Below are 69,342 nucleotides of genomic sequence, written 5' to 3'. Positions count from 1 at the left end.
TGCACATTAGTGTGTGCCAAATGTTCCGAGGTTGCAACATGAGAACAATCATGCTGATGTATGGTTGCATCCGGTCTTGCCTGGGCATGTGCTCAAGAGCTGCGCTTTCCACAGATCTCTTGTGTGCATGCTCCAGGTACATTTCTTCCCCTTGCTTTAGGTTTCATAGTGCACATATAATTTGAATACCATTTCTTTTGAGCATTGGAGAACTAGGTTTCTGTGCTGTTCTTGTGCTATGGGATCCGTGCTGTTGGCTTTAGAGTTGGAACTTTGAGCATCGGGGCCTGGAATCTGTGAGAAAATTCTTTCTGAATACAATGCAAACCTCCCTCATAGCTTCTTACCAGCTTTTCACTGGCATGTACTTATAAGGAGTTTGTAGGTATCCTCTTGTTTTGCAACTCCTTCCACTAAGGAGTTTGAAAAATTTGTTGTTAGAGTAGCTTATGGTGTTCTTGAAACCGCATTGAGAGCATATGGTATGGGTATTGGCACATGGAGACTCTCATGGCTTTAGGCCCCAGACCTGAGGTATGATCAAGAAAATGTTTTCTTCTTGCCATGCCATACTCAGTTCTCCAGGTCTACTTCTTACCTGGCTACCGTCTCTTAGGAGGTATCAGAGTTGAGGACAAAGAAGATCTATTGCTCTCATTGGTATAGGTATCCTCCTCCCTCCCTCTTTCTCTTTTGTCACAACAGGGATCTCACTCTCATCCAAGACAGCAGAGGACTCAGCTCTTCAGCCAACACTGGGGATGATGTTTTGGTTTCCTTCACAAGAACATAGCCAGTGTTCCAATATCCATGTTAGAAAACGTTCCAGTAGGAGGGAAGCGCAGAGGGTGCTATTTTCATCTATTTGATGTTTCTAACCTAATTGCCCACCAAAAGCATCTTGGTCAAACTATCCACATCAAAAAATGCTTAATCAGGGAGCTCTCTTCCTTCTTAGAGACCATTGCTGTTGAACCTGTTCCACTGAGGAAAAGAGGGAAGGTATTTTATTACAAGTATCTTCTGATTACAAAAGGGGGGAGCGGATTCCGTCCCATCCTAGACCTAAGAGTCCTTAAAAAATATCTAGTTTGAGAAAAGTTACTAGATTTTGTCATAAATGATTTCCAATCTTAAAGTGTATCAGCTCAACTGGAATTCACAGGAACTCTGATAGACATGACAGGCAAAGGCCCTCCATAGGAAGGGATCACTATTCTAGTGGAACAAATTCAAAAGAATTAGAAGATATCTGCACATGGCGTGTTGAGGATGTTGGCCTTTATGACTTCAACAGTGCATGTAACTTGCTTGGCTTGTCTCAAATGAGACAGGCTCAATGGACTCTGAACACTCATTAGACTCTGGCCACTCAGAAGCTCTGAGACATCTGTGTCACTATAACCCTCTAGGATTCTGAGCTTGTGGAAGGTACAATCTAATTTAGTGCAATGCAAGGCATCCGCTTACAAATTCCAGTATTCCAAATAGTGCAGTTTAGATACATCTGATATGAGTACAGGGGAGCCCATATAGGTGGACCCCACACTTACGGGATTATGATCTGCCTAGGAAAAACGTCATCAGATAAATTTCCTATAATTGAGTGGTCTGGGACATTGAGTGCTTCCAGAGATTGGTTGCCCAACAAAATTATACTAGTACAGATAGACATCCAAGTTGCAAAGCATTGTATCAATAAGCAGTGAGGAACAGGATACTAACCCCTGTATTGGAAGACTGTCATGATGTGGAACTGGTGCCATCTCTATCGGGATGATCCTCAGAGTACGTACCTGGCAGGGAAGAAAAATGCTTTGGTAAACGAGCTGAATTGCACTTCAACTACATGAGGGGTCTCTGGACTTGGAGGTGGCACAAATTATTTTCCAGGAGTGGGGAATATCCTTGATCTGTTCACCATTCCTCAGAATAAGAAAGTACCTTAGTTCTGTTCCAGGGTAAGGATGCATGTCAAACTAGTCTCCTTCCTCCTGGATTAGAGGAAGGTCTTCTGTACACATATCATCCAGTACCCCTAATAACAAAGACTTTTGAAAATACCAGGGAGCCATGATTCTCATAACTCCCCTTTGACTGGGACAATTGAGGAACTTTCAGTAAGAAGACCCATAAAACTGAGGCATTCTCCACTAATTGTGCAGGCTGAGGGGACTTCATTGCATCTCAGCATCAAGTCCCTTGCCCTCACAGCTTGAATGTTAAGAGCATAACCTCGGCTTCCCTGAATGTGCCTGACATGGCATCACAAGTGATTCTGGCTTCCAGGAGAGTCTCCACTAGAAGGTATTAGGTTTGTAAGTGGAAGAGGTTTGCCAACAGATGTGACACAGTCCCTAGATTTCTTTTCCCATCTCACACAAAAACTTGTTACATATCTCCTACATTTTTCAGAATCAGGTTTGAAAACTACTTCCATTAAGGTACACCTTAGTGAGTGCAGCTGGTACATAACACAAACATGGTTACTGCAGAATCCAAGATTACTCCTATATACCAGATTGAGAACTACTACATCATGGCTGCACAACTTCAAGATTGAAATCTTTGCAAGTGTAACCTTTGTTTCTACCCAGAGAATTTTGTTTTTCCTATATTCAGTTGTAATCCATTATTTTTCAACTACTGTTTCAATGACTGCAAGCAGTAGTTGGTTACTACTGTTGTCAGATCCTGAGTGAGTGTGTTGAAAAACTGAATGTCATCTTCATATGAGAGGGAAAAAATCCAACATTTCTAATTTTAAGTGCAACAAGTTGAACATAAATATTGAAAATCTAGACTAATACATTTACACATTTCCTCAATTAACAAACCCAACACAGTTTCTGTGCTTATACCCATCCTAAAACTCTGGGCATGATCTAAACCTCTAGTCACGTCACAGTGACCTATCAGTTGCTGCATGACCCAGATATTTACATTTTTGTAATCACCGGTTAGAGATTGGTGATAACGTTATACCTTGGGTCTAAATGATCCTTCTTTTTAATGCATTTGGTTTTAGCTCTCCCAGGTAAACCACTTGCTGTAAGGAGTCCATCGCAATATGTTTTAAAAGACCAGTTATATCCTCGGGCAAAACTTTATAGATATCCGAGGCAAGAACCAAAGATAAGATGATCCTTTGCAAATTGATGGACTACTACCGTCTTTGATGTTGGGGTATCAAATCTGCGCCAGATCTTAACCTGATATTCTTTCCAGACGGTCTTGCTTTCCTTATCCCATCCTCTAGATGATATAAATCTCACTGCCAGTTAATTCATTTTTAGAAAATACCTTATTATTTATTTACTTACAAAAGCTAATACCTTATATATCATTCCTTCATACACACTCTTGCATGCTCACTCATACACATATCACATTCAGTGAGATTTATACTGGTAGTATTGTTGGTTCAGTTAGCAAGTAGGGTATAGCCCAGAATTGTAAGGTGTTTATCCTCTAGATGATGAGAGATCATTCCCAGAGTAGAAATAGTTTTATCTGAAAAAAAAAATAAGCTATCTCTTCAGCACTAGGAGCTGACTCAGTACCATTTACTTCCCTCTTTCTACCTTCTACTAAACCTTGAACTATTTTAAAATAATTCCTGACACTCATTGTTGGCTTATAAAGTATTTTCTTTTATTTTTTAATACTTAATCAGTTTAATAATTATGCAATTTCCATTTCTGTAGTAGACCACAGTTCTGCACGCCAAAGAAGAATTCATCTTAAAGTGACAGGACAAGGCCTGCCATGTTAAGGCCATGGGTTTCCAAGCTAAGGTATTTCCCATGGCTAGAGTTGAAAAATTTTGATGGTCATATCATATTGTCTGGACTTCGCCTCCTGGGTGGTGTTATATCTACATCTTGTCATTTTGAAAAGCAGGACCATCTCCTCTTTTAGTACCCAAGTGTACACTAAATTCAAGTTGTTTCCCATTGTTTTATTTAAAAGGAGAGAAATCTTGTTGGCTGGTTTCTTCCTTTTATTATTTTATTTTATTTTTTGTTACATTTGTACCCCGCGCTTTCCCACTCATGGCAGGCTCAATGTGGCTTACATGGGGCAATGGAGGGTTAGGTGACTTGCCCAGAGACACAAGGAGCTGCCTGTGCCTGAGGTGGGAATTGAACTCAGTCCCCAGGACCAAGGTCCACCACCCTAACCACTAGGCCACTCCTCCACTCCCCCCCCCCCCCCACACACTTATGAAAGTCTCATTCTTGTGATTAGTGAATCTACTAGTCTTCAATGGAAGTGAAGTTCACCCTTATAAAGTGTTCTGTGAAGACACTAGTTCACTAGCCACAAGAATTCTTCCTCCTCCCCTTGGGAATTATGTTTTCATTTTTATAAGCATGGCTTTGTAGGATTGCCACAGTACAGGAACTCTTGTACATGTGAATAGTCTGCAGATAGTGGTTAGTGATTTTTTTTTTTAATGCTAACAGTCACTGGCTAAATTAGATCTAGATGTTCAATGCTTGACTTTCTCCAGGGACCGGCATTATATCTGACTATGACCAGGCATACACTGGCTGCCTTGACATATGTGGAGCCAGCTGATATTTAGTCAGTACCTACATAAGACATCAATTTCAAACCCCCTTCCCCACCAAGAACAGTGCCCTCTCCCAAACCCCAACCCTGGCCTACCTTTTACGCCCTGGTGGTCAAATGCTCTTCCAGGCAGGAACGATCCCAGTCACTGGACTGCACATGCTAGCTCTGTCTTCAAAATGGCTGCTGCAACCTCTAAGGTCAGTCTCATAGTACTACCACAGTTGAAGGGAGGTCTATGGGCCTATGGGGTGGTTTTCTTGGGGTAGGGTAATGTTTTTGGCAGAGAGGGGTTCAACTGAGGTTTGGGGGGAAAGGGGGGGCGAGAACCCAGTGATATTCAGTGCTGGTACCTGCACAGCTAAGTGCCCAAAGATATAACAGCTTTATATATATCCATCAGGGCACTTAGCTATGTGGATACTAGCATGTTTATCACCAGTGCCTGTATATCGTGTGGCCCCTCCCTTACTCCACCCCCAGAACGCCCATGTACTGGCCCGTTTTTATGTGATTGGAACCTCTCATGCCTGATTAAATAATCTTTGAATATTGAGTCCTTTTAAGTTTTGTCAGATGACTTTGGAAATTTTGTTAGCGCTGCATATAGAAAAATGACCCATTCATGTGACTGGTGCGCTGCCCTCTGGTTACAAGTAAGCAACTTTGCTTTCTCTCTGGGGTCTGAATATAAAATTATAATATACCTGTTAAAGTCTTGAAAATAATAGATCAAATAGGTGCTATTATTTGGTAGAGAAACACAACAAAGAAGATTAGACCTTACTCCAGACAATTCATATTTTAATGAACCATATCAAATTACTCAAAAAACAAATTATGCATAAACAAATAAATAGCAAGAAAAAAGTAGTGAGGCACAAAGGACAAGAATTCGAATGGTAAGAAATCAAGCGAGGTTTTATTGTGAAGTCTTAATGCCATATGTTGAGAGGACTGGACATGTCTGTGTTTCAGCAACAATGCCTACCTCAGGTCAGGAGTCTTTCAACCTTTTCAGTGAGATAGGATCTTGAGCAAGTCTGCTAAATATCAAATTACAATGAGCTCAAGTCAACAAACACAGGGACTCAAAAGAAATACACAGCGTGGTTCCTACAGGAGTGAACAGCTTCTCTGAGTAAATATACATAAATACAAATTGAAACAACCATTCACTAAAACCAGTGGTGTGCTGGTAAATGTTTAACAAGTTCTCCCAAAAAAAAAAACCCAGCACCCATAGATATGTTCATAACTGTATTATATATTGGTACAAATAATATTAAAACATATTTGTACCATACATACAAAAATTTTTGCTGTAAATTCCAAATGGCCAGTTGATTTTTGCAGAGTGCTTTGATTGATTTTTTTTTTTTTGTTGCACTCTTATATCTGTAACCAACCTATGTTTGCTATTCATCCCAATCTGCTAATTCTTTTCACAATAAATTTATAGACATTAAATCTGACATATAATTTACTACCAGAGTATTTCTGACCCTATATACCAATATATCCACTACTGGGAAACTGGAACAAGCTGAATTGTTACAGATTCCTACATAGATAGACAGTACATGCCAGCAAAATCCTTCACTTCAGTCACACATGTAGAACATGGACAAATCCTCAACTGATACAAAATAAGGGGCCACAAAAAACATGCAGACAAAGGGGACCCCCCCCCCCCCCCAAAGAAAGCCAGATTCTATGTGGAGTGGAAATACTGGTAAAAGTAACAGAAGTGCATTTTCTTCCATACTCCGCTAAATACAAAATTAGAAAAAATATGTTTCCAAAAAAGCAAGCAATCATGAGCAGCATATCCCCCTTTCCTTGTCATCAACACCAGATGAATCCATTAACTGATGGGTTGTATCCGCCTACCAGCAGGTGGAGATAGAGAACACTGAAAAGACACAGTGACCCTGGACGCCCAACTCCCTCTGCCTTCAGTATATCTCTATCTCCCAGCAGGTGTGGATGTCGCTTGATCAGCTCCTGGATTTCTGCCTGGGGTGGCTCCTGTGCTTTGCCAGTAGAGCAGGGGGTGTTGTGGCTGGTGGTGCCCACTTTAAAGGCATACTTGGTTTTCCCTGGCCCTGCGGTACCCCATTCCCCCTCCTCCCGGAGTTTCTCTGTGGCTGCCTGTAACTTTCCTCACAGTAAAAAAAAAAAAAGAGAGAGGCTTTCTCCTGAGCTCCTGGTTCGGTGCAGCTTGACCGCAGCTCGTTTGACTCGGTCTCCTGAGGTGAGAGTGGTTCCCAGCTCCTCCAGGGAGGTTCCCGCTGACAGCGCTCTGTGCGGGGTAAGTTTTGGTGCAAAGGCACCATTTGTTTTCTGTATTTGATGGCTGCTGAAGGGGTTAAGCGCTGCTCCCAATGTGGGAAACACAGATCAGCAGCGGGGCTTTGCAGCACATGCTGCCTAGATGCTAATGCTGGCACGAGCATGGTGGGCGGTGATTCTTCCCGCCCGCCGGAGTTGGTAGCGGCCACCATTGGAGGCGCCATGTGACTCAACCCTCGTGGTTGCGGAGGGGTCTGAGTGCAGGGGGACGCCTCGTTTTTGAAGTTTCTAGAGGAGCTTTTGCCTCCGCTTCCCCCAATGTGGGGGGCGGATGTACAGGGTGAGTTTTTCTCCCCTGAATTTGTGCTGCTGATGCATAAGGCTTTTATGTTAAAAGAGCACTGCCTGAGTCTCCTGACAATTCCTGTCGGTCTGGGTTGCCTCCAGTTCTTGATAGCCCAGTGTCTTCCCCCGAGCTTTTGGCTGACGCTAAGCGTAGACGAGTTAATACCCCGTCTGAGGGGGACTCTTCACTCTGTTCTCCCCCGTGGTCTAGTTTCGGGGAGTCTGAGGGGTCTGGCAGGCCCTCACGGACTGATGATCCAGATAAGGGTGGCTGCTTGCCACAGGAGTTGGATGACCCTAAAGCGGTTCAGATTTTCCACCGCGACAAGCTGCCAGCACTCATTCTGATACAGGCCCTTGTATTGAAGATCTGGACGAGGGAGCTGCCCTCTTCTATTAATCCTAGGATGGCTAGCACTAAGAAGCCTTCTCGGGGTTTTCCCGTGCATGCTTCCATCCAAGAGCTTATTTCAGCTAAATGGCCTGACCCTGAGGGTCCCTTGAAGGTGGCCAGGGCTATGTGTCACCTTTACCCCCTGAGGGAAAGTCAGTTGACCTTCTTTGGGATGCGTAAAGTGGATGCTTTAGTCACAGCTGTGACTAAAAAGACTACTCTTCCGGTGGAGGGAGGGGTCGCTTTTGAAAGATATGCAGGACCGGTGGCTGGAATCCATCTCGGTCCTTTCCTTACGGGCGTCTGTTTGCAGTTCCTATGCAGCCCAGGCTTGCCTTTCCTGGTTGCAGCAGGCGGTTGAGCAGCCCGCCGATGGAGCAGGTTCCCTTGCTGAGGTCGGCCGTGTATGGAGTCTGTCCTTTCTTTTTTGGCTGATGCCCTTTATGATCTGGTCAGAGCTTCTGCTAAGCAGATGTCTGTGGGGTTGCTGCCCGCCGCCTTCTTTGGCTCTGGCATTGGACGGCTGACATGGCCTCTAAACAAAGGCTGGTGAGGTTACCCTTTCGGGGCCCTTTTTTTATTTGGGAAGGATTTGGAGAAGATTGTAAGGACCTAGGGGACTCTAAGTCCCAACGGTTGCTGAGGATAGGCGAGGCCTTCTTCCAAAAGTCCTTCTTTTCCCTCCTCTTCCAGGCCATGTTTTCGTGTGAAGTTCGCAGGTATCGCCCGGGGCGCTCTGCGGGGTTTGGTCAATGTACCCGTTTCCAGCAGAGGAACTCCTTTCGTTCGGCAAACGCGCGGCGTCCGGGCAACGTCCAGGAGGTTAGGGGCGTCCTCCACAGTGATGGGGCACTATTCCAACCGTCGGTTCCGCCAGTAGGGGTCGTCCTCTCCCTCTTTTTCGAGGAGTGGACCTAGATTACTTCGGATCAGTGGGTCCTAGACCTGATCAGAGGAAGGTTACCAGCTAGAATTTGCCGTTCCAGTAGAAGACGCATGTTTTGGGAGTCCCGAGGCGGCCCTGCCGTCAAGCGGGCGGCAGTATACGAGACCTTGCAGGTGTTGCTGAAGCTCGGAGCGGTGGTTCCAGTTCCTCCCGCCGCACACAGCTGCGGTCGCTACTCCATCTATTTTGTGGGTGCCATGCAAAGGCGGGTGGTTCAGACCTATCCTCGACTTACGCAGAGTCAACGAGGCCTTAGGAGTGTGACAGTTCCGCATGGAAATCCTGCGCTCCGTCATTGCGGCGGTACAGCCAGGAGAGTTTCTTACGTCTCTGGACCTCAAGGCAGCGTACTTGCATATTCTCATCTGGCTGCCGCATCAGCGGTTTCTCCGGTTTACGGTATTCAGCCAACATTTTCAGTTTCACGCCTTGCCTTCGGCCTGGTGACTGCCCCTGGATTTTTTCCAAGATCATGGTGATAGTGGCTTCCTTCTCAGGCGAGAGGGTATCAGAGTTCTCCCTTATCTCGACGACTAAGCTCATCAGAGCGGATTCGGCAGATGAGAGTCGACTTGCCACAGCCAGAGTTGTTACCAGTTCTCACTCTGGGCTGGGTAGTCAATATGCCCAAAAGTCACCTGTCCCCCCTCTCAGTCTTTCGAGTATTTGGGGGTCCGGTTCGACATGGCTTCGGGGTTTGTTTTTCTTCCCAACAGCAGGCGGCTCAAGCTTCAGAATCAGGTCTGCCTGCTCCCTCAGATGCCTCGCCTCGAGCTTGGGACTTTGTTCAGCTCCAGGGATCGATGACAGCCACCATAGAGGTGGTTCCCTTGGCGAGAGCTCACATGAGACCGCTGCAGCTTGCTCTGCTTCAGCAATGGTATCCGATTTCCCAGGAATACCAACGCAGACTACGGTGGCTTCCTGCGACCCAGCGCAGTATGGATTGGTGGCTTTCCGACAGCAGGCTGCAGCAGGGATGCCACTGGCTCTTCCTTTTTGGTGTCTGGTGATAACGGATGCCAGCCTTTCAGGCTGGGGAGCTCATTGTCGGGGATGCTATGCTCAGGGTCTGTTGTCCACCGCGGAAGCGGGATGGTCCATCAATCGCTTGGAACTGAGAGCGATATTTCAGGCTCTTCTGGCCTTCCACAGGACGCTGAAGGGTCTTCCTGTCCGAGTTCTGTCAGACAACACGACAGCAGTGGCCTACATCAATCGCCAGGGCGGCACTCTGTGCAGGGCTTTGGCTGCGGAGGCGTCTCACATCTGCGACTAGGCCGAGCGCCACCTAGAGCTGCTGTCCGCGGCTCACATAGCCGGTCAGAGCAATGTGCAAGCCGATTTCCTCAGCAGACATCAAATTGACCCGGCAGAATGGGAACTGGCAGACGAAGTTTTTCTTCAGATTTGTGCCAATTGGGGGACTCCAGGCTTGGATCTCATGGTGTCAAGCGTAAACGCCAAAGTCCCTCGCTTTTTCAGCAGAAGGAGAGATCCTCGCTCGGCAGGGTTGGATGCTCTGGCTCAACCTTGGCCCTCGGGCCTCCTGTATGTGTTCCCTCCTTGGCCCTTGATAGGGCGAGTTCTTCGGATTCTCATCACCCCGGATTGACCAAGGCGTCCTTGGTACGCGGATCTCCGGTGGATGCTGGTGGATGCGCCTCTTCCTTTAACTCTGGTTCTGAACCTGTTAGTTCAGGGTCCGGTGACTATGGAAGATTCCTTGCCGCTTTGGTCTTGCGGCCTGGCTCTTGAGAGGGCGCAATTGAGGGACAAGGGCTGTTCTAATAAGGTTATTGCCACGCTCTTGCAGGCTCGCACGCAGTCTACCTTTACGACTTATGCGCGGATCTGGCGCACTTTTGAGGCATGGTGTACGCCAAAGTCTATTTTGCCGACTCTAGCGACAGTCTCGCTCTTGCTGGACTTTTTACAGGATGGGCCTACAAAAGGGCTTGGCCTACAATTCCCTTTGAGTTCAAGTGGCAGCGTTGGCCTGCTTCCGGAGGAAAGTCTCCGGATTGTCCCTTGCTGCCCATCCGGATATTCTCCGTTTTCTCAGAGGGGCGCTTCGTCTCCGTCCTCCTTTTGCGGTACCTTGTCCGGCTTGGAACCTGGGGCTTGTTTTGAAGGCGCTCCAGTGATCTCCATTTGAGCCTCTTAAACGGGCTTCTGAGAAGGTTGTGACTCTCAAGACAGTTTTTTTTTTTTTTAGTGGCAATGACGTCTGCTCGAAGAGTGTCTGAGCTTCAGGCTCTTTCCTGTCGGGATCCTTTTCTGCAGTTCTCGGAATCTGGGGTAACTGTTCGTTACGGTGCCTTCTTTCTGTCTAAGGTGGTTTCAGCTTTTCACCTCAACCAGCCCATCTTTCTTCCTTCCTTGTCTAAGGAGGAGTTTCCGGACTCCTTTGGGCAATTGTGCCTTTGGATGTCCGCAGGGCTCTGTGGCAGTATCTGCAGATGTCAAATGAGTTTAGAAATTCTGATCATTTATTTGTTCTGTGGCAGGTCCCCGACAGGGGTTTCTGGCGTCTAAGGCCACTATAGCCCGATGGCTTAAGGAACTCATTTTTTCAGCTTACCTGCTTTCAGGGCAGTCACTGCCTGAAGCGTTTTTAAAGCGCACTCTACGAGGGCAATGTCCTCGTCGTGGGCTGAAATGGGTGTTTTTTTCTGTTCGGAGATCTGTCGTGTGGCTACCTGGGTTTCTCAGCTCTCTTTCGTGCGGCATTACAGGCTGGATGTGGCCAGCGCGGCAGGATGCGCATTTTGGAGCACAAGTGGGTACCCCTGCTTAGGGAGTGCTTTGGTACATCCCATCAGTTAATGGATTCATCTGCTGTTCATGACAAGGAAGGGAAAATTAGGTTCTTACCTTGATAATTTTCTTTCCTTTAGCCACAGCAGATGAATCCATGATCCCTTCCTGACTGACTTTAGTTTTTGTACAGATGTTGCATACAGACATTGTGCCTCATCAGGAGTACTTGAAGACAAGCTATCAGAGTTTCTGCATGCTGTTTTTATTGCAGGAGGTTGATAACGTCCCTCCTTTGATTATTGCCCCGGTTCTGGGGCGTTTGTTATATTGCCTTTATTCACTCTGCTTTGGGAAATTTCATATACTGAAGGCAGAGGGAGTTGGGCATCCTGGAACACCATGTGCTTTCAGTGTTCTCTATCTCCACCTTCTGGTAGGCGGATACAACCCATCAGTTAATGGATTCATCTGCTGTGACTAAAGGACAAAAAATTATCAAGGTAAGAACCTAATTTTCCCTTCCTTTCTCTCCCATTCATGAGCAGCATGACCCCCCTCTCCTGTCCATTCCTCTTCTATGTGCTGCATTTCTCCCTTTTCCCTTCCCTTCATGTATGACATCTCTCCATCTCCTCTCCTTTCTTTCCCTCTCATCCACATGCAGCTTGTCTCCCCCCCCCCCCCCCCCCCCATTTCTCCCTCTCATCCAAATGCAGCTTGTCCCCTGTCTCTCCCTTTTCTCATCCTCTCAGCTTGACCCCATCTCCCCCTTGTCTCATCCACTCAGCTTATCCCCTGTCTCTCCCTCACCCTGTCGTGCAGTAGGCCTACCTTTTACATCCCTGGTGGTCCAGTGGTCAGCTGAGGCAAGAGCGATCCTCCTACATAAGAGCATAAGAATAGCCATACTGGCTCAGACCAGTTGTCTATCTAATCCAGTATCCTGCTTTCAACAGTGGCCAATCCAGGTCACAAGTACCTGGCAGAAACACAACTAGTAGCAACATTCCATGCTACCAATCCCAGGGCAAGAAGTGGCTTCCCCATGTCTATCTCAATAGCAGAGTATGGACATTTCCTCCAGGAACTTGTCCAAATGTTTTGAATACACTAACCACTGTTACATGCTCCGGCAATGAGTTCCAGAGCTTAACAATGAGCCCTGGCCAGAAAGTCACTAAAAATACTATGCTGTTCAGTTCTCCCAAAAAACAAGGTCAGCCAACCACAACATGGCTGCTGTCATACTGATCAAGTGGATTATGTATCTCCTCTCCGAGCCCACTCCCTTACTTTACCCTTATTCTCCCCCATGTTTTTTTAGAGGGGGGGGGGGGAGGAAAGGGGGACTGCCCTCCCAGGCTCACACAAGCAGCCCTCATTCAGGGTAGGAACCAAATTGGGAAGAGAGCTGGAATGGGGGGAGTGAGTCCTAACACCCTTGAAATGCTACGCAGGTGGGGCTGGAGTCTTGAAGCCAGCACCTGGGGTGCACAGCCAGCAACAAAAAACACATTTTGTTTCCTCCTGCCGCTAAACCCCAATGTACCAGTGTTCAGGGGAACCGGACATAGACCCCCACATGGATGGGTGGTTCCCCTTTTCTGCAAACTACACCTACACTCCCCGCTCCTCAACCCAGGGGCCATTCAGAATTGGATGAGGATCCCAGCAGCACATGCTCTAGTTCAACCCGGCACACACACCCTGTAGAGATGTGTGTGTGATCCATGCACATGTGTGAAAATGTGAGGCTGTCATAGAATGGTTTTGTTGCAAAGTAAAGTTTGAATTTGGCCAATGTGATGTTAGCTGATTTACTTGTGGGATATAGTGCTACTTTCTGACTAGGTGGAATGATAACCAGTCATCTTAAGAACAGTTCTCATGATGCCTCCTTTTTTTAAGGGTCCCTTCTGTTTTTCTTTCACTCTTTACAATGATCAGCTGATGCACACAAGCAGTGTCTTTAGTATCAGCTTGTACTCTGACTTGTGTTTCAGCCGATAGTTTCCATGGTGTATTACTGGAGGAGGTCAGGCTGAGAAGTAAGAGAATATGTATCCAGGGCCAAGGAGTCCTGTGGTAGCTTAGGGGTAAGTAACGGATACCTTATTTAAGAAGCGTTCTGAATTCTTCTTCATCAAGAAAGAAGACAACTAAGGCTTGTCTCTTCCCTGATTGTAGGAAAAGATTGTATAGCCACTTTGGTCAATCCTTTAGAATTGGTAAGTTGGGATATAAATATAGTATAATGTCCACCTCAAGTCTGTGGGTGTCTTTTATTTGCAGACTTTAGTTTTCAAATGTTAAATTTTCCTTTGAAGATTTGAATTGGGAAGAGTACACAGATTGTACCTGCTATTTATGTAGGTAGCTATTCAATAACAAAATAACCCCAAGTTCCAGGTATGTGATCAATTTTCAAACAATATTTAATATTATTTTCAAATTTTCATATATCTATCTATCTATATATATATATATATATATAAAATATATGGAGCGAGATACAAAATCTAATGTTTATAATGTATATGAATAGAGAATACAATTTTATTTGTGCTCGGAAGTCCAAAAGGAAGGCACCTCTTGGTTTTCTACATTGCACAAATGCATCCACACAGTTCTGCAATTTTAAGTTTTCTTCTGGGAAGACCCTGTATGAACTAGCTCAAAATCAGTTAGCATGCACTTATAATGGGGAAAAAAAACAGCTGTCCACAACAGTGGTCCAACCAGTCCTTTTCAGAAGTTCTCTTTAGTTGAAAATACTCCAAAATGAAAATATACAAAACCAGGGTCCCTCTACAGTGCGGTGCAGACATAGTTCCAAAATCAGCATGATAGAAATGTGCCTGACTCACCTCAACAAGGATCCAAATTTTGCCAAATTGGCTTCTTCAGGGGTTCTATAATCAATTCAACACTACACAAAACAAAATATAATTTATCCTTCAAAAGCTTTAAGGCAAAAGTAGCAAAACAAAAAACTTTACATATTTAAAGTGTTCACAGGTCAGAAAACAACTCTGTCATATTTACATGACAGTCTCGGCTGTCTCATATGCCGAGCCTCAGTTTCACTTCAAGACTTTGTGTATATGACATAATGTGCAGGCAGATACACAATTACAATTATAACCCAACCCATTCCACTTCTTAAGTCCCTTTGGTCCAACTGTTTGCCAGGAGTAAATGAACCACTGCTCCTTCCTGAGAAGGATTTAAGTGACATCTCCTCCACTTTCCAAGTGTACCTTTACCAACATCACAAAGTGTAATTCCTCTGTCCTGTGTTTCGCTTCCTGCCGGTGTTGAACTAGAGGAGCTTCCACACGAGTCTGATATAAATTACTCGGATGTTCTGCTTTATGGATTTTTCTTCTTCTTTTTGACTGTCTAATATGAAAAAGATTTCAGGGGCATTTAAAGCAATAGACTATTTCTGAGGTATTACAATCGGAGGCACTTTGACATGAAGTATGAGAACTGGGGGATTTTCAGTCAGTGAAGAGAGGGAAGGCACCTCATCTTTGAAATAAGATGAGGGAAGCAAGGGAGGGGAGCTTTTCATGCTTTAAATCTGGTGCCAGGAGAGATCATTGGCTTTTTATTAATGTTTTTTTCAAGAGGAATTAAATGTTTATTATTAGATCTAACCAGCCAAGTTAAAGAAAGCTGGTCGGATTTTGACTACTATGTAGGAGAGTTTTCAGCTAAAAATCAAGCATGTTGGGTTTGTCTGAAAATACATTTAAAGATAACTGGCTGTCTTAATCTGCTTAGTGGGTCTTAGAAAACGGATCCCAGTATAACTTAAAATCTGATTGTTAGAAAAATCTGTTTCATTTTTTTAAGCATTATCCCCCTGTTCTATAAAGGTTGCCCAAAATTGCACTTTTCACATTTAGGCACGATTCCTATTTGTGCATGCAATTTAATTGAATGACAAGCCAATTAGTGCCAATTGGCTTTTTAACAAGCATTTATTGGCACTGATTAGATTTAATTGGGTGTTATGTGCATAAAGATATGCACAGAATCAATGCCTAAAATTTATGCTTGGCCTGAAAAAGGGGGTGCAGAAAGGGGACGGTCATGGGTGCTTTGGGGCAGAATGGGGTTGTGATTTTGAGTTACATGCGTAATTACAGAATAAAGGTGCTCTGCATGTAAATTAAGGCACAGGCATTTACACCACATTTTCATTGGTGCAAATGGTCACGCCTAAATTTACATTATTCTGTAAACCGTGCCAAACTTTAGGTGCAACTTATAGAATACCACTGAAGCGGGTTTTTCTTGGCACCGATTTTTTAGGTGCCATTTACTGAATCTAGCCCTAAGCCCTATTTGGATTATCATATTGTAGAATAGTAAGTATTCCACTGGTTTGATAGTTTTGTTATTTATATATTATGGTAGTTTCCCTTCTTTTGTGAAATAAATGATGTCTCTGGCAAAACTTGTCTATGATACTAGGTTTTTCTTCATGGTTCTACATAATCGTTCTGGTTGATTTTAGCTATCCACTAACCCATACTTTTGTTTTGTGTGTTTGAAGAGCTCAGAATGTTTTTAAACTGTTGTACCTTTCCTTTTGTTCAAGTTGTAGAGAAATCGGAGAATGCTGCTGAACATACATGTCAACTCTGTGGAGGTTGGTTTGATACTAAAATTGGATTGTCAAATCATGTTCGAGGACACTTAAAAAGGCTTGGTAAAACAAAGTGGGATGCTCACAAGTCTCCAATCTGTGTTCTGAATGAAATGTTGCAGAATGAAGAAAAATATGAAATAATCCTAAAAACATTGAACAAAAAGCGCATTATTCCTAGACCTTTCGTAGCCCAGAAGTTTGCAGCAAGTGATAACTTATCTGCAAATGCTATACCTCTTGAAGCACACCACAATGGCCTAAAGACTGAACCTGTGTCTGTGCAAATGTTTCAGGAAGAAGGGCTGAATTTATCAAATGAATGTGATGAAGCAGTACTACATGGTGAAAAAAGAAATCAGTCCCTTTCGCTGATTGAACTTCTCAAAAATAAAAGATTTGGAGATGAAAGGAGTCTAGATGTTTCCCCTCAGAAGATTTATAATCAAACTGCAAGGAAGAGGTTTGTTCAGAAATGTGTTCTTCCAATAAATGAAGACTGTTCATTAATATATCAACCACAAAAAGCAATGGACTTCACTATACAGTCAGGTAAGTGTTCACTTAAATTTGTTTGCTTTAATTTGAAAGCAATTTACAGTGGTGGAAGATGTTTCTCTACTTTAAAAAGTGCTCTTAAATTGCTCTCATTTTGAGTACTTCAAGATTGTTCATTTCTCTCCATGGCTATGATTGTTTTATTTTAGTAGCTGCAATAACTGATGTTTTATTTCTACATAATGCTCTCTAGTGTATATATCCTTGTCAATTCAGATCCACCATTGGGCTTGTGGTATTAATGACTACATAATTAGGTGCAATCATTGTTTCATAGAAAAAGAAATGGGATATAAGTTAAACAGCAAATCTTAGAACACACTTTGCTTAATTAAAGAATTAATAATAAAGCCACAGAGTAGTAGAAAGATGCTTTCCTTGGATGGAAGAAGGATAGAAAGTGCAGGAAATAAGTAGAGAATGGAAATGGTGGATGGTGACCACCATTTTGCTAAAGACCCCATTTGCGGCAGATATTTGAAGAATTTAAAGAAAGTACATCTTATTTCTTTTCATTTATGCAAAGGTATATTTATTAATATGAGAATTCTATATATTCCAATGCAGTTCTAAAACATTTTAATTGTTGTGTTACGTAGTCCCACTTAAGATGTTAACGCAAAAGCCTGAATGAGTACTTTTTCAGCACTGAAGTAGACAAACTAACATTTGAAAGTCTAGTCTGTTTTACTGTTTTGTTTAAATTGCAAGTTGATGGTAAACCTAACTTGAAAAAATATTAACCTTGTGTTGATGTAGGTCTGTTTCTGTCACGTGCAGTCAAAAAAGGAATTATATTTTATTCACAACTTTTCAAATATTTAGTCAACTACTAAACCCAATATCCCTTTTTCATTAAAGTTGATGTAATCATGTCATTTATATGTGATGGTCATCTTGTGATTCAAATCTTTTTGGAGAAGGCTTTAATCGGTACTATGTTCAAAAATTGTATTTATTTAGTGCATCTGATATACTGCAGAGACCTTCACATAAGCATACAGTGGTTAACAAGTACATTTTTCTATACAGGTACTATTACTGTCATGATGAATGGGCTCAGAAACGTAGAACATTATGACAGATACACGATATGGGCTATCCACTCTGCCGTTCATACCAGTTAGTAAGCTCTACAATTCAGGTACAGTCAGTGCTATGCTGGAGCCGGCTCGCAAGAGCCTGTGGTTAGTTTTTGTGACATTTTGCAAGCCGGTTGTTGAGACAGGGCGAGCTGGTTTGCCTCTCCTCCCCCTGAGTCGCAGGGTCCCATCACACATACCTGAAGGCAGCCGCCCTGGTGATCTAGTGGATTCTTCGGGACAGGAAAGATCCCCAGTCTTTCCTGCCCATTGCCAGCGCTGAACCTCTCGCTGCCACATTTGTCTTTAAAAATGACTGCTGAGACTTCCAGTGGCAGCCTCGCAAGACTTCCACTGGAGGCCGCCCCAAATTGCAGGGCTGGCTGTACCCTGGGAAGACAGCCTGTTGTTAAAAATTTACCAGCACACCACTGGGTACTGTAGTCATCTCCACCACCTTTTCTGAGATGGTGTATCAAGTATCTATCACAATATGATTCTGTAACCAAGGTGGGATAAGGTTTAGAATTTGGAAATATATTTCTAAGCTCTCAGCAGAAACTGCAGGTGTGGATGGGAAAAGTAGTAGAAATGGGGAGCTAATCGACTTCCGGTGGAGCCGAAAAACAACATGGTCGCCGTGAGCCGAGCTCTGTAAGGCCCCCAGGTCCGCAGAAGCGGGACCACCTCCCGAAGAGAACAACATCGGCGAAAGTCAGCGGGAACGCGAGGCAGCGAGCAGAGATCTTTAAAAAACTCCGACGGAGCAGAGAGAGAGGAAAGAGTGACCGCATCGTGGCGAGCTTCAAGATGGCGGCCGCTGCCGGGACGAGCCGCACAGGGAGAGAGCACTGAGAAGGAGTTAGGCGGAGAGCAGCAATAGCGAGCTCCTGCGGTGGCCCTAACGTAGGGTGAAGCAAAGAGCAGAGGCAGGAGCAGTGAAGGCTGGAGAGAAAGGGAGCAAGATTCCCAAGTACGCTACCCCACCCCCCACCCCGTCGTGGTGGAGCAAGCCCACAGTAGCAGCAGGGGAACCCTGCAGAAGACAGGAGGAGAAGGGATCGAGCTGTGGAGCAAGAGAGCAGTTGGAGAAGGGGGGAGAACGCTGTTCTGACCCACAGGGCACTGGGGGAGAAGGAGAACTGAAGTGAAAAGTGGAATTAAAGCTGCCGGGGGAAGAGCCACACACACACACACACCGGTCAAAGAAGAAGTTGAGCTACTGCTTTAAGTGCAGATACTAACTTTGGATTGCAGGTAACAGGAGAATATTAAGCAGCTCCAGAGAGCTGGTGTGGTGGGAAGAATACAGAACATCAAACACTACAACTGAATCAGCATCCATTACCCGAGGGGACAATATTCCAGGCGACACCGGAGGTGGATATATGTTCCTATCTCGCAAGGGGCGATAAGAAGCACAAAGAGCACAGCCACCAGGAGTACAGAGACTGTTTTAATAACATACGCCTGGCTGAAAGAGATATAAAGAATGCCACCGAAAAAGAGTTTGGATAAATTCAGGTACGGAGCAGACCAGGCGGGGAAGGCGAAGCAGGAGGTGGCAGGACCTGCACAGGACGCAGACAAAATGGTTACGATCCCCTCGGACTCCGAAGATGACATCCATAGAGAGACGGAGGAGAATACTGAAGAAATCAGCAAAGCTGATGTGGTGGGATGGTTCAAGGAGCTGAAGGCAGATCTGGAAAGGATACCGAAAGGACATCCAGGGAACACTCAGAGAGATCAGGATGGAGATTAAAGACATGGGGATTCGGGTGCAAGAAATAGAGGATAAGATGGAAACAGTACAGGCTGAAGCTTGGAGGAAACATGTAGAGTCCCAGAAATCAGCAATAGAGATCCAGCAGTTAAAAGATCAGGTGGAGGACCTGGAAAATAGGTCCCGCCAAAATAATTTGCGGTTTAAAGGAATACCAGAGCTGGACATTTTCAGCAATTGCGAGGCGGTGATCCAGGAACTGTGTCAATACGTCTTAAACCCAGAGGGTGAAGCAGGGCAAAGGACCATTAGTTTGCAATGAGTACACCGCAGTGCGGGCTCTCAAAGAGGAACAGCCCCGAGAGATATCATAGCCTGTTTTTTGGATTTCCCTATTAAAGAAAGGATTTTGACAAAGGCAAGGCAACAGAAGGTGATTCACTGGAAAAATTACAAAATAGGAATATACCAGGACTTGGCAGGAATAACGCTGCAGCGTCGAAGAGCAATGGGAGAAGTGACTAGTTACATGAGAACTAATGGGATTAGATATCGCTGGCTCTTCCCCTTTGCAATTTGGCTTACAGTTGAGGGAAAGTCACGAAAGGTGAAGACACCTACAGAAGCATGGGAGACGCTGTGAATGCTGGGATGTAAGGGACTACCAGCGCGGGAGAAACAGCTGCCGGAGAATGAGGAGCCAAGAGCAGATTCGGCATGGCAGATGGCGACCAACAGAGGGAAGAAATCTGACAAAAGCGCCTCCTGAAACTCTAAGGAAAAAAGAGAGAAGATAGACTGGAGATGTATGATATGTTCTATGTTTGGGGTAAACAGTTGGGGGGTGAGATGATTCCTGGGGGGGGGGGGAGTTCTGGGGGGGGGGGGGGGGCGAGACATTTATCCATTGAGGTAAAAGAGAGGGGGGTGGGAGAGACAGGAGTGGGGTATGGGGGCCCGGGGGGTAAGAACGGAGCGATCTTTCTAATTGTCGGACGAACAAGGGTCCGGAGAAAGGAAAGGGAGGGAGGGAGGGAGGGAAAGACAGGGAAATAAGGGGGGTATTTTTGGAGGGAGGAGGGGGATGGGGAAAGGAATAAGGTTAGGATCCTGGAATGTCAATGGGCACAATAACCCAGGGAAAAGAGCAAGGGTAATGAAGAAACTAAACAGGTTGCGATGGGAGGTGGTGATGCTACAGGAGACTCACTTAAGACCCAGGGATGGCTATCTGCTCAGAGGGAAAAGGTATAAAGAGGTAGTGACGCACCAAGCTACAGGGGGGAAGAGGGTGGGGGGAGTGGCCATATTGATAGGACAGACAAGCGGGATAATAATAGAAAAGGAATTTAAAGATACAACAGGGAGATGTGTGGCCTTAAGGGGCCGGATACAGGGAAGGGAGATAACTCTGATCAACATCTAAGCCCCCAACACGGGACATGGGGAGTTTTTCCAGAATCTGTGGGACAAGATCCAAGGATTCATAAGGGGACAGGTGATAATAGGAGGGGATCTCAATATAGCCCCAGATGTGCGGTTGGACCACTCGGGGGGTGGAGGATATCAGTCAAGCTCGGGAAGAAAGGCACTTCAGAGATTCTTGCGACAGTTGGAGTTGGTGGATAGTTGGAGGTTGATATATGGCATGCAGCGGGGATACACCTTTTACTCCCATGCAGCTAGCTCCTATACGAGAATAGACGGGTTGTGGGTGCACCGCAACGGGGTACAGATGATAACAGAGGCAGAAATAGAATCTATACACATTTCTGATCATGCGCCTGTATGGCTTAGCTTGCAGGGATGGGGCTACGGGAAGAGAAACACGATCTGGAAATTGAATAAATCTCTTTTGGGGGAGGAGCAGGTGAGGGAGGAGGTGCAGGCCACTATGCAGGAATATCAATGACACGGGAAGTGAGGGATGGGACCTTGTGGGATGCAATGAAGGCAGTGGTGAGGGGAGTACTGATCAAACGGGGGGCGAGAAAGAAAAGAGAGAGGGGGCAGGCGATGATGTTGATGAGAAGGAGAATGAATAAATTAGAAAAGACCCACCAGAGAAATCCCTCAGCAAGGGTATTGGCTGAACTTAAAAAGACCAGGGGGGAGATGGACCGGGCACAGATGGAGGAGATTGAATATATGAGAATGCGCACGCGTCAGCAGTACTTTGAATTTGCTAACAAATCAAGTGCAATGCTGGCCAGATGTTTGAGGGCTAGGAGGGGCAAGTCAACGATACAGAAAATAAGAGACGAGAAGGGAGGGTGGCGGTATACCGATAAGGACATTGAAGAAGAATTCTTAAAGTACTATAAGGAATTGTACACAGCACCGGAAGGGGAACAGCGGGAGGATATAGCTCGGTACTTAAATCAGATCCCCCTGCGTAAATTAAGTGGGGAGGAGAGTAAGAGGATGGGGGAGCCTATAGGACTAGGAGAAATACAGAGGGTTATTAAAAACCTTCCCAATGGAAAGGCCCCGGGGCTAGATGGGTATATGGCCTGGTTTTATAAATACTTTGAGAGCCTGGTAAGCCCTATGCTAATGAGGGTGGGAAATGGAGTCCTGGAAGGCGAGGAGCTTCCAGGTTCCTTGATGGAGGCGGGAGTGGTAGTCATACCCAAACCGGGAAAAGATCAGACTAGGTGCGGGTCCTACAGACCCATCTCCCTAATAAATGTAGATGCTAAAATTATTGCTAAAGTGTTAGCAAATAGACTGTTACCGAAACTGATCCATATGGATCAAGCGGGATTTATCCCAGGGAGACAAGTGGGGGATAATATTAGGAGGACGCTGCATTTGTTATGGGAAGCTCAAAAAACGGAAGGGGGAATGGCAATATTATCGATGGACGCGGAAAAGACGTTTGATAAGGTAAACTGGGGGGTTTGCGGGAGGTGCTGGATAGGATGGGGCTGGGAGGAAACTTTAGTTTATGGATTGAAGCTTTATATAGGAGCCCGAGAGCCAGCTTGAATATCAATGGGGGGTTATTCTGCCTTTTTCCCAGTAAGTAGGGGGACTAGACAAGGGTGCCCGCTGTCCCCACTTTTGTTTGCCTTATACATAGAGCCGATAGCAGAAAAGATACGAGTGCATCCGGGGCTGAAAGGGATGAGGAGAGGGGAGAGAGAACACCGTATAGCATTATTTGCAGACGATATGTTATTGTATGTGAAGGACCCGGGGAGAAGCTATCGGTGATTCAAGGGATCTTTGAAGAGTATGGTAGATATGCAGGGTTGAAAATAAACACGGAAAAAAGCAAGATTTTGGGAATATCGTTGCATAAAGAGGAAGAGTCAATGGTGAGGGAGAGGTATGAATTTAAATGGACGCCACATAAACTTAGGTATTTGGGGATACAGATACCAGGGAACTTAAACAGAGTATTTCAACTTAATTATGGCTGTTTGCAGGAGCAGATTAGAAATGATTTGTTGAGATGGAAAAATAAATGGCTTTCCTGGTGTGGGAAAATGGCAGTGATTAAAATGAATGTGCTCCCGCGCATATTTTTATTTCAAGCACAGCCTGTAGCGGTACCGAAGCCATTTCTTAGGAGGCTACAAAGCTCCTTAATGAAATTTATATGGGGAAACAAGAAACCGCGACTAGTGCAAAGAATTTTGTGGGGAGGGGAGGGAGAGTGGTCTCAAATCTGGAGTGGTATTACTGGGGAGGTCAAATGAGGATGATCTTAGATTGGGAAAGGGGGATAAAGAAACCGGCGGTACAGGTGGAACAGTCATACTGGCCACAAAGAAGCTTGAGATCACTACTGTGGATGACGGATTCTATAGGGAAAGGGCAGCAGGGGGATAAGAGTCCATATCTATTGCACTTATTAGAATTGTGGGGGAAAATAAGGAAATGGTGGGGGTGGACAGAAGGAGTATCGTCTTTGGCATCCATATGGTGGGAACCCAAGTTCGGGGCGGGCAGGGAAAATGCAGCATTTGCAAGATGGGAGCAGAAGGGAGTGGTGAAATTCAGGGACGTGCTGCATGGGAGTGGAATAATGAGTTTTGAAGAGGTGAGTGCCCGATATAGGATCTCAGAGGCAGAGAGATTTGCATATATGCAATTAAAACATTTTATGGATAAAGAGGGGTGGAAGAGGGGATATCCCAGGGATAAGGAAAGTTTAGAGAATCTGTGGATATTACTGGGGAGAGTCCCAAAACCCATATCGGTTATATACAGATTTCTCCAAGGGGCTGAGGATAAAAAATACCCATTTCAGGAAGCTTGGGAAAGGGATATGAAATACCAATTTACAGAGAGGGAATGGGAAAATATATGTGGGGAAGTACAAAAAGCCTCGGTCTGTGCGTTAATACAGGAAAACGCGTACAAGGTTCTTACAAGATGGTACTATACCCCAGAGAGGCTAAAAAAGATGTACACAGGAGCATCAGATGTGTGTTGGAGATGCAAAAGCCAGAAAAGCACATTTCTACATGTGTGGTGGACATGTGGGAGGGTGGTACCGTTTTGGGAGGCAGTGATGAGAGCGCTGGCCCGCACGATGGGAATATCCTTGGTGTGTGGGCTGCGACAAAGCTTATTAGGAATGTATAATGAGCGAGAAGAGTGGGAGGAAAGTAAATTGATGCGGTGGGGATTGGCAGCGGCTAAGTGCCTCCTCGCGCGCTGCTGGAAATCAGTAGAACCCCCCCCCCCCCCCCCCCCCCCCCCCGAAATTAGAGGATTGGAAGATCAAAGTGAGACTTTTGTGGCATATGGAACTCTTAACAGTATACAGAAGGGAGGGTGAGCTCCGAAGAAAAAGGGGATGGGCAAGACTTCAACAAATGATTGAGGGATTATAAGGGGGCGAGGATACATTCCAGGGAAAGGAGATAGGTAAGAAGGGGGGGAGGGTTTGACTCAGGACAACTGGACTGACGGAGGGGGGGGGAGGGAGGGGAGGGGGTAGATAGGAGGGTAAAGTTTTCACCACCTGTGTTAGTTAAGGAGCAAAAATAAAGCTGGGAATGGTATAGAATGGAACATGGATGGTGGGAATGGTAATAAGAGAATGGAGTGAAAATAGCAAGATGTGTTAATGTGATTTAAAAAAAAAAGGTTAGTGTGACAGCCAATATAGTGGAAAGATGTAAAGAAATGGATCTATATGAGGTGAATACCCGATGGACTGTTTACACAAAGGTTTCAAAGTGTTATCAAAGGTTGTAAAATAAAACATTCAATAAAATTTAAAGTTAAAAAAAAAAAGAAATGGGGAGCTAATCTGTATTGATGTAAGCAGTTGAAAGCTCTTAGTTTTTTTCAGTTCAATGTATTTGAGTTGTAGAGCAAAGTAAAGTTTATAAATTTAGTAAGATTTAATTGCCCTTATGATTTGAACAATAAAAGCCGAGTTTCCACAAACATTTTGCTGTCCAAAAAGGCTGGAACTGTTTGGAAGGATGTACACCTTGATCAAAACCTCCACCACTAAACTTAGAGAATTGGAAAGAGCTGACATGTACTCACTAGAAAAAATCTTGAACAAGTTCTCAATAAGAAAATCTAGATTCAGCTGACTTGATAAAGAAATTGAAGCACCTGCCATAGGGTAATTCAAAGGGAGAATGATGAAGTGAGAAGTGCTGCTGTCTGTTCTGTCATACATGCAAGTCACCCACTTGCCTGGGAAACCATAAAGTTCTTCAAACTGATCACAGAAAGTTTCTGAAGAAAAGAGCTACTGACAGGAATTCTAGAGCAAATACGAAACAGTTTTGCAAGTATGTCAGGAGCTAAAACTATTAAGTAGTACTGGAGCAGATCATAGCTAGACTATTACTTTATCTGAAGAAAATAAGGTAGTAGTGAAGATTCAGCTAGAGAGGTTTGGGGCACAAAACTTGTGATCAGTAGACATTTAAATAAACTGTTGAGAATAAACCTTGTGAGAAGAACCACTAATATTGCTTAGTATATTGTAGGATTTTTATTTATTTTTAGATTTTTTTTTATTTATTGAGTGGAGAAGAAAGGTACTAGTTCATATCAAATTCTGCAGAAGAAAGTAGAAAGGATGCTCTTACAGAACCCATATATCATCAGTGCTACAAAAAGCCAAATTTTCACTTGGAACAAAAGACAGATGGAGTGAGCCCCTTGCCATGGTACATCCAGTCGCCGATAAGTGATAACTCAAAGGACTGAAGGGCCTGGTGTAGAGCCATAGCAAGGAAGCAGGACTACAGAGCTGAACTTGGATCAGGAAGAAGGCCAGGCAAACAGAGATTCCAGAGGCAATAGTCCAGGAGTCTGAGGTCAGAGATATACTTCTGCTGTTATAAAACATTGCCACCATCAGGGCATACTATGTACTGAATTAATGGGATCTACCAAGGGCTTGTCTAACTCCTCAGCAACCACAGGGTTATGTTCCCCTGGTCTTTCCTTGGCACCTTAGTACCTTAGTTGACCTCCCCCCCCCCCCCCCCCCCAGCTCCACACTATATCCACTGAAGGCTTTTGCATATCTATATAAATAATTCTCACCTCAAACATTCTGAAGCTCACTCTGTGGCAGGGAAACACTGAAGCCCTGCACTGTTGGTAGGCTAGGCTGTCAGCACCACTCACTGTCACTCATGCACCACTCACTGTCACTCATAGACCCGCCCTCAGCCATGCCCCTTCCGCACATAATTCGCAACCCCAACGTTCTAATGAAGCTGCAGCTTCCGAGGTGACATAGATCGGAATTTTTCCCCATGAGTGTCTGCCCTGCCCTCACGTCACAACGTGATGTCGAGGGTGTGGGTATGACACTCAGCGAATCGCATCACTCAGCCTACCCCCCCCCCCCCCCACATTGCCACCGCTACCACCCTCCACCACCACCCCCAATGTCGCCGCACCCAGTACTCAAGCCTCCACCACAGATCGCCGCCGCTCCCCCCCCTCCCTCCGTCCGACGTCAGCTGTGTTAAAAAGGAAGTGGGGCACCGCAGGCAGCCATCACCTATCAGCTCTGCATCCTCTACTCCTCTCACGTCACTGCCCCTGCAGTAGAACCCCAACGACATGAGAGGTGAGAGCAGGAAAACCTTGCTAGCGCCCGTTTCATTTGTTTCAGAAACAGGCCTTTCTTACTAGTTTTGTAATAAGATACATCAGTTCAAATAACTGCAAAGAACTGATAATGGAGGCTAAAAAGGAAAGGTTGATGTTTTTGTGTGCTTGGGGCCCTGGCACATCGCTATATTCACAGAACGAAGGGTGGTTTGTTCAGACTGTGCATAAACACAAGTGTTACTAAGCACAAGGGTTCTTAGTATCATATGAACAGATACAGACATCATCTGTTTTAAACCCCTCCATGTTGCTTATTGAAAATGTAATGATCAGGATATACTTTTAAAGAATGTCTATTCCCTCTTAGCAAACTGGTTGAACCTGTTCACTTGGGGGGGGGGGGGGGGGGGCGAGTTTTGATTTTACAAAAAATAAATTAAGTAAACATTTCTCAAAATGATCTGATCACAAAGAAAACAAGGGAACTCATCACATTCTAGACTTAAGGGCCTTGAACAAATTCCTGATAATACAACTTCAAATTGGCTCCCTTGAGCACCTTAATCCTGTTTCTGCAAAAAGGGAACTGACTATACTAATGTTGCTACTAATTGGGTTTCTGCCAGGCACTTGTAACCTGGGTTGGCCACTACTGGAAGCAGGATATTGGGCTAGATTAATCATTGTTCTGACCCAATATGGCTGTTCTTATGAGATACCTGAATCACATGAAATGTTCTCAGATTTATCTTACAGGAGCACCATTTCTAGAATTACATGCATCCCTGTGGCGTAGTGTCTACTTCACAAGTATTCACAAAATGTGTAGTCATTGTAGTATACCTACACAAGCTGGGGGTACACATGTACCCCTATCTAGACAACTGATTAAGAGCACACCTTAGGAAGGGGCCTTGAGCGCTTACTACAAATTACCCTAAATCTCATCTGTTGCCTGTCATTTCAATATTCATACTAGCTCTGCTAGCCATGACTTGGAATAAAAGCTTTTCTTCCCCTCCCTCCCCCTTCCCCCAAAAATATATTTAGTGTCTGTCTTGACAGAAGTAAGGAGGAGCATAGGTGTGACTGTACCAAAAAAAAAAAAGCCTGCCACCCCAGTTTGGGACCATATGCCCAAAATATGAGCAGCCCAGACCTTGGGTGCAAATATGCAAAAAGTGCCCCCAACATCCCCCTGAAGTGGGGATCTCATTTGGTTGCAGGTAGTCCTAGCCCCTGGTGCCGGTTCCACATTACCCACTACTGCTGTTAAGCCACTTCCCAGGACAAGCATTAGTAAAGCAGAGAAAGCCCATAGTCCTTCGTGTATGCCCCTGATATACACTTCCTGTTTGAGGGGATGGGACTGGAAGAGCCTTTAGCAGCATGTGCAAGATGGATGGCTCCGCAGCTTCTTTGTGCTTTATTGCTACTGCCACACATCAAGCCGGAAGCAGCAGTAGCAGAGGATGGTAGCGAACAGAAGAGGTGTGTTGCTGGATTACTAGCAGTTTCGCACCTAACTGCCTGCAGTTAGGTGCAATTATTTATACCAACTATTAAGCTCGCACCTAAGGATAAGCCCAAAACTGTGGACTTACATGTTTAACTGCCGTAATAGAATAACTGCCTTATAGCACACATCATCTCAGCACTTAAATTTAGGTGACCTTTTGGGAATTACTCCTAATATCTGCTATATATCACATTGGGAGAATTCTTTATAAAAGTGGCTCAATTGAACTTGGAGCTGAAGGAATTCATCACATAGAGAGGTGCCTGATAGAGAAGATTCTGTGAAAGAATTGTGTATACTGGAAAATCTTTAGGAAAATCTTGTGAAAAACATCTTTGAAGAGATCCTCACAATCCTTATAGAAGTAAAGACTATAGTTTACACTTAACCAGTGACCTTTACTTATGGTGATGGTGAGTTGAAACCACTTTGCTCATCATGTTTTCTCATTGAACAAAGTCTTAAAGCTCTTCCACAATAGAAGGGCCTTTTAGCAGAATCTCAATACAATATTCAACAGGTTGAGTTGACCAAAAGATAAATACCATCAGAAATAAGTGGATGGGTGTGATGGTACAAGAATGTTTGTTTAATTTGAGGTCTGTCCATCAAAATAAAGAGAGCCAGCTCTCACTCCCAAGATGAGTATAAATTAAGTTCTCATCCAGGAAGACAAATTGCCAAGACAAATATGGAAGATAGGAAAAATAGAATTGGTGTTTCATAGACAAGAACCATCAGGTCCTGTCATCTTTTAGGTTGCCTTCAGGAGTTATGGTAAAATGGCCAATTAAATTAATATGTTCTCCAAAGGTTAATTAGGATGAACTACTAATGAAGATTGAGTGGGAGGACATTGAATATACTTGTAGCAGATATGTAGGGGAAATTGGGAAGAGTAGAGAGTAAGTATTCTGTGTTGACGTAATCTCTGTTTTATTAGTGTATGTGTATATATAATTTATTTTTAAGACCTGAGTGGACCTTGCGATTTGAGCTATAAAGGGAGAGAGGGATTCAGAAACACTCTTTATATAGTTGCAAAGAAGCCTGTTCCGTTATGTTTTCAGTTTTAGTATTGTTCTATCAAACTAAGATGTTTGTTGATCATTTATTTAGCACAAAGATTTTAGCAAAAATCTTCAAAACATTAAACTTTCATTACTGATTGTGTATCCAGAGTAATGAACATAAAATTCACTGAATAAAATGTTTTGTCTAACAGCTGTTTGGTGGTGTGTGTTACCACCTTTTCTTCCTGCTTTCATCAGCAACATAATTTAGTATGGAGTCTTTTACAGTCTTGTGGGTAAAACACTTTAATTACCACTTCACTGATGAAGAGAATTTTAAGTCTTTATTAGGATTTCTTTATTAGGATTTGTTTACCGCCTTTATGAAGGGATTCACTCAAGACAGTGTGCAATAAGAATAAACCAAACATTAGTAATAGACAATTACAGCAGTAAAAACATTCAAATAACAATACAAAGTATGGCATAGTATACTAACAATGCCAACACAATATGTAATGTAACATTTTAATTGACAGTGTAGGGTATAAGCAAAGATGAAATATATAGTTAGGTAAGAGAGTAAGAGGAGTTAGAAAATAGGGTGACAAGTCTAGTTGACAATGTTGTAAGCTTTAAAACTTCTCAGAGTTATTATTTAAATCACAGGATTGTGTTTTGGAGACTAGTATCTGTATTTTTACATAGAAGAACATCTATTCTAATAGCAATATGTTAAAATCCATGGAAGTTTCTGAATTCACTGTTCCTCTCCTTTAAAACTAGATGTATTTAAACACTATATAAACTGACAGTTGCCTTAGGTCACAACATTATATTCAAATTTGATAAAAACATTAATAGAGGGGGACAGTATGGTGTCCAGAGGAGTTATTGGAGAGGAGCAGGAGAGTGAAGATGCCTCTCTAATTTCTCCTGCTGTTACCATCTGCACTGGGAGACTTTGGGCGCAGTTTGGTGATATTAGCAAAAAGAGTCCTGGAACACCTTAAAAGCAAACTCTGCCTGTGGCGTGCAGCTGCAGGGTGTGGCTGAAGGGGCATACCAGGCCCCTTGGAGTACCAAAGAGAGCTAAGAGACTTTGATATGGGGAAAAGAGGAGGGCTTAGTCTACGGATGCTGTAACTATGAGTACTCCGTTGTGGGGTCCTATGGATAAACAAATTATGCTGTTCTTGGGACTGGACAAGATGGTCTGTCTATCTCTCCTGAAGAGGCTTCTATAAGCTCACCCGAGAGAACACCCCTACCCCCAATGCCTATCACTCCCTTACTGAGCTCCCTCCGATACAATGCCAGCTGGAATTAAGAGGAAAAGAAGGGTGGTTCTCAAAAGTAGTAGCTGAAAAGGTAAGAAGAAAGAGGTAAGATTTCATAAAGTACAAGAGCGCAGAAAGAGGAAGTCAGGTGACAATATCTAGAAAAGCTAAAAGAGGCTGGTAGGGTAGTTAGGAAAGCAAAGATGCAAATGGAAGAAAAAATAGGCAGTACAGTAAAACAGGGGGACCAATACATTTTTTAGATACGTTAGTGATAAGAGAGCGTGCAAAAGTGGCATTTTGACCCTCAAAGGTGAAGGGGAGGAATAAGTAGAAGCTAATAAATATAAGGCGTAATTGCTTAACAGATATTTCTGTTCAGCAGAAGGGCCTGAAGCAGGGCCATAAAAGATGAACACAAATAGGAATGGAGGTGTGGTAAACCCTGAACAATTTTCAGAGGACTATATTCATGAGGAGCTAGCTAAACTAAAGATGGACAAACCAATGGGGCTGAAGGAACTTAGGAAAGTTTGCGCAGTTCCACTGGCTGACTTCTTCAGTGCTTCTCTAGAGTCAGGAATGGTCCGAGAGGATACGAGAAGGGCAGATGTGGTCCCTCTCCACAAAAATGAAAGTAAGAGGTTGGGAGCTACAGGCTGGTAAGTCTGACTTCTGTGGCAAGTAAATTAATGGAAACACTTCTAAAACAGAAAATATTTAAGTTTCTGGAATCCAGTGGCGTTTGGGACCTGAATCAACATGGTTTCACTAAAGGCAGGCAGGTGTTATCAGACAAACCTGATTGATTTCTTTGATTGGGTGACCAGAGAGTTGAATCAAGGGAGAGCACTAGATGTGGTATATTTAGATTTTAGCAAAACCTTTGACATAGTTCCGCATAGATGACTAATACTGAATGCCCTCTGTATTGGCCCTAAAGTGACAGACTGGGTTAGGAACTGGTTGAGTTGAAGGCAACAGAGAGTAGTGGTAAATAGACATCAGTCTGAGGAAAAAGTGTTACCAGTGTTGTATCGTGCGGTTCTTGGGCCGGTTCTTTAACATTTTTTTAAGCGATATTACTGAGCAGCTGTCTGGTAAGGTTTGCCTCTTTGCGGATCAAATAGGATAGACACTCCTGATAGTAGTGTTAATAACATGAAGAAGGACCTAGCGAAGCTTGAAGAATGGTCTGGAATTTGGCAGCTAAGATTTATTGCTAAAAAAATGCAGGATTATGCAATTTAGGCTGCAAAAACCTGAGGGAATGGTAGAATGTAAGGGGTGAAGAACTTTTGTGATGATCTTAAGGTGACCAAATAAGTAGAAAAGTTGACGGCAAAAGCTAGAAGGATGCTTGGGTGCTTAGGGAGTGGAATGGCCAGTAGGAAAAAGGAGGTGACAATGCCCCTGTTTAAGACTCTGGTAAGACCTCATTTAGACAGTTATGTATAGTTTTGAAGACCACACCTTCAAAAGAATATAAACAAGATGGAGTCGATCCAGAGGTCCGTGATCTTCATCATAAAACTTATAGACTTAAAGATCTTCATTCATATATATATATATATATATATATATATATATATATATATATATATATATATATATATACACACACACACACACTTTGGAAGAAAGGCAGGAATGTATAGGAGGCAAGTCTTTCAATTGAAAGAAAGCTCTGGAATGAGGGGGCATAGGAAAGGTATAAGGGGATAGATTCAGAAGTAACCTGAGGAAATACTTCTTCAGGGAAAGGGTGGTGAATTCATGAAATGGCCTCCTGTTGGAGGTGAAAACTGTATCTGAATTCAAGAAAGTTTGGTTAAGTATATAGGATCGCTAAGGGAGAGGAAGGGATAGATTGCATGGATGGGGGTTTATCCTTTCAGACTCTGATTTCCTATACCAGTTTCATAGGCTTGCACTCTGTGATAGAGTCACATCCAGGATAGTTGGGTTAAGGCAGTTTGTCTGAAATACAAGTCCCAGAAGGCATTGCAGACAAGGAGCCAGGGGGTGAGATGAAAAACCCGGACTGGACTCCTAGCTGCAATAGGGGAAGATATGGGTGTAAGCTGGCAGGACATGTAGATTGGCTGCCACTAGGGGGAAAGAGAGATAGGAAACCCTGTGTGCAGGAGCTTATCATTAGTCTGATGCTCAACTCAGCTGGTATGTGTGTGGGGGAAGCTAATGGAAGGAGAATGATTGGTTGTGGTAGCAGAAGCCAGGGATTGATTAGGCAGGTGGGAAGGAGTCCCAGGGAGGAGAGAAGCAGAAGGAGAGAAGAGGGTAGAGTGAAGCAGATGCAGGGTGAAATCCCTTGGGTGCGAGAAAGTCCCAAAAGTATTTGCAGGCTGAAAACCCTTGGGTAATAGAGGTCCCTAAAGTATTGAGTCTACCAGTGAGGCTGATGTAAAGGGGAATCCCTAAAGTATGGAACCCCTCCTGAAGGTGAAGAGTAGAAGGTAGAAACTGCTGCTTGGTGATTTAACTGTGATGATGAACTGAATGAACTGCTTCTATTTGGAATTGAACTTCTGTTTATTGTGCACTGGATAAAGAGCCCAGACTGGAGCTGGCTGTGAGCCTGTATTGAATCCTGGTATGTGCTGATAGCCTACTGCTTAAAGGGGACTATTTGCCACACACTTTCAGGTGGCTTACATGTGCTTAAGATTGAAGGTGAATGCTGCTGTTGGAACTGTGTATCAGGTCTACTAGAAACCTGCATGGAATAAAGTCCTTAAGATTGAAGTTGCTGGTGGACATTTATTTCTTGACTGTACCGGGAGCCTGTGGCTGGAGGAGATTGTTCTATCCTTGGCTGCACCTAGAGGTGCCTGGTTACAACTCATAGAATCAGCTAAGCTCATGGATTCAGCCGGGTTTTCCCTTTCAGACACTGAACGCCTTAGTCCAAATCAACTGGCCTTACCATCTCAAATTTAGCTGGCTAAACACTCCTAGCCTTCACCTCTCTGAATCCACTTCTTTTCATTTCCCAAAATGAGCTGGGTTTCGCTTCCTACAACTGGCTGAACATCAGTTTACAAAATCAATTGTGCTTCACATGTCAGAATAATCTGTTTCTCTCCTCACTCGTATGCACTGATGCTCATAAAACCAGCTGGTCTGCTGTGTGCTGAACCAACTCGGCTGCTTCTCATGAAGTCAAGTAGGACTGTAGCTTTTAGATTTAGCTGAACTGCTGCACTCAGAATCAACTGGACTGCTGCTTACAAAGCAGCTTGTTGATTCTTCACTGCATCATCTACACCACTGTTGACAGAATCATCAGGACCTCAGTTCACAAAACTGCCTATGCTGCAGCTCACAGACTCAGCTGACCTGCGCCTCACAGACTCAGCTGGCCTTCAACACACAGAATCACTTGTGCTGCTCTTTGCTTATTCAGTAGTGTTTTAGCCTTGCAGAATAAGTTATTCTGTAGCTTCATGAGGTTAGTAGTGTTTTCTGCTTCATCAGCTGCTAACTACTCACTGTGCTTCATCTTCTCCATAGTCACCTGCAAATCTATCCCTCAGGATTTCCTAAGGTCGAGATTTGCAGTGTCTGCTCGCCTTTCCCTTTATTGTAGAGGCTGTGGTTTTTAGACTTTCTGTGTCTTCTGACCTTGCGAATCTCAGTATCTGAGATCCAACTTTTGAACCTTGTTAAATTTCCTCAATCTCACAATATAAGGTGAATTTTATCCTCTTAGTAGTAGCTGTACTTCAGACTGGTATATCACCCTCAAAATATGACTTACCTTTTAGCATAACATAATCAGCTATTCTTCAGACTTGAAGTCTCCACCATATGTCTCCATAGCAGTATCGGATGTTCTTCAGTCTCATTTAAAGTTTTTCATTCTCACAGTGGCAGTTATTCTCAGGCTTGCCTCCCAATATTCTGCATTAGCCCTTCCAAGTCATGCCTAGCACTCGGTGTCTGCTGAACTTTGGCCTTTCAGTATCTTGGTTGACACAACCTCTTTATGTTAATGGGTTTCTTTTATGCTTTAATTTCTTCCTCTGTCCTACAGCTTCCCAAGGCTGTTAGTTAAGCTTGTTAGGCTTTAGACTTCTACTCCCACTCTGTTGTGAACTGTTTTGTTACATCCCACAAGTTCTGGACTGTTCTGGTAGGACACTAATGAGAAATTGTCTTATCTGATAACTTTTCTTCCTTTAGTTCTGCCAGACCAGTCCAGAAAGCCACCTTCCTGGATTCTTACATTGCTTGCTTCTTTTATAGGTTGTTATCCTTTTCATTACACAGTCTGTTCTGCCTTTACTTTATTTGATGATGTTCAAGCGGTCCCACATTCACTGCCACATGCAGGTTGTTTATGGTGATGATGTGAGTACTATGCATTGGTGGGCCAAAAAATAAAAAGATGGTGGACCAGGAAATGCTGATTTGTGTGATCAAAAACAAAGTAGACCAGCTGTGACAGCAACAGATGAGTCTCGCACAAGAAAGGTTGACAAATTCGTGCTGTGAGGATTCGGAGAGTTCTGGCAGGCCTTCGTGGTCTGAGGAGCCAGAGTCGTGTGCAGAATTACCACAGGATCTGGATGATCCCTCCGCGGTGATGGATTTTCCACCGTGATGAGCTGCCAGCGCTTATTTCAGATGCCCTACAGGTCATAAGTACATAAGTAATGCCATACTGGGAAAAGACCAAGGGTCCATCGAGCCCAGCATCCTGTCCACGACAGCGGCCAATCCAGGCCAAGGGCACCTGGCAAGCTTCCCAAACGTACAGAGAGCCTGACAGTGGCACGGCCTCCTCTCTGAATCCTAGGATGGCTAGTACCAAAAAGCCTGCTCAAGCCTTTCCTTTGCACGACTCCACCCAAGAGCTTATTTCTGCTCAGTGGGCTGACCCCGAGGGACCTTTGAAAGTTTCCAGGGCTATGGGGCAATTATACCCTCTGCGTGAGGAGCATTTGGCTCGCTTTGCTATGCCTAAAGTGGATGCCCCAGTCACAGCTGTGACAAAGAGAACTACATTCCCTGTTGAAGGAGGTGTTGCCCTGAAGGATATTCAAGACCGTAGACTGGAATCAGCACTTAAACGGTCATTTGAAATTGCAGGTCTCACTATTCGGGTGTCTGCATGCAGTTGTTATGCTGCTAGAGCCTGCCTGGCTTGGTTGCAACAGGCAGTGGAACAGCCCGGTGATGGAGCGGAGCCCTTCTCGGATGTCAGCCTTGTCCTTTTTGGCTGATGCCCTTTATAATATTGTCAGAGCTTCAGCTAAACAAATGGCAGTAGCAGTGGCGGCTCGCCATCTTATTTGGCTACGACATTGAGCAGCGGACATGGCCTCTAAGCAAAGGTTGGTGAAGTTGCCCTTTCAAGGCCTTCTCCTATTTGGTGAGGAGTTGAAAAAAAATTTTGTTAAAGGCCTGGGTGATCCTAAACCCCAGCGCTTGCCCGAAGATAGGCCGAGGCCTTCCTCCAAGGGCCAGGCGGTCCACTCCTCTTATAGACCTCGCTTCCGTGGCGTTCTGTTGGGTTCACTTCTCGTGCCTGTTTTTCAGCAGAAGAACTCCTTTCGCTCGGACAAGCGTTCCGCAGCCACCGGCTCTAGACCTGGAGTTCAGGGGCGACCCTCTCAATGATGGTGCGCCGGCCCCCTCCTCGCTTCCTGTCATCGGAGGACGTCTTTCCCTCTTTGCCGAGGAGTGGGCCAATATTTCCTCAGATCAGTGGGTTATGGACCTGATCAGAGATGGCTACAGAATAGAATTCAACGCCCCAGTAAGAGACATGTTTGTGGAGTCCCGATGCGGTTCTGCCGCCAAACGGGCGGCGGTAGAGGAGACTTTGCAAGATCTGATTCAGTTAGGGGCCGTGTCCCTGGTACCTCCCGCCGAACACGGCTACAGCCGATACTCCATCTACTTTGTGGTGCCGCGAAAAGGTGGGTCTTTTCGCCCTATTCTGGACTTAAAAGAATTAAACAAGTCCCTGAGAGTGCGGCATTTCCACATGGAAACCCTGCGCTCCGTCATTGCTGCGGTACAGCCAGGAGAGTTTCTCACGTCTCTAGACCTACTACTACTACTTAGCATTTCTATAGCGCTACTAGGGTTACGCAGCGCTGTACAAGTTAAAACATGGGGAAGGACCGTCCCTGCTCAAGAGAGCTTACAATCTAAAGGTAACAAACTGCACATACCAATTTGGCCCCCGCACCAGAAGTTTCTGAGGTTTGCGGTGTTGGGAAATCATTTCCAGTTCCGGGCCTTGCCTTTTGGCCTCGCCACAGCTCCTCGAACCTTTTCGAAGGTAATGGTGGTAGTAGCTGCTTTGCTCAGGCGAGAAGGTATCAGGGTTCACCCGTACCTAGACGACTGGCTCATCAGAGCAGACTCTGTAACAGAGAACTATCAAGCTACAGCCAGAGTGGTCTCAGTACTTCAATCTCTAGGCTGGGTCGTCAATATGGCCAAAAGTCACCTGACCCCCTCGCAATCTCTAGAATATTTGGGGGCCAGGTTCGACACAGACTCGGGCTATGTATACCTACCCGAGCTAAGGTGGTGCAAGCTTCAGAATCAGGTCCGTCTGCTCCTGAGGATGCCCCGCCCGCGAGCTTGGGACATTGTCCAGCTGCTGGGATCGATGACAGCCACATTGGAAGTGGTGCCCTGGGCAAGAGCGCACCTGAGACCTCTACAGTATTCCCTACTTCAAAGATGGTCTCCAGTTTCTCAGGATTATCAATGCATACTTTCTTGGCTCCCTGCGGCCCGACTCAGCATGGAGTGGTGGCTCTCAGACAGCATGCTGCGGTGAGGAATGCCGCTGGCGCTCCCCGATTGGTGTCTAGTAGTGACAGATGCCAGCCTGAAGGGCTGGGGCGCACATTGCAAGGGGAAGCATGCCCAGGGTCTATGTACACCCGAGGAGTCAGAGTGGTCCATCAACCGCCTGGTGTTGAAAGCGGTGTTTCAGGCGCTTCTGGCCTTTCAAGTGACCCTGGAAGGATTGGCTGTCAGAGTGATGTCGGACAACACGACAGCAGTGGCCTACAGAAATCGACAAGGCGGCACTCAGTGCAGTGCACTGGCCGCGCAGGCCAAACAGATTTGCCACTGGGCTGAGCTGCATCTTCAGTTTCTGTCGGCAGCTCACATTGCAGGTCAGAGCAACGTGCAAGCCGATTATCTAAGCAGGCGTCAGATCAATCCAGCAGAATGGGAACTAGCAGACGAAGTATTCCTGCAGATATGTGCCAAATGGGGCAAGCCAGTGAGGGATCTTATGGCGACAAGTTCAAATGCCAAAGTCCCGTGCTTCTTCAGCAGACTGAGAGATCCTCGCTCGGCAGGGTTGGATGCCTTGACTCAGCCCTGGCCTCCGAGCCTACTATATGTGTTCCCTCCGTGGCCCTTGATAGGCGCATGCTCCTGCGGATTCGGCTGCACCCAGGAGAAGTGGTCCTCATCGCCCCGGATTGGCCCAGGAGACCTTGGTATGTGGACCTCCAACAGATGCTAGTGGAGGCTCCCCTTCCTTTACCTCTGGTACCGAACCTGTTGTCACAGGGCCTGGTAGCCATGGAGGACGCCTGCCGCTTTGGTCTTATGGCATGGCGATTGAGAGGGCGCAATTGAGGGACAAAGGCTATTCAAACACAGTCATTTCCACTCTCCTGCAGGCCCGCAAGCGTTCCACTTCCGTGGCTTATGCCAGGATTTGGCGCCAGTTTGAGTCTTGGTGTGCTTCAAAAGCGATCACACCCATGCGGGCTCCTATCTCGCCGATTCTGGACTTTTTGCAGGATGGTGTACAAAAAGGCTTGGCCTATAATTCCCTGCAGGTGCAAGTGGCAGTGTTGGCCTCCCTTCATGGTAAGGTTGAAGGCGTGTCTTTAGCTGCTCATCCAGATGTGGCACGGTTTCTTAGTGGGGTGCTTCGGCTCCGGCCTTCCGTACGAGCACCCTGTCCAGCTTGGAACCTGGGGCTAGTTTTGGAGGCCCTGCAGGCTTCTCCTTTTGAGCCACTTCGGCGAGCATTGGAGAAAGATTTGACACTAAAGGCCGTTTTTTCTTGTGGCCATTACTTCGGCGTCAGAGCTCCAGGCGCTGTCCTGTAGAGACCCATTTCTGCAATTCTCAGAGTCTGGGGTCACGGTTCGGACTGTGCCTTCCTTCATGCCTAAGGTGGTTTCAGTGTTTCACCTAAACCAGCCTATTTTCTTGCCCTCCTTTGATAAGGAGGAGTTTCCAGAATCTTTTGGGCAGTTGCCACCTGTTGGATGTGCGCAGGACTCTGCTGCAGTATCTGCGAGTTACTATCTCTTTCAGGATCTATGATCATCTGTTTGTTTTGCTATCAGGTCCTCGCAGAGGGTCTCCAGCGTCTAAAGCCACTATTGCCCGCTGGCTCAAAGAAACTATCTTTTCAGCTTATCTGCTTGCCGGCCGGTCTCCGCCTCTAGCCTTTAAGGCGCATTCTACCAGAGCGATTTCTTCCTCTTGGGCTGAAACTGGAGCACTCTCTCGTCAAGAGATATGCAGTGCAGCAACATGGGCTTCTAAGCTCTCTTTTGCCCGACATTACAGGCTGGATGTGGCTGCTAGGAGGGATGCGCGTTTTGGAGCACAAGTGCTAGCGCGTGGTGTGACCTGTTCCAACCCTATATAGGGATTGCTTTGTTACATCCCATTCGTAATGGCTTCATCTGCTTGATGACAAGGAAGGGAAAATTAGGTTCTTACCTTGGTAATTTTCTTTCGTTTAGTCATAGCAGATGAAGCCATGAGCCCTCCCTGTATGATTGTCTGTATGCTGTGAATCTGTTTCAGGTTCTGTTCTTGTTTCCTGAAGTTCCTTCCTTGGGAGAAAGTTGGAAAACAGTCTTCAGGATTCATGTTCACTTATAGGAGGATGAGTCCATTCCCTCCAGTTTATGTTTTGGAGGATGTTTATTCCCTCCAGGAGGTTGCGTGTATCCCCTCCAGTTATACAATAAGGAAGACGAGTTTATTCCCTCCAGGAGGATGTGTTCATTCCCTCCTTTTGAGTTCATGCCCTTGTTAAGGGGCCATCGTTCGCTGTGAGGAAAGTTCATGTTATTCCCATTGTGGTTTGCCATACTGCTTTGGAAGCTTCAAATACTGAAGAGGCAGTGGAGCTGGCTGGCCATGAGGCACTGTGAAAAGTTGAGTGCTCTCTATCTCCCCTGCTGGTTGATGGACACAACCCATACATAATGGCTTCATTTTGCTTTGACTAAAGGAAGAAAATTACCAAGGTAAGAACCTAATTTTCTCTTACTGACACACTTGGCATGCAACAGTGAATTAGAATTAGAATTTCTGACTGTTGAAGGATTCTCTCCATCACGGCACATTGTTTAAATCACACAGATTAGTGCTGTTTGCATGCTTCCATTTCACAAATAATAACAATTAGCCTTATCAAACAGACACTTCTCACCGAGATGAAGGATGAGATTTCAGAGAACAAGTGAACACCAATATCATGTCAGTGCTACCATCTGTTGATGAATTATGGAAGTAGAGGCATTACTTTTCATTTAACCTTCGTATGTGCATTTGTATTGATGTTTCTCCCTTTGGGCAAACTTGGAAAAGCAGTTCATAAGCTATAGTACATGTTACAATAAAAATGTATGTATATTGTTTATAGATGTGTACACTATTGTGCATTGCCTAAGGAAAGTTAAGTGTAAAAACTATTCATAGATCACGTGTCTCTCTCACCTACACATACATTCATATATGTGACCATCTCTGGGAAAAAAGTGACTAAAGTTACCATAACCAAAATAATGAGTCTTTAATGAATTATTTTAGAGCAAAGAATTTGTAATACAGCAATCCAAAGCCTATCCTTCTATGTGAAAAAAAAATAAAAAAGTTACAGAAATTCAAATGTGACTTTTTTCAGACAACTTGTGGACACATGACATAAAAATTGGCCACTAACATTTAGGATTCACTACATTAGTCACCTTTTCTCAGAGGTGGCCATATATATGTATGTATGAACGTGACCAAGATTTTGAAACTAGAACTCTGGGCATACACACTTTTACACAAAACCTACATAAAGTTTTTGTAATTTTATCTTTAAGAAGCACTATATACTATACTATACTATACTAGGAGTTTTGTATGCCTTTATTTTTCCAAATAGATTCATAGCGGTCTATAGTAAATAACAGAAGCTCCAATAATGAGGAATTCACAATCTAAATCAACGTAATAATACTTATAAAAATATAATACAACAAAAACAAGATTAAGTTTAAAATCAGAAATTCTTAAAAGTCAGAGTGTTACTTGAACAAATCAGTTTTTCGCATTTTCCTAAAAGGAAAAATAAGAAGGCACAAACTTCAAGTCAAGAGGCAGTTTATTCCATACTCTAGCCCCATGAAAAGGAAAGGTAACTTCAAAAATAGATTTAAGCAGAGTTTTTAAAGAAGAAAAGCCTAGTTTCAAAGTTCTTAAGAAACCTAGGGCCCTAGGGGCCTATTTACTAAGGTGCACTAGTGTTTTTAACACATGCTATCCCTTGTAGATGACCGTAGGAATATTATAGGCATCTACACGGTTAGTGCAGGTTAATGCCTTAGCGTATGCCAAAACGCTAGCACACCTCTAGTGTGGCTTAGTAACAGGGCCTCTAATTTTCTGTCCATAGATGGAAACATAGCAAATTACTTAAACCCTCAGAATTTAAACCAAATATTGATTTCAGTATTATTAAGTCGATAAGTTTACGTATCGTCGGTCAAGTGAAAATCTGTAAGAAATGAGATACACTATCAAAACGTCCAATGCCACTTATTAGCCTAATAGCAGTGTTCTGCATCAGCTGTAAATGATTTAACAATTAAAATCTGAGAATAAAGTGAATTACAGTAATCCAATTGTGGTAATGAAGCCACTTGTGCTATAGTTCTGAAATCTTCTTTCACTAACAAAGATCTTAATGCCCGTAACTGTCGGAGCTTGAAAATGAATCTTTTACAAAGAAATAACTGTTTAAAACAGATTTTCTTTACAATTTCTTAGGTGCTTTTTTTTTTCTTGTTTTTTTGTCTTTGTTTTATTAGACATTCTTATTTTGATAGTTATTTTTTATTTAAACTGTTATTTGATTTGCTATCTTAGGTGTTCCAGTCGTGCTTACTCAGGTTGTCAAGTAGTAACAAGGGTACTGGCTAGATCTATTAAAAGATGCTACCACATTAGCATGTGCTGCATTGCTGTTTGCTGCAGGTCCTGTTTTTTTACATTGGGACCTGTTTTCTAGTAAGGCACACTAACATAGCAGAGCACTTCAGTAAATCTGACCCTATAAATATTTTCAAGGTGCTAAAATAGGTAGTGCAATTTTGAACAGGATGAAATCACTTTCTAAGTTAGCATTTTTCTCTGCTGATTCAGGACTTAGAATGTGCAGTACGAAGAGCATTTGTTTTCAGTGTACCAAGCCCTGGAAAACTGCACCTTTCTGCTGCAGCCCCAGAGAGGCTTAAAAGGCCTTTGAGTCACGGAGAAAATAACTTTGACCATGTCTCTTGTTTAGGTTATTTTGTCCTATATGTTAAGTCTGTATATCCTAGATGCCTTATAACTTGCAAATTTGTGAGAGGACAGTTTCAATTCAGCTTTAATGACAATTATAGTAAGCTTTGTGTTAATTATCCTACTTAATGCAAGTCTAATTTCTAATGAATAAATAGAGGAGTGTGGTAGCCGTGTTAGTCCACTCTTAAGGTTATCAATAGAAATCAAACAAAATAAAACATGGAAAAGAAAATAAGATGATACCTTTTTTATTGGACATAATTTAATACATTTCTTGATTAGCTTTCGAAAGTTGCCCTTCTTCGTCAGATCGGAAATAAGCAAATGTCTCATTTGCTTATTTCCGATCTGACGAAGAAGGGCAACCTTCGAAAGCTAATCAAGAAATGTATTAAGTTATGTCCAATAAAAAAGGTATCATCTTATTTTCTTTTCCATGTTTTATTTTGTTTGATTTCTATTGATAACCTAATGAATAAATGAATGTGTACATTACCTGCCATCTGTGTTGATTTTTATTTGTATTTTTCATCTCTAACAGAGTGGTTTACATGATGATTCTGCCTTTGTTGAAATTCACAGTCAATTAGAAAGTAAGGGTGTCCTTTTACCAAGCTGCGGGAAAAAGGGTCCTGTGCTAGCGGTGGGGGCGATTTTTCCTGTGCGCCAGGGCCCTTTTTACCTCGGCAGGTAAAAAGATCCCAAACGCACATGGCCATGCAGTAAGAGAACTCTTAACTGCATGGCCATATGACGGGGAGCCCTTACCACTATCCTTTGAAGTGGTAATAAGGGCTCCTGTGCTAACCCGGTGGTAACCGTCAGCATTCCTGATTACTGCCGGGTTACCGCTGCGCAAGCCATTTCCAGGGGTTTCTTTTCCCCAAAAAAATGGCACGCACTTGGGGTGGTACTACCGCTGGTAGCCACATTGAACTTAGGTAGTACCAGAAAAGCAAGCAGTAAGCCTGCGTTGGGCTTACCACCGCTCTGTAAAAGGGCCCCTAAGAGCAGGAGAATATGTGAGTGCTACAGTGGTAAATCTGTGATTGTGATGACCTTGTTTATAACATGAGCTTTTATATAGACTGAATGTGTATATTTAAAGTCATGGTTTTTTGTGTGTGTGTGTGTGGTTTTTTTTTTTAAGCATTAGACTGTAAGCAGAAGAAGTCTAAATCACGCTCGGGGAGTAAGAAAAAAGTGCTGCCATTACCTCTCAGTTCTGATGACGTTACATACTGAGGTGCAGGTATGTACTATGAGCTTGGTCAGTTATACTTCTGTAGTTTCTGCAATTTGATGCTATTAACTGTGGTTAAGAGCTTACAATGTTTGTCAGTTTGCAATATATTCCTGGCTGCTGGTGAATCAAAATTGGCAGTGTGTTGTCTGAGTCATGATATATTGCACTAGCAAAACCTAGGTTTGACATTAAAACTTCAAACCGTATTAAAATGTTATCTTATATGAGAAATCACAATTTAAGATTCTTGAATTTCCCAAAAGTAAAATGATACAGCCAATTGAAATGTTAAAGAGATATCTTATTGAAATTATGGGAGGTCCCTGAATCGGCTGTGCCACCATTCACTCAGGCATATTATATTCCTCAAAAAGAAGAACAAAATGACTTAAATGTGACTGCTCTACTGGAAACCTCTGAAACAGAACAAGCTAAATCGGCAACACTGGTAGCCACTGTGGCTTTGCTGCCTGATAAGCAGTGGCTTTTAAAGATGTTTTTCAAAAACAAGGACAAATTGTTCTTGGGTATGAAAATTAACTTATTTCCTTACGTTTCACGAGAGACCCAGAAGAGGCGGGAAACAATTTTTGTTACTGAAACCGGCTGTTCTCCAAATGGGAGATGCATTCCATTTGAGATACCTTGTAAATGTATCATTGATACAATTCACTTAAATATGTTTTATGGAACCTTTACATTTGACATCATTTGTTGCCTCGAAACGGGTTGAAACAGCTTAATATAAATATTTTGTTTGTCCTTAGTCATAGGTGCATATACCTTGAATTCATGCCTTTATTTTCTCCTCAATATGATTATCTTGGAATCCATTATTATGTGGACTTGAGTATCATTAGTTAGATAAAGTGAATGAGTTCTTGTAATCTTTTTTCTTTCTAGATACTGTTTTTGATCGTTTAATTCTTGATAATGTAATGTGAAAAGATAATTAAAAAAAAGTTACCTTATTATAATAACATTAAACACTTTGTGTGCAGCTCCAGAAATATAATTATTTAAGAGGCATTATAACCCCATTTTTCTCTATATGAATTCAAGGTATGATACAATAATAAAAAAAAATATGTCCAACAGACTAAATGTTAAATAACAAGATCCACCTATCACTGAAGACCCACATGACGGTCCATAGAAGCTGCGCTCATGCAAAAAATCAGTAATCCACAGAATCCAGTCCAGTGGGAAAAGCCAAGTTATAAACCTCTTGCTGAACAAATTTTGGTTCCTTATTTCCTGTGATTTTCAAAGTGATGGCACAAAAACCTTTTAAGGTATACTTCCTTGTGGTGGATAATCTGCAGACTCTAACCAAAGAAACTCTAACAAAAGTTCATTCTGTAATGTTAGCCCTGACATTAGTTAATGTCTTTTTGTATAGTATAGATTTATCAATATCAATTTATTATTCTTATACACACCATATCCCCTGAGTTTTTATTGATTTTGGACAGGGTGGGGAGTAGGTGGGGAACTGGGAATGCTAGGTTAAGTGTTGTGATAGTTTGAGGCATTGGAGGCTGTGGCCAAGGGACATCTGCTTACTACAAGGCCTGTGTAGGTAGCGTACAGACCCTTAGTTGAACATTGAATAAGGATAGAGTGGAGGGAAAGAGGGGGTGAGAGGTGTGGAAAAGACATCTATAGAGGCCTATAGGCAGACTAGGATAGAATTGGATTTGAGATGCTACAAGAAATGGCTTGAGGGAGAGTGGAAGTATTTGTGTGGTTTGGGTGCAAATGTAAATCTGTGTGTAAGTACTGCTGGTTAGGATTATTTTTACATATATGAATGTAAGAGGTTTAAATAACCCCCAGAAGCTCTAACTCCATTTCATGGAGTCAAGATTAAGCACAGGGATAGGAGTTTTGCCGGAAACTCACCTGTCACATGCAGGTGGGCACCTCTTAGTTCATAGAGACTATCCCTGTGTTTACTGTACACGAAACAGGGATGGTAGAAAGACTAATGGTGTGCCATTGTAATCTCTCATAATTTGACCACCTAGTTGCAAGCTATAGAGTGAGTGCAAGATAAGTAAGGCAGATTCATCCTGTTGATTATATTGATTAATCAAGACACTATTATTTCAATAATCTGGCAGTAAACTTGTCTATAGAAACCTTCCAACTTCAAATCAAACAAGTTTCTTCTGCCTCTCTTCAACATTACTTGTCATTCATTCTTCATTATTATAAGGAGGAAAAGGCTTCAGATGCTCGGCTGTTTTTTCTACTATTTCAGTTTGCCAGGCAAACTTCCTCATCAGCCTAAGAACCTCCTGTGTTATTTTTTCTTTATCTTATTTATTGTTTATTGCTGCATGTCATTCGAAGACATTCATATATAATTCTTAAGTTATTTCATAAGAACACCAAAGTCATTTGAGTTTATTGACGTGCTCTTAATGTTGGTTTGCTCAACAGAGCGCCTCCGTTTCACTGCTGCTTCTTCAGGAGACAAACCGTACAGCACCACTTTCTTTTATGTCCCTGATATACATGAGTGGAGGAGTGGCCTAGTGGTTAGATCACTGGTCTTACAATCCAAAGGTGGCCGGTTCAAACCCCACTGCTGCTCCTTGTGATCTTGGGCAAGTCACTTAACCCTCCATTGCCTCAGGTACAAGCTTAGATTGTGAGCCCTCCTGGGACAGAGAACTATCCAGCGTACCTGAATGTAACTCACCTTGAGCTACTACTGAAAAAGGTGTGAGCAAAATCTAAATAATAAAATAAATAATGATCATTTAAAAAGGATTCCAGAAGTGATATGTGAAAATACAGATTGGTGGTGAAGGCGGTTAGCTTAGCAGAGTTTAAAAAGGGGTTGGACGGTTTCCTAAAGGACAAGTCCATAAACCGCTACTAAATGGACTTGGAAAAATCCAAAATCCCAGGAATGACATGTATAGAATGTTTGTACGTTTGGGAAGCTTGCCAGGTGCCCTTGGCCTGGAGTGGCCACTGTCGTGGACAAGATGCTGGGCTTGATGGACCCTTGGTCTTTTCCCGGTATGGCATTACTTATGTACTTATGGTAAACCTGACATCGGTGTCAGGCAAAATAGTTGAAACTATTATACTTAGCAGAGTTTTAAAAGGGGTTAGAACTGTTTTCTAGAGAACAAATCCTTAAACCACAATTCCAGGAATAACATGTATAGAATGTTTGTACGTTTGGGAAGCTCGCCAGGTGCCCTTGGCCTGGATTGGCCACTGTCGTGGACAGGATGCTGGGCTCGATGGACCCTTGGTTCTCCTTTTTCCCAGTGTGGCATTACTTGTGTACTTATATACTTATGTACTTATATTGCTCATGTTTGATTTATTCTTATTGTACACCACCTTGAGTGAAGTCCTTCAAAAAGGTAGTAAATAAATCCTAATAAATAACACGGCAGCTAGGCTTATATTTGGTAAAACGTGATTTGAAAGTGCAAAACCCCTCCACAAAAGATACACTGGCTCCCAAAGAACACATCGCCTTCAAAATCTGCACCCTGGTTCACAAAATCATCTACGGAGAAGCCCCGAGTTACATGACAGATTTGATCGACTTACCAATTAGAAATACATCCGAATCAGCACGATCTTATCTAAAGCTGCACTACCCAAGCTGCAAAGGACTTAAATACAAAACAAATTACGCATCTAGTTTTTCCTATATAAGCACACAACTGTGGAAAGCATTACCAAAAGCCTTGAAAACGACTTACGACCACCTAAACTTCCAGAAATCACTAAAACCAACCTGTTTAAAAAGGCATACCCTACCAATCCAACTTAAATGCCTAATCTCTGCACACACAACCAAACTAAAGCACGTAATGGACATAACACAACTCTTTCGTTCTCTGATTCCCTAATGTGTCTGTGCCACATGAACTTGATTTTACCACAACATCACCCTGTATTTGTTCACACCGGAGCCTGCAAAGGCCTCTCCGGTACTATGTAAGCCACATTGAGCCTACAAATAGGTGGGAAAATGTGGGGATACAAATGTAAAAACTAAAAATAAAAATAAAATTATGGAACACATAGATAAACATGTTTAATGGATAGAGTCAGCATGTATTCAGCCAGGGGAAGTCTTGCCTCACCAGTTTGCTTCATATCTTTGACTCCGGTGAATAATGTCAGTAAAGGTGAGCTGGTTGATGTATTTAGATTTTCAGAAAGCTTTTGACAAAGTTCCTGATGAGACTCCTGAGAAAATTAAAGAGACATGGGATAGGAGGCAATTGTTATGTTGTTGATTAGGAATTGGTTATTAGACAGAAAACAGAGGATAGGGTTAAATGGCCATTTTTCTTAATGGAGGAGAGTAAATAGTGGAGTATCACAGGGATATGTACTGGGACCAGTGCTATTAATATATTATAAATGATCTGGAAATCATAACAACAAGTGAGATGATTCAATTTGCAGATGACACAAAACTATTCAAAGTTGTTAAAAACACATGGACTGTGAAATATTGTAGAAGGACCTAAGGAAATTGGAAGACTGGACATCCAACTGGCGGATGAAATTTAGGGGTGAATTCTATAAATGGCACTATAAGCCACACCTAAAGTTCGGCACAGTTTATAGAATAACGCTTATTAAGAGGTCATGCATAAATTTAGGAGGCTAACATTTGCACTAATGAAAACGTGGTGCAAATGCCTATGCCTAAATTTACACGCAGAGCACACATATTCTATAGTTGTGCACGTAACTCAAAACCATGCCCCTGAAATGCCCATGACGCTTGGTTTCTTCGCTCTCTTTTTTGGGTCAAGTGTAAATGTGTTGCACCATTGGGATGACTGTCTCTGGGCCACCTTTCCAGCAAGTGATAGCCGAGTTAGACTATGTTTATTAATGTTCACATTGACAACTTTGCACCACTTGAGATTCAGGCCTTAAAAGATTTGGAGCCTTTTAGTATATGGAGAAGAATTGCAGTGGACTACGTAATGGATGGGAGATGGGCATGAATGTTTGAGCAGTAGCCCTTTAGGGTATGATATATATGGCTAGGCTGTTGTTTTGATTCCATACTTTCTGAGGAGTCCTAGGAGATAGAAAGGGGATTTGGTACTCACCATGGAATGGAAATGCCTGGTCCTGAGACAGCATAGAAATAGGACTCCTACCCCACAATCAGCCTTGTATTGGAAAGGGTCTCATGCCCTGCCCATGAAATCAAGGGGATCACTGGTCACCTGGGCACCATTTATAGTGGCACCTGCCCTAGTCTCCACGATCACTAAAGCACACTGTATATACTTGTGTAGAAATCAAGAAATTTTGACTCAAAAATGCCATTAAAAAACCTAGAATCATTTATTTATTTATTAGGATTTATTGCCTTTTTGAAGGATTCACTCAAGGCGGTTGTACAGTAAGAATAGATCAAACATGAGCAATAGGCAATTACAGCAGTAAAAATATTCAAGTAACAATACAAAGTATGGCATGGTATACTACTTGCAATGACTACACAATACGTAATAGAACATTATAATTGGTAGTGAAGGGTAGGCAATGTTGTAACATATAGATGAGTAAGAAAGTAGGAAGAATTAGAAAGTAAGATGACTGATTTGAAGAAAGTTGCACATGAGGTCAGAGAGATGGTTAAAATATCATCTCAGCTAGGTTAGGAGTGGATAAACATGTCCTGCTGCAGTATGTGCAGCCCGAGTCAATCCTTGTGTGTGTGAGTGAGACTAACAGGTTAGTTACTTCTTCCATTAGAGGCTTGGTTGAAGTGCCAAGCTTCCATAGCGTCCCACAGATCAATCCAGAGACAGAGTGGTTGGTGTCCCTCTACCAGCAGGGGAGATAGAGCGAACTTCAGAGTTTACTATTATAGACACGTGCAGCGCATCTTACTCTCAGTATTCTCTCTATCTCAGCGGTGAGGACACATCCTGTGCAGCTCTCTGGATTGGAATTTGCTCCTAGCCTGTTCCCTCAGGTTTAGTTGAGCACTTTGAAATTTACTCCTCGCCTGTTCCCTCAGGTTTTGATGAGCGCTTTGAAATCTGCTCCTCGCCTGTTCACTCAGGTTTTGTTGAGCTAGGGGTTCGTGGCCAGATTGGGCCTGTAAGGGGTACACCTGGTGGGCCAGGTTTCTCCCCTACTCCTGCGCTACTTCCATGCTGTGGTGATAACTTGTCTCTGAGTTATGGCTTCCCTGGCACTCCTGTCTTTAAAAAAAAAAAAAAAGGGATGCACAGCCGAATGAAGTAGCAGAGATGGTGATAGCTCTGTGGGGATACAGCAATGGTCTCAGGCCGCCGAGTCTTGTTTCGGATCGGGCCGTCGAGCCTTGCTTTGGCTGAAGCAATTCATATTATCCCGGCTTAGGCCGGCATCCTTGCTCCGGCTTCGACCGGTGAACGGGCTCAGGCTGTTAAGATTTCTTCGGCCCAGGGCCTGGCTACAACGCAGGCTGTCAGGTCGGCCTACGATCTCAACATCGAGCTTTGCTCGGATCGGAACATCGAGCCTTGCTCGGATCACTGGCGAGCCTTGCTTCAGCTAACGCAGTTTTCTCCGAGGACAAGCAGGCTGCTTGTTCTCACGACTGGGTTGACGTCCACGGCAGCCCCCACCAACCGGAACAAAACTTCGCGGGCGGTCCCGTACGCAGGGCACGCCCACCGCGAATGCGCGGCCGTCTTCCCGCCCTGCGCGACCGTTCCCGCTCAGTTTTTTCTATTCCGCGCTGGAGAGAGACGTGCTATCGTCTCTCTCTGTCAGCCCCGGAAACCGAGTTTTTTTTCTCTTACGAACGCGTTCGCGTATTTCTTTCTTTCCTTTTCTTTGTGTTAAAAAAAAAATCTTGAGTCCCCCTCGTCGTCTTTAGCCGCGAGGGCGCCTCGTTGCGGCCTTGTGGCCGCGCTGTCGTTTCTTTTTCGGTGTGCTTTTCACCACCACCATCGACGACTTTGACTTCGCCGACGCGATTTTTCCGTCGATGTCCTCGAAGGTCCCGAGCGGATTCAAGAAGCGTGGTCGGTGCGGCCGGCAGATCTCGCAGACCGATACCCACGCTTGGTGCCTCCAGTGCCTCGGGCCGGAGCATAATACCAAGACGTGCACCTTGTGTCTCGGCTTACGGAAGCGGACACAGGTGCGAGGCAAGTTCTTCGGGACCGTCTTTTCGGAACTTGCACCGGCCCCTCGACGTCGACGGCTGTATCTTCGGTACCGGTACCGATGTCGGCGAAATCGGCACCGACGATGGCACTGACCACAGGAGTACAGGTACCGTTGGCCCGCCGGCGACGGCGGGGTGAGCGGCCGCGTGGGCAATCGGCCCCGGCCACTCCCTCTACGCAGGGCCATCGGGACCGAACCCTGTCAGACCCGATCCCTCGAGGCCGGGGGGGTTCTACTTCCTCTTCGTCTCTACCGCCAAGCGCCGATGACGGGCACCGAAAGAAAACCAAGAAGCACCGTCATCGGTTGCCCAAGGCGCACGGGACTGCCAGCTCCGGCACCTCCAGAGATGACTCGACGCCGAGGAAGCGGCAGTGCCAAGAGGAGCATTCCCCCTCGGTTGAAGAGGTGTCGCTGCGTCAGTCCACGGGTGCTTCGGTACCATCTCCTGGACTCGAGCAGCTTCCGGCACTGACACCTACCCCGGCCCCCCTGCCTTTCCCGACAGCGGGCCTTGACGAGTGCCTCCGAGCCATCCTTCCGGGGATTCTGGAAGGGCTGATGCGCCAGGCTCTGCCGGCACCAGGGGTGCTTGCGCCCCCGGCGCCGTTGATGGAGGCGCCGGTGTGCTCTAGCCCATGCTGCGGCCTGCGACGCCGACGCCACTTGCGGCACCGGTGTCGACCGCCACGCAGGTGGAGTCCCCATCGACGTCGATGGAGGGAGCTTCATCCCCGCCGGCACAGGAGTCCACCGCTCGATGCCATCACCGGGGACATGGTTCCTCGCAGTCGAGGCGGGCCCGGTTGAGGTCTGAGCTGCAAGAGCTCATGTCCAACACCGAGGAAGAGGCCTCGTGGGGGGAGGAGGAGGACCCCAGATATTTCTCCTCAGAGGAGTCTGTGAGCCTTCCCTCCGACCCCACACTCATTCACCGGAGAGAAAGCTCTCGCCCCCTGAGAGCCTCTCCTTTGCCTCCTTCGTCAGGGATATGTCCATTTGCATTCCCTTTCCTGTGGTCTCTGTGGATGAGCCGAGGGCTGAGATGCTCGAGGTCCTCAACTATCCATCACCACCTAGAGAGTCTTCCACGGTGCCGTTGCACAATGTCCTCAAAGAGACACTGCTTCGGAATTGGCTGAAGCCGTTATCTAACCCCACCATCCCCAAGAAAGCGGAGTCCCAATACAGGATCCACTCTGACCCAGAGTTGATGTGGCCCCAATTGCCTCATGACTCGACAGTCGTGGACTCTGCTCTCAAGAGAGCACGGAGTTCGAGGGATACCGCCTTGGCGCCCCCGGGGCGGGAGTCTCGCACTCTGGACTCGTTTGGGAGGAAGGCCTACCAATCTTCCATGCTCGTGACCCGCATCCAGTCATACCAGCTCTACATGAGCATTCACATGCGGAACAATGTGAGGCAACTGGCGGACCTGGTCAACAAGCTCCCTCCGAGCAATCCAGGCCTTTTCAGGAGGTGGTCAGGCAGCTGAAGGCGTGCAGAAAGTTCCTGTCCAGGGGTATATATACCTGTGATGTGGGATCTCGAGCTGCGGCCCAAGGTATAGTGATGCGCAGACTCTCGTGGCTGCCTGCCTCTGACCTGGACAACCGCACCCAGCAACGACTGGCAGATGTCCCTTGCCGGGGGGATAACATTTTCGACGAGAAGGTCAAGCAGTTGGTGGACCAACTACATCAGCAGGAAACCGCTCTCGACAAGCTCTCCCACTGGGCGCCTTCAGCATCCACCTCTGCAGGTGGACATTTTTCCCGGGCCCGGCAGGCTGCACCCTACGCCTACAACAAGCGTAGGTACACCCAGCCGGCCCGAAGGCCTCCTCAGGCACAGGGACAATCCCAGCGCACTCGTTCCCGTCAACAGCGTGCGCCTAAGCAGCCCCCTGCGCCTCCACAGCAGAAGCCGGGGACGGGCTTTTGACTGGATCCATGGGAACATAGCCGCCATCAAAGTGTCCGTACCGGACGACCTGCCGGTCGGAGGGAGGTTGAAAGTTTTTCACCAAAGGTGGCCTCTGATAACCTCCGACCAGTGGGTTCTCCAAATAGTGCGGTGCGGATACATCCTGAATTTGGCCTCCACTCCACCAAATTGCCCACCGTGAGCCCAATCCTTCAGCTCCCATCACAAGCAGGTACTTGCAGAGGAACTCTCCGCCCTTCTCAGCGCCAATGCGGTCGGGCAGGAAGGGCAGGGATTCTATTCCAGGTACTTCCTTGTGGAAAAAAAACAGTGGGGATGCGCCCCATCCTAGACCTGAGAGGCCTGAACAAATACTTGGTCAAAGAGAAGTTCAGGATGCTTTCCTTGGGCACCCTTCTACCAATGATTCAGAAAGACGATTGGCTTTGTTCCCTGGATTTAAAGGATGCTTATACTCACATCCCGATACTGCCAGCTCACAGACAGTATCTCAGATTCCGTCTAGGGACACGGCACTGTCAGTATTGTGTGCTGCCCTTTGGGCTCGCCTCTGCCCCACGGGTGTTCACGAAGTTCTCGTGGTGGTTGCGGCGTACCTACGCAAGCCGGGAGTGCACGTGTTCCCGTATCTCGACGATTGGCTGGTCAAGAACACCTTGGAGGCAGGGGCTCTCCAGTCCATGCAGTGCACTATTCACCTCCTGGAGCTGCTGGGGTTTGTGATAAATTACCCAAACTCCCATCTCCAGCCAGTCCAATCTCTGGAATTCATAGGAGCTCTGCTGAATTCACAGACGGCTCAGGCCTTTCTTCCCGAAGCACGGGCGCAGAATCTCCTGTCCCTCGCTTCCCAGACCAGAGCGTCTCAGCAGGTCACAGCTCGGCAGATGTTGAGACTCCTGGGTCATATGGCCTCCACGGTTCATGTGACTCCCATGGCTCGCCTTCACATGAGACCTACTCAATGGACCCTAGCTTCCCAGTGGTGTCAAACTACCGGGAATCTAGAAGATGTCATCCGCCTGTCCCTCAGTTGCCGCAATTCGCTGCACTGGTGGACCATTCGGACCAATTTGACTCTGGGACGTCCATTCCAAATTCAGCAGCCCAAGAAAGTGCTGACGACGGATGCATCTTGTCTGGGGTGGGGAGCTCATGTCGATGGGCTCCACACCCAGGGACTGTGGTCCCTCCAGGAACAAGATCTTCAGATCAACCTCCTGAAGCTCCGAGCGGTCTGGAACGCGCTGAAGACCTTCAGAGATCGGCTGTCCTACCAAATCATCCAAATTCGGACAGACAATCAGGTTGCAATGTATTACATCAACAAGCAGGGGGCACCGGATCTCGCCCCCTGTGTCAGGAAGCCGTCGGGATGTGGCGTTGGGCCTGCCAGTTCGGCATGCTTCTCCAAGCCACATACCTGGCAGGCGTAAACAACAGTTTGGCCGACAGACTGAACAGAGTCATGCAACGCTCCATTTCAGAGTGGTACGCAAGATCTTCCGAGAGTGGGGCACTCCCTCAGTGGACCTTTTCGCCTCTCAGACCAACCACAAGCTGCCTCTGTTCTGTTCCAGACTACAGACACACGGCAGATTGGCGTCAGATGCCTTTCTCCTCCATTGGGGGACCGGCCTCCTGTATGCTTATCCTCCCATACCTTTGGTGGGGAAGACCTTACTGAAGCTCAAGCAAGACCACGACACCATGATTCTGATAGCGCCTTTTTGGCCCCGTCAGATCTGGTTCCCTCTACTTCTGGAGTTGTCCTCCGAAGAACCGTGGAGATTGAAGTGTTTTCCGACTCTCATTTCGCAGAACGACGGAGCGCTTCTGCACCCCAACCTCCAGTCTCTGGCTCTCACGGCCTGGATGTTGAGGGCGTAGACTTTGCTTCGTTGGGTCTGTCTGAGGGTGTCTCCCGCGTCTTACTTGCCTCTAGAAGGGATTCCACTAAAAAGAGTTACTTTTTCAAGTGGAGGAGGTTTGTCGTTTGGTGTGAGAGCAAGGCCCTAGAACCGCGTTCTTGTCCTGCACAGAACCTGCTTGAATACCTTCTGCACTTATCAGAGTCTGGTCTCAAGACCAACTCAGTAAGGAATCACCTTAGTGCAATTAGTGCTTACCATTATCGTATAGAGGGTAAAGCCATCTCTGGAGAGCCTTTAGTCGTTCGATTCATGAGAGGCTTGCTTTTGTCAAGGCCCCCTGTCAAGCCTCCTGCAGTGTCATGGGATCTCAATGTCGTCCTCACCCAACTGATGAAACCTCCTTTTGTGCCGCTGAATTCATGCCATCTGAAGTACTTGACCTGGAAGGTCATTTTCTTGGTGTCAGTTACTTCAGCTCGTACAGTCAGTGAGCTTCAAGCCCTGGTAGCTCATGCTCCTTACACCAAATTTTATCATAACAGGGTAGTACTCCGCACTCACCCTAAGTTTCTGCCAAAGGTGGTGTCGGAGTTCCATCTTAACCAGTCAATTTTCTTGCCAACATTCTTTCCCAGACCACATACCCGCCCTGCTGAACGTCAGTTGCACACATTGGACTGCAAGCGAGCGTTGGCCTTCTATCTGGAGCGGACACAGCCCCACAGACAGTCCGCCCAATTGTTTATTTCTTTCGACCCCAATAGGAAAGGGGTCGCTGTCGGGAAACGCACCATCTCCAATTGGCTAGCAGATTGCATTTCCTTCACTTACGCCCAGGGTGGGCTGACTCTTGAGGGTCATGTCACGGCTCATAGTGACAGAGCCATGGCAGCGTCAGTGGCCCACTTGAAGTCAGCCACTATTGAAGAGATTTGCAAGGCTGCGACGTGGTCATCTGTCCACACATTCACATCACATTACTGCCTCCAGCAGGATACCCGATGCGACAGTCGGTTCGGGCAGTCGGTGCTGCAGAATCTGTTTGGGGTTTGAATCCAACTCCACCCTCCAGGACCCGTTTTGTTCTGTTCAGGCTGCACTCTGTTAGTTGTTATTCGTAGGTCAATTTCTGTTATGCCCTCGCCGTTGCGAGGTTCAATTGACCTGGGTTCTTGTTTTGAGTGAGCCTGAGAGCTAGGGATACCCTAGTCGTGCGAACAAGCAGCCTGCTTGTCCTCGGAGAAAGCGAATGATACATACCTGTAGCAGGTGTTCTCCAAGGACAGCAGGCTGATTGTTCTCACCTATCCTCCCTCCTCCCCTTTGGAGTTGCGTTTTACTCATTTCTTTGCTTGTCATTCAACTGAGCGGGAACGGTCGCACACGGGCGGGAAGACGGCCGCGCATGCGCGGTGGGCGTGCCCTGCGTGCGGGACCGCCCGCAAGTTTTGTTCCGGTTGGTGGGGGCTGTCGTGGACGTCAACCCAGTCGTGAGAACAATCAGCCTGCTGTCCTCGGAGAACACTGCTACGGTATGTATCATTCGCTGTCCTGGCTCTGGCTCAGGCCGTCCAGCTTGGTCTGCTTGAGGTAAGATCGTCTAAGGGAGCGCTTGCAAGTTTCTTTCATTTTCGCTTCCGGCGTCTAATTCTGGTCTTGAGTCCTTCTGGGATCGGTACCTTTGCGATTTGGAGGTCTTCTCCTGTCAGTTCGAACTGAAGGGGTCTCTCGCTGGCTGCGTGTAGGCTGCGGGCTCGGTCTATGTTTCTTGACTGTCAGTCTTTTACGGCTGCTGGGCAATTCCCTTTCAGGAGTTGGGTCTTTGGTGCTCCTGGCATTTGCTGGTGAAGCCCCTGCTATTTGTTTCTTTTTTTTAACAGTATTTTTCTCCTTGACATAGGGAGGTTCTGATTTGCTTGGCTTCTCTCCATTAGCTGGTTTTAATCACTTTCCTTTTAGAGGCCGGCTTCATTTTGCGTTTTGTCCTGGCAAGTTGTTTCTTCCTTTCTGCCTTGTGGCTGTGTGTTGCTTCCTTTAATTTGAGGAGGTTAGTTCAGTGTTACTTTCATATTCCTCTGGAGCTTGGGATAAACGCCAAGTCTCACCTGGCAGTGCCTTTATGGCTGTTTTCCGGATCGCCATCTGTGTTCTTTGTTCTATGTTGAGCACAGCACAGCTTCCTTGTGGCATGTTGAGCTTGGCTCTTTTCATGCAGGTTGAGCACAGCTTCGTTCCTACATGTTGAGCATAGCTTTGTTGCTGCAGGTTGAGTTCACCGTCGTTGCGGCATATTGAGCACGGTTGCTTTGGGGCATGTTGAGCAGTTTCTCTATGTTCTTTGCGGTAAGTTGTACGCAGTTCCTTGGCCACATGTTGGGCACCGTTCTATTGATACAGGTTGGGATCGACTCTATTGTTCTCTGTTGAGCACGGCTCCATCGCGTCATTTAGATTTCGGCGCCAGCGTGTTCCGTTGAACACATCACCATTTCTGTAGGTTGGGCGCGGATCCTGTGCTGGATGTTTAGCGCGACTTCATTCTGGGAAGCGGAGCGCTCCATCCCTGTACACAACTTCTTTGCGGTAGGTTGATTGTAGCTCCATCGCTGCATTTGTGCGCTGTTCCATCACTGCTTTTCAGCGCAGTTCTTTGCGGCATGTTGAATGCTGCTCTATCGCTGCAATTGAGCGCAGCTTTCTTCTGGACACTCGCACCGTCCCTCAGCGGCTTGGCTTCTGGATTCCTTTTGGGCACAGGTATACAGTTTTACGTTGAATTGCGCTGCTTCGCTGTGTGTTCAGGCTTGCAGATGTTTAGGTTCGGCGTGGAGAAATTCTCTCTTATTGTTGCATACCGCCTTTCCTCAGATTTTGGATGTCCGGCTTTCGCTGTTTTCGGAACCTGGTACCATGCTCTGCTCTAGCGTTGGTGGTTTCTGGTTCCACGTTCTGGGGCATATCGTGATTAGCATCTGATGTTCGTGAGCCCTCTTGGGGGTTGGGGTATGCCCATTCTCCACCTTGATGTTTCGGTTAAGTTTTACTGGGAGTCTTTACCGGTTTGGGGAACCCACCCTACTTTGGGGACTGCTTTTGTACATCCCACTCATCTCTGGATTGATCTGTGGGACGCTATGGAAGGTAAAATTATGTCTTACCTGATAATTTTCATTCCATTAGTCCCAACAGATCAATCCAGAGGCCCGCCCTTTATTGTGTGTGTGGTGGCTTAAGGTACATAGTCACCAGAGGTGTTTGTTCCTGTTTTGTTCCACTAGGTTCTCTCTTTCTTAAGGGATCATTGGATACTGATGGACAACTAAGAAGCATGGACTACTCTCATGTTGACAATTTGACACTTAGGTGTTCTCTCTCCCGCTGGTGCGGTGGAGGAAGAGCCTGCAAAGGTGTTCTTGAGACAAGAGTGAACTGTGATGGTGGATTGCTTGGCTTTTCACTTGCTTTGGTATCGACAATACTGAGAGTAAGATGGCTGCACGTGTCTATATATAGTAAACTCTGAAGTTCTCTCTATCTCCACCTGCTGGTAGAGGGACACAACCCACTCATCTCTGGATTGATCTGTTGGGACTAATGGAAAGAAAATTATCAGGTAAGACATAATTTTACCTTTCACCTGCTTCCTGAAGTACAGATAGTCTTGTGTTAAGCGGAGCCATTCAGGCCATTCCAGAGTGTGGAGGCTACTCCGGAGAAGGCTCGATTGCGGGTATCACATCGTGTAATGTCTTTTGGAGAGGGTGTAGTTAGTGAAAGTCCTTGGGAGGACCTTAGTGTCCTTGGCGGTCTGTGGAGAATCATCCCAATCTTCAGATACTCGGGGCCATTTCCTTTCAGGGCCTTGAAGATCAGACATAGAGTTTTAAATTTAGCCCTGTATTGTACTGTAGCCAATGAAGTTTTTGCAAAAATGGTGTGATGTGGTCACGGTGCTTGCAACCTTCTATGAGTCTTGCTGCTGCATTCTGAATCAACTGGCGCTGGTGCAGGTCCTTTGTAGTCAGACCATTGTATAGGGCATTGCAGTAATCCAGTCTTGATATTAACCGTGGCATGCACAACTGGGATAAGATTTACCTTCTCGATGTAAGGAGAGAGGCAGCGTAGCTGTGGCAAATAGTAGAAGCAACTCTTGAAGGTTGCTTGGATTTGGGGAATCAGAGTAAGTGTTGAATATAACTGTATTCCAAGGTTCCTGACTTGTGATTTGAGGGGGAGTTCATACTTCCCAAATGGGATTTTGATGTCAGGTATGTATTCACTTGTGTTAGGGACCCAGAGAAGCTCGGTTTTACTTGGGTTCAGGCAAAGTTTATTGTGTTTAGCCCATTCTTGAATTGATGTTAGACAAGTAATCAGTTTATTCAAGGCTGTAGGTAAGTCAGGTTCAGTGAGTATGAGTAGCTGCACATCATCCGCATAGATGTAAAACTGAGTGTCCATTGACCTAATCGGCTCAGCTAGTGGCTTGAGGTAGATATTGAACAGAATAGGTGATAATATCAATCCATGTGGTACCCCACAGGTCAGTGTCCATGGTGGTGATGAGTTGCTGCCAAAAATTATGGATTGTTGCCTGTCTGATAGATAGGATCTGAACCAGGCAAGTACTGTTCTATTGATACCGGCTTCTGTCAGTCGTGCTAGCAAGATATCATGATCCCAGTGTCAAAAGCTGCTGAGAATCTAGCAGTACTAACATCGAGGCGAATCACTTGTCTCGGTTTCTGTGAAGATCATCTAGCAGGGATACGAGGACCGTTTCTGAATCCAGATTGACATGGATCTAGCCAGTTACTCTTTTCTAGCCATTCATTAAGTTGAACACAGACTGTTTGTTCTGTGAGTTTCCCTAGAAATAGAATGTTGGATACTGGCCTTTAACTTTCAAGTTTGTCCTGGTCAAGGTTGTTTTTCTTCAGCAGAGAGCGAACCACTGCCCTTTTTAATGCTGTTGGTAGTTGCCCATTAGAAAGCGAGGTGTTCACAATTTTTGTGGCGCCTTCTATAAGGCCCATACTTGCCTGCTGCATTTTCTTTGATGGGCAGGGATCAAGGGAGCAGGTAAATGGTCGAAGGTCTCTTAGGATTTTGTCAAGGCTCTCCTCTGTCATTAGGTTAAAAGTCTTCCATCTGTCCCTGTTAGGAGGGGGGTGAGTTTGTGCACCCCTGGTTGACTGGTGGGCACTGGGTGGGATTGCCTGTAAATCCTGGTGGAGACTTTTAATTTTGTTGACAAAGTATGCAACAAAATCATTGCAGTTCAGGTTAGACTGGGCAGGCTGGTTTTGTTGTGGGGGTTGCAGTAGGCTGTTTACTATACTGAACAGCTGCTTGGTTGAATTGGCAGCCTGTGCAATGCATTGAGAGAAATACTGTTTTTTTGGTTGGTGTTAAGGCTTGGCGGTACTTTGCCATGTGCTTCCTGCTTTAGCTTGTCTTCATCCAGGTGAGATTTGCGCCATCTCCTTTCCAGTTTTCATCCTTCGCGTTTAAGGATCCGAAGTTCTGGAGAAAACCAAGGTGAGCGTTTCTGAGTGGGACATAAGACCTTTTTTAGTGGTGCTGTTTTCTCTAACGTCTTGGCTAAATGTGTATTCCAGATGTCAACTTCTTCTCACACTGTTGTCTTTTCAAGACCTCTTGGAAATTCTCTTATCTATGGGCCATTCTCCATAATGGCTAGAAAAATTAACTTCCCCCTCCATCTGCATCACGATCTGGCATCTCTCCCTCCATACTTCCCTCTCTCCATCACCACCCTGCAGTTCAGCATCTCACTCCCTGCTCCTCCCCCTCATATGCGTTCAAACTTGTGTTCTGTAGAGCAGTGGCAACACAGTGATACACCTAAGCAGTCTGCTTTCTGTTCTAGAGAGTTTCTTCTGATCTACCCACAGGGGAAAAAAAGTTGAGTCAAAGGGATCACTCTGGAGCAGGCCACAGGCAGACTATGTGTACTGCTGCACTACTGCTGCTCTATAGACAATTGGTGGGGGAAGGGGGGGAGAATATACTGGACTACATGCTGCAGGGGAAGGGAGAGAGAAATTGGTGCTGGATAATGGGAGTGAAATATGGAGGGGAAGCAGTGTTGGACCCCAGGGGACAGAGGGGAGGGGGCAATATTGAACCTGGAGGTGAAGGGAGCAGTGTTGGACCTAGAGGGGTGAGGAAGGACAAGTTACTGGTATAATATTTATGGTAATTTGGGGGGTGCAGGAGAGTGAATCATGTAAGGGACAAAAAACGAAGTCATCATATACTGCGACATTCAAACTTAGTTATAGAGCAAGCAGAAGCTACCAATAATTCAGCTGTTAGTAGAAAATTTGGCATCAGTTAAAAACTAGTTAAGAGACTGGAGAAAAATAATGTGGCATTAAAATCAAAGAAGGCATTGCATTTCAAAATTGTGCTGTTTCAAATATTGGAGATGGAGCTGAACAACTGGATTATGGAATGCAGACAAAATGTGTACATAGACAATCAAGCATTTGGTTACAAGCCCTTTAAATGGCAAGGGGAACAAAGTATGAAGGCATTGTAGAGAGAGCCTCATTTACAGCATCGGCTGATTGGTGTACATGTTTCATGAACAGCTTGTGCCTTTATGTGCAAAAATATCACAAAAACGTCCTAAAGAATTGGACCACAAAGTTACTTCCTTTCATAGATATATTATGAACATAAGAATAGCCATACTGAGGCAGACCAATGGTCCATCTAGCCCAATATCCTGTTTCCAACAGTGGCCAATCCAGTTCACAAATACCTGGCAGAAACCTAAATGGTAGCAACATTCCATGCTACCAATCTCAGAACAAGCAGTGGCTTCCCCATGTCTATCTCAATAAGAGACCATGGACTTTTCTTCCAGGATCTTGTCCAAACCATTTTTAAACCCAGATTTGCTAACTGTCATCATCACATCCTCTGGCAACGAGTTCCAGAGCTTAACTATTTGTTGCGTGAAAAAATATTTCCTCCTATTTGTGTTAAAAGTATTTCCATGTAACTTCATTGAGTGTCCCTTAGTCTTTGTACTTTTTGAAAGAGTAAAAAATCGATTCACTTTATCTGTCCTACACCACTCAGAATTTTGTAGACTCAATATATCTCCCTCAGCCTTCTCTTTTCCAAGCTAAAGAGCCCTAACTTCTGTAGCCTTTCCACATATGAGAGGAGTTCCATTCTCTTTATCATTTTGGTTGCTCTTTGAACCTTTTCTAATTCTGCATAAGTAGCAGAACTTTGATCTGTTTAATAGTGGCAATAAGAATGAGACACCAAATACATACAGTATGCCTTCTAATCGCACTTACAGTTGTGGGGGCTAAGACCTGATAAAGTGACTTGGAATTCACATCAGGGACATATTAAGATACCGATCCAGCAGTCGCAGAGTTTTTCATATTAAGAAAAGACCTAAGTTGTTGAGGGATAAAGAAAACATACTGTTCATTTTTATACTTCACTACATATTTACAAGGAAATCTCAACTGAAAAACTGCACCTATAGAGAGAGTCTCTTGGTGCATAGCCAGAAATAACTTGCACCTCTTCTGAGTAGCCCTGGAGAGATCAGGAAGAATCTAAATTTCCTGTCCCTCAAACATTTTTGAAACTTTCCAGAAATATATCCGCTTCAGTGAGTTCAGGTGTTTTTCAAATACTAAAGAGACAAATAATGTAGCTCTCTCCACCACAGCTATAGCTAACTGTAGTCGAATTGTCCACTGAACCCAATGAAGCATCTAAATTGTTTCTCATAGTTCTTACAGGCATCTTTCTTTATCCTAGGTAAAAGTAAATTTTCCCAATGAGGTGGTATAGCATCCAAAGGATATTCCAATACATCTCTAAGATATCTCTTAAAATTTTCCAGTGGTGAAACTGCACTCATTACAGGAAAGTTCAACAAACAGAGATTAAGATATTTAACTTGATGTTACAAATTTTCCACCCTTCTATTTAACACTTCTTTATCTTTAATAATAGCAACTTGCATTTTAATTTTACCAGTCTCTTCCTTCAGAAGGATAACTTGGTCTTTCAACTCCTTAATACTACCATTGTGTGCTTGAGCCAACATTTGTACTTATTGCATCAAAGAAGAAAGTTCCAGAGAACAGCTCTGTGTAGAGGCTTCTAACTGAATCAGTGCCTCACCCAGAGTCTCAAGTGTAAACATCTTCGAAGTTGTCAAAACAGTGGTTACCTTACTTTGAGAAACCTGAAGATCTTCCTTCAGGGCATGCCTTGACCATGAAGCAATGAAATTCCAGATCTACTGTCTCCAGAAGGAATTCCCCCTGTATTCACTGCTGGTATTCCACCAGCAGCTTGAGATTCAATGGCATCCCCCACAATGGCGGTCAGAGGCACCTCCTCCTTCCTTGGGGTCTCCACAGCCAATGCTGTGGCCTGTGTCTGCTGGAGCAGCAGGGGACTCTGGTCAGAGGAGGACAGAGATATTTCTCGGCAGGGGACTCTGGTCAGAGGGGGAAACAGATATGTCTCTTGAGAGCTGGGACTCTCCCTGCGTCCCACGCTGAGCTGGGATTCCATCCTGTATACCTTCCCGCCATAGGAGCGTGAAAGAATCTAACTTCTGCTGGCCAACAGGGGTCGAGGTGGCCTTGAGGGGGGGGAGAGAATCCCACCTTCCCCATACCATTTAGAAGGCATAATTGCAGTCAGGAAACAAGGTAAGAGCAGAGCTCCTCTCAGTCACTTGTTATACTGTGTTAGAATACCTGTGTGTGTATATATATTATATTATATATATATATTATATATACAGTGCAATCTGCTGGGACCAAAGAAATACATGCAGTTAACCGGAGCATGCACTTAACCGTTCTGACCCATAGAAGGAGAAGGTATTCTCTGCAGCCTATCTGTGAGATGGAAAATGCTCTCTGAAGCTGCTGCTATAAGTTGTTAGTTTTCTCTCCCTGAAAGAGATCCAAGCCACACCCACAAGTTCAAATTGGCTGTGGGGAGGGTGAGGGGAGGAAATGGCAGTGCTTGATGAAAAAGAGAGCTCAGTTTGATAGGAGATACACTATAGGATGTCATTCTGAGGCCAGGCTAAGTCTGTGTACAGCACAGTTATCACAAAGCAACAAAATCTGACGCTTTTGTGCCTGCATTCTAATGTCTATCTTCTTTAGCCACTGCTTCCAAATTTCCCCAGTCATTCATGAATTTGTGTTAGCCTCGTATGACACAGGAAATCACTTAACATTCTTGAAGCAATGGGGCTGTTTGCTCTTTCCAATGATGAGAGGTTCCAACTTCTCACTCCCATCCATATTGCAGCAAAGGAGGATCGTCAGTCGGTCCTTCGATGTTTTACTTCCTGTAGTTTCGGCTTGTTTGAATGCAAGTGTTCCATCATGAGTCGCTTGCCAGTAGAGACCGTTTTCGTCAGCATTGAAAATGTCACGAGGTGATGGTAGAAGAACTGAAACAACCCAATTTTCAGCTCCAAATTCGTCAGCGTCTTGTTTTTCACCATGCTGTTTCTTGAATTTTATGTTCCTCTCCTTCCATCTTTCCAACCCCAACAGTGGCTTTGAATTCAGTTAGTCCAAAACTTTCAGTGAGCTGATTAGCTTTCTCCATAATCAGTGGACCACTGACAGGAAACTTATCTGCTCCTGACATGAGAAAACCACCAAATAAGAGCATCTAATACATCCTCAGCTTTCCCTCCCGTTTACATTTCCGTGTGGATTTGTATTGTTTTGCTAGTCTTCCAGAAGCTGGTCTTTCTGCTTCAAGATACGTGAAATTTGGCTGGGATTGACACCATATTCTTTAGCAATAGACGCTTGACTTAGTTTGTTTTCTAATTTTTTAAGAACTTCTATTCGTTCAGCCAGTGTTAAATTCTTACAGTTGCGCGACGACTCCAGTGTACACTCTAACAACATTCTTTCACGTCTGCCTGTGGCAGTTAACCATCGAGATTTCAAATTTACCGCCCCTTTGTCACATGCCAATCGAGTTCCATGTTCCGTGCGTGCGCTTATGCGGAGTCTTTCCTGCAAAGGAGCGGTCTTAAACCATGCATATTTATTTATTTTACATTTGTACCCCACATTTTCCCACCTATTTGCAGGCTCAATGTGGCTTACATAGTACTGTAAAGGCATTCACCAGTCGGTTGATAACAAATACAGGTTATATTGTGGTCAAATGAGGTAGGTGTGTATCAGGCACCATGAGGATGGAAGGGATGAAGATTGTATATTGTCCAGTATCATTGGTAATGTTGTGTTGCTGAGTGTGGGGATTTACGTTGGATCGGTGGGGTAAGCCTTTTTGAAGAGGGTGGTTTTTAGTGATTTGCTGAAGTTTAAATGGTCATGGATTATTTTCACTGCTTTTGGGAGTCCATTCCATAGTTGTGCGCTTAAGTAGGAGAAGCTGGATGCATAAGTTGTTTTGTATTTTAGTCCTTTGCAATTTGGGTAATGTAGGTTTAGGTATGATCGTGATGATCCGATTCTGTTTCTGGTTGGTAGATCTATGAGGTCTGTCATGTATCCTGGGACTATACCGTAGATAATTTTGTGGCCCATGGTGCAGATTTTGAAGATGATCCGTTCTTTGATTGGGAACCAGTGTAGCTTTTCTCGGAGGGGTTTAGCGCTTTCGAAGCATGTTTTACCAAATATCAACCTGGCAGCTGTGTTTTGGGTGTTCTGGAGCTTTTTGCGAGTTGTTCTTTATATCCCGCATAGATTCCGTTCCAGTAGTCTGTATGGCTTAGGAACATTGATTGTGTTAGGTTTCGAAAAATTTCCCTTGGGAAGAAAGGTTTTATTCGTTTGAGTCTCCACATTGAGTAAAACATTTTCTTTATTACGGAGTTTACTTGGCTCTCAAGGGTAAGGTTGCAGTCGATTATGACGCCGAGTATTTTTAGGCTGTCTGAGGTTTGGAGGTTGTGTTCTGGGGTGTTTATGGATGTGGGTTTGTACTTGTTATGTTGAGATGAGAGGATGAGGCAGTGTGTTTTTTCAGTTTCAGTTGGAATGAGTTTGCCCAGGAGTCCATGATGTTCAGGCCGTCATTGATTTCATTGGTTATTTCTGTTAAGTCATGACTGAAGGGAATGTAGATTGTGACGTCATCTGCATAGATGAACGGGTTGAGGCCTCAGTTGGATAGGGACTTGTTTGTCCCCATAGAAATTGATGGCGCCCAAAACGGGACCGAAGTATGGCATGCAGTTAAACAGAGCATGCGCTTATCCGATGTGCACTTAAATGGAGTGCACTGTATGTGTGTGTGTGTTATATATTATATATATATATATATATATCCTACTACATAAATGAAGAGTGACCGGCGTGCCGGCACGTCACACATCCCTTCCGACCACACCAACCACATCCCTCCTCGTTCAGGCTCCCAAGTGATGGGCAGCGCCGTCTGTTGCATAATTTCCGCCAGCGATCCAGTCGCCTGGTAACCGGCAATGGCGTCTCAAACGTGAGCTTCTGAACGGCACCGGCAAAAAAGTGCTAACAACCGACTACTGCGGGGGCAGCGGCAGGACCGGTTCCTCCTGCAGCCCGGCCTTTCCTGTCCTTCGGGTTGGCGTGAGAGATAGCGGAGTTGCGTGTTGCAGGTTAGGAATCACTAAGCTGTTTCACAGATCGCAGCAGCTGCTTCGGCGGGTTGCTTAGCTTTAAGAGATGCAGAGAAGTCTTTCAGTGCTTCGAGCCCTACAGTTTGAACTCAAGTTGTGGTCCTTTCTTTCTTCCAGATTCCTTGCAGTGAAAGGGCTTCAGGGTCCTAGCCAGCTTCGGGAACAGCTGCCTTTGCACAGCTCTCTGAAGTCGGAGGGCTGAGATGGATGGATTGGAACACGCTTGAACAGACGGACTGGCACGGGCGGGTCATGCAGGAACGGATGGAACAAGCTGGGTAGGCTGGGATGGACGGACTGGAACAAGCTGGGGCAGAAAACAGGAGGACATGTGATCGGGAAGGGGAGAAATGGTGCCCATGGAGGGGAAGGGACCTGGAGAGAGGAGCAAGGAGGAGATGGTCATACACTCACACTCTCCTCTCTCTCTCTGAACTCACTCTCACACTGTTCTTCAGACAGTCTCTCTCTCTCTCTCTCTCTCTCTCTCTCTCTCGCACACACACATACACACTCACTCTCTTTCAGACAGGCGCACACACACACACACACACTCATACTCTCTCACACACACAAAATATTACCTTCTGTAGTTTTACAAGACAAACAGAAGCAGGGAGAAATTTATCTTCTCCTTCCTTGACTCTCTCTCACATACACACACTTTTTTTCTCTCGCTCTCTCTCTCTCACACACACATACTCTCTCTCTGAACTCACTCTCACACTCTCTCAGACAGGTGCTCACACACTCACTGTCTTTCTCTCACACACACAAAATATTACAACAATAAGCGAATTACATTTCACAAATAAAAAATGTTGCCTGTTTTAATGGGCTTAATGGCTTGCATTGACATATAAGAATCGATGGTAACTCATCTTGAAGATTAGCAAAAATCTTCCCACAGGGACTCCTACCAGCTCTCTCTCTCTCTCACCACACATACACACTCTCTCTCTCTAAACTCTCTCTCTCTCTCTCTCTCTCTCTCTCTCTCTCTCTCTCTCTCTCACACACACAATATTAGAATAAACAACTGCCTATAAGGAGCGACTGACCCTCCACTGTCACAGGGACTCCTACCAGCTCTCTCACACTCTGTCTCTCTCTCTCTTTCACACAGATGCACACACAGACACTTTCTCTCTCTCTCTCTCTCTCTCACACACAAAAATTGAACAATAAGGGACATGGGAAATCACATAAGTCTAACAATAACAAGGTTCAAATTCTGAAGGATCTAATGCTGTTTACACAAACAACATAAATATAAAACTGTACTGTAGACATCAACTGACATTACTTTCATCACCTTTAAATTATATTTCAGAAATAAAAAATCTTCCCCGTTTTGCTATTTCATTACATACAACAGGAACTTTGCCTGTTGTAACGGGCTTTACAGCTTGTGTGTGTGTGTGTATATATATATATATATATATACATACATACATACATACAACACAGAATGTTTTTTTTCACCTTCCTGATGTTTCCATTCCAACCCCCTCTCTTTTTGGTGGGCTAAATAAGAGAAGTGTATTACCTTTATCTTTGCATTATAATTGTCTTTATTATATGCTTCTCTGCTATATATCGTTTTGCAAGAGACGTCTTGTATTTAAATTTGAAATTATTATGAATAAAAAGTTTTTTAAAAATAAATGACTGGGTATGAAGGAAAAAATTATACAGTTGTCATGTCTTACCTGATTGAACAAAGCCTGCAACTTGTCATAATTTTTAAATGCAAAATGGTGGCCAGGCATAATTGTCCATGCACATCCAAAGAGTTGGATGGATGTGAAAGGAACAGAATTGTGGTTGCACAACATATGGAATGCACGGCCATATGCTGAACTTTGGAAGACACCCTCACTATTGGTTTGAGATATGTTTCGTGGACATATAACAGATGATGTTGAAGATGAGATGAAGAGAATGGTGTCAACGTTTAGGTGTTATACTGGGTAGATTTACATCGGTGCGTCAACTACTAGATGTGTGTATTAATAAGCCTTTCAAGGACCATTTACACAGTGCATGGCAAAAATGGATGTTCTTAGGACAAACACGATGACAAAGGGAAGCAATTTTTTTTTTTTTTTTTTATTTATTCGTTTTAAATCAAATTAAACAATCTGTTACATTTGAACAGGAAATACAGACATGTATATTTTATACAGAGATAAATTCTCCACAAACATACAAAAAAAAAAATTCAAGGAAATTATCTTTTACTCTTCTTTAGACCACTAAAGCAGGGGGCTAGTCTAATTTAGAAAAACTACTAAAAGAAAAGAGGAAAAACTCAAAAGTGGTAATATGCTTAGCATGCAACCTATCCAATTATTTCATATTATCTCATCTAGATCGGCGGTTGACCAATTTTTTTCATATTTATAAATGCTTTCAGCTGTTCTGGCTGGTAGAAGATATATTTTAAACTCATATACTTAATAACACATTTACATGGGTAATTAAGGTAAAAGGAGGCACCTAAAGATATTACATCTGTTCGCATAAGTAAAAACAATTTCCTCCTTTCCTGGGTCTGTTTAGTAATATCAGGATAAATCCAGACTTTTTTACCTCTAAACAAAGTTTGCATTTTTTTAAAGTAATACGCATTACCGCATCAACATCTTGTTGGAAAATAAAAGATGCTATTAAGGTAGTTCTTTCAGAGTTCACATTCAGTGTTAAATCTAAAGTTCAGATACATTCAAAGGTTCTTCTTGGTTTTCATCTGGGATAGCAACAGAGATTTCAGGTGATTTTTTTTTGGAATATAATAAACCTTATTCAATGGTGGTATAGTTTCCGGGGAAAATTTTAAAACTTCCAACAAATATGCTTTAAAGGCATCTTGAGGATTAATTCCCAGTTCCTTCGGAAAATTCAAGAGTCTTAAATTCAGCCTACGGTTAAAGTTCTCTAATTGTTCTAATCTGCGCTGTGTAGATAAATTATCTTTTACAATTGAGGCTGAATATCCTTCAATTTAACAACATCTTGCTTAAGAGCACCCATTTGCTCTAATGTTTCTTGTTTTGCAGCATTAAATGATATGGAAAGATTTTCGACTGTACTTACTAATTCTTTTTTCTTTCGCTGAATTGGCAACCGTCGCTTCTACCCGCTGGAGAGCACTCCAAATGCTCTCCAGTGACACAGCCGCTATTTTTTTTGTCGGAGCAAAACGCTCAGCCGTTGACTCACTCAGAATCGGGCCTCCCTCATGCACTGCTTCTCCTCTCCTCGAATCGCCGTCATACCTTCAACCACTTCCGGGTCAGGTCGATCGCGTCGGGATAGACATGCTTCGGGGAGCGGCGGGGGATTGAGATCCGGAGGGGAGAGTGAAATTTCCAGCCCCAAGTCTCCCAGGGATTCTTCACCCACCGAGACAGCGGGGCCCCTCTCGGTTTTAGGGTAGGTGGTTTTGTAGCGTATCTCTCCATAGTTTGCTGTACCGGGGAAGATGTCAGAGCAGTCGAGGCTGCTGCTCTTACAATCCCCTTACGTTTGGTATGGGGCATCTTGTCACGAAGAAAAAAGGAGTAAATTCAGAAAACC

At 44.7% G+C, this 69,342-nt stretch overlaps 1 protein-coding gene across 1 annotated transcript; it reads left to right on the top strand.

The window, feature by feature from the left end:
* Positions 1-15,933: 15,933 nt before the first annotated feature.
* Positions 15,934-43,061, top strand: LOC115459524 (zinc finger protein 644-like; the record flags this gene model as incomplete). The annotated part of the gene is made up of 2 exons (XM_030189337.1): positions 15,934-16,533; positions 42,967-43,061. Coding segments are annotated over 2 exons (695 nt in total), but the record flags the coding sequence as incomplete, so codon positions are not given.
* Between the last annotated feature and the right edge of the window lie 26,281 nt (positions 43,062-69,342).

Source organism: Microcaecilia unicolor, unplaced genomic scaffold, assembly GCF_901765095.1.
Source record: "Microcaecilia unicolor unplaced genomic scaffold, aMicUni1.1, whole genome shotgun sequence".
Taxonomy (NCBI): domain Eukaryota; kingdom Metazoa; phylum Chordata; class Amphibia; order Gymnophiona; family Siphonopidae; genus Microcaecilia; species Microcaecilia unicolor.
This window is presented reverse-complemented; position numbering and strand designations above follow the sequence as displayed.